The sequence below is a fragment of the Mustelus asterias genome, chromosome 2, assembly GCF_964213995.1.
Source record: "Mustelus asterias chromosome 2, sMusAst1.hap1.1, whole genome shotgun sequence".
Lineage (NCBI taxonomy): Eukaryota > Metazoa > Chordata > Chondrichthyes > Carcharhiniformes > Triakidae > Mustelus > Mustelus asterias.
In genome coordinates, this window is record NC_135802.1 from 65,453,205 (window position 1) to 65,518,841 (window position 65,637).

The 65,637-nt window shown below is 43.2% G+C and overlaps 1 protein-coding gene across 3 annotated transcripts; it reads left to right on the forward strand.

Moving 5' to 3' along the window:
* The first annotated feature begins 26,131 nt into the window (after positions 1–26,131).
* On the forward strand, positions 26,132–52,101 carry LOC144508507 (uncharacterized). Of its 3 annotated transcripts, none has more exons than XM_078236497.1 (5): positions 26,132–26,253; positions 43,206–43,285; positions 44,713–45,031; positions 45,065–45,270; positions 50,213–52,095. In XM_078236497.1, exons 1-5 carry the CDS (start codon positions 26,229–26,231, stop codon positions 50,264–50,266), a joined length of 684 nt encoding a protein of 227 aa, XP_078092623.1. In that variant the 5' UTR covers positions 26,132–26,228; the 3' UTR covers positions 50,267–52,095. The 3 variants fall into 3 exon arrangements, with proteins under 3 accessions (XP_078092623.1, XP_078092632.1, XP_078092615.1); XM_078236506.1 differs by having other exon boundaries at positions 44,713–44,998; XM_078236489.1 differs by having other exon boundaries at positions 44,713–45,270; positions 50,213–52,101.
* Positions 52,102–65,637: the final 13,536 nt, after the last annotated feature.

A 65,637-nucleotide genomic window follows, 5' to 3' on the forward strand; every position in this document is an offset into this window, starting at 1 on the left:
GATCATCGACACAGATGCCATCATCTCACGTGAGAACACCATCCACCAGGTACACGGTACATACTCTTGCAACTCGGCCAACGTTGTCTACCTGATACGCTGCAAGAAAGGATGTCCCGAGGCATGGTACATTGGGGAAACTATGCAGACGCTGCGACAACGGATGAATGAACACCGCTCGACAATCACCAGGCAAGACTGTTCTCTTCCTGTTGGGGAGCACTTCAGCGGTCACGGGCATTCGGCCTCTGATATTCGGGTAAGCGTTCTCCAAGGCGGCCTTCGCGACACACGACAGCGCAGAGTCGCGGAGCAGAAACTGATAGCCAGGTTCCGCACACACAAGGACGGCCTCAACCGGGATATTGGGTTTATGTCACACTATTTCACATAAATATTTCTGCTTTTTTCCTCCCGAGTCTTTATCATGCGATCCTAGAATCAGAATTTATGTCACACTATTTGTAACTCCCACAGTTGCGTGGACCTGCAGAGTTTCACTGGCTGTCTTGTCTGGAGACAATACACATCTTTTTAGCCTGTCTTGATGCTCTCTCCACTCCCATTGTTTTGTTTCTTAAAGACTGGATTAGTTGTAAGTATTCGCATTCCAACCATTATTCATGTAAATTGAGTCTGTGTCTTATAAGTTCTGTTTGTGAACAGAATTCCCACTCACCTGAAGAAGGGGCTCAGAGCCTCGAAAGCTTGTGTGGCTTTTGCTACCAAATAAACCTGTTGGACTTTAACCTGGTGTTGTTAAACTTCTTACTGTGTTTACCCCAGTCCAACGCCGGCATCTCCACATCATCTCCCCCATGACCAGAGAGGCATTGAAAATTTGGGTCAGAGCCTCTGCAATCTCCTCACTTGCCTCCCACAGCAGCCTAGGGCACAATTCATCTGGACCTGGAGATTTATCCACTTTTAAGGCTGCCAACTCCTTCACTACCTTATCCTTCCCGATGTCAATTTGCTCAAGAACCTCAGCTTCCCTGAATTCCATACCATCATCATTCTCTTGGGTGTCGATGGATGTGAAATATTCGTTCAACACTCTAACATGTCCCCTGGCTCCACCCGTAAATTGCCCCCTTGATCTCTAATGGGTCTACTCTTTCCCTGCTATCCTCTTCCTATTAATAGATTTGTAGAATATCTTGCGATTTTCCCTACTTTTCCCAGCCAAAGCATTCTCATATCTCCTCTCTGCCTCCCGAACTGTTTTCTTAAGCTCTACTTTGCACTTTCTATATCACACTAGTGCCTCTGCTGATTTGCTCCCCTTGTACTTTTTAAAAGCTTTTCTTTTCTTTCTCATTGTATCCTGAATATCTCTGGTCATCCATGGTTCTCTGGACTTGTTACTCCACCCTATCACTCCAGAGGGAACATGCTGGGCTTGCACCCTCCCCATTTCTTTTTTGAATGGCCCCTAACTGCTCTTCTGTAGATTTCCCATTAGTAGCTGTTCCAAGTCTACCTTGGCCAGATCCTGTCTTATTTCACAAAAATCCGCTCTACCCCAATCCAAAATTTGCATTTTTTGCAAATTGTCTATTTCCTTTTCCATAGCAAGCTTAAATTGTCCCATGTTGTGATCACTATCACTAAAATGCTCCCCCACCACCACCACCTCAACCATCTAGCTTCATTCCCCAGAATTAAGGCCAGCACAGCTCCTTGCCAGTTGTGACCTCATTCTTTACAAAAGCTCATGCAATTGAAATGACAACCTGGCACCCCCACTCCTATAGCAGTTTGCTGCTGGAACGGAGTAGATCATGGTTGCATCTCTGGAGCCAGTTACAGAAATGCATCGCTTTTAAGGTGATGCTCTGAGGGTGAAAAACAGATATCTGGACCAAAAAATGAATCTGTCATACGGCAAGAAATCTGTCCAGCGTGAACCAGACCACAATCATCCCACACTTAGTTATTTTTTGGGAGGATGATGAATTGCATGCCAGTTTTGAGAGGGGTGGGGCCTAAACACTCCAGTGAGCCCAACTGCAAAGCAATCGGGTGTTGTTTTGAAGGGGCCCCTTCAATTTCACAGTGTACTGGGAGACCCCCTTCCCCTACAGACATAGGGACCTCCCTCACCTCATTAGCATCATGTTTCCCCACCCCCTTCCCCAACACGGATCACTGGCAATGGAGCCCTGCACATGAATCCCCCTTCATGCTCCACCCCTTTCACAACCCAACCTTCATGCTCCATCCCTGCACGAACCCCCCTCCCCCCCAGTCATAGCCCCCACTCAGGCCCCAGCCCCCACTTAGGCCCTCCTGCTTTGCACTGCCCGAACATGCTAAGCCCACACATTATTTTCCAGGATCCACGTGTGACGAGGCCGGAAAACCACCCCTTTGGTGTGCCCACCCTCCAGGTGGTGGTGTTCCCAGGTATCTGCTGCTCTTGTCCTTTTAGATGGTAGTGGTCGTGGGAATTGAAGTTGCTGCCTAAGGAACCTCGGTGATTCCTGCAATGCATCTTGTTGATGGTACACACAGTTGCCAATGTCGGAGGGAAGAATGTTTGTGGAAGGGGTAGCAATCAAGTGGACTGCTTTATCCTGGATGGTGTTGTGCTTCTTGAGTGTTGTTGGAGCTGCACACATCCAGGCAATTGGGGAGTATTCCATCACAGTTCTGACTTGTGCCTTGTAGATGGTGGACAGGCTTTGGGGAGTCAGGAGGTAATCACTGCAGGATTCCTAGCCTTTGACCTTGGATAAGCATAAGCAACAAATAGGAATGGACAAATGTTAGCCCAGCCAGTGATGCCCACAGCCTGTAAATTAATTTTTATTTAAATTTCACCAGTATCTGCACCCAGTGGGGAGAATCAGCTTTTTTGCTGTCAGCGCATCAGGGTAAATGGGGTTGAAGTTGCCGGGCCAGTGGGCAATCGTGAAGATGAGGGGGTGGGATGTTGCCATGATTAGGAGGCCACCCAAAGACCTCTATTAGCATATCCTCTAGTCTGCTCTTTTCTAGAGAAAAGAGCTCATCCTATTTAATCTTTCCAGATAGATTTAACCTCTCAGTTCATTCAAATAAATCCTTTAATGAAATTTTTGAGATTTTCCTGGATTCTTGAACTATTGTCATGATGTGTCTACACTGAAAAAACAGATTAGCAGCAAAAATTACAGGAAATTATTGTGTAAGTAGGTGGCTTGCACCATTGCTCATGCCATGCTAAATCACACCAGATTTTCCTTGGTGCCCTATGTTATAAAGCAGAGGTTGATCACCGCACCCCCCACCCCAAGAACTAACATCGAAACACCCAAAGAGGAGTACCTTGCCTTATAATCTGTAAAAAGTGTGCGTGAAGTAGTGTGACCTGTGCTTCAGCAACTTCTCATGGTTAAATACAAAATAAATCCCTGACACTCACTCTAAAATCAGCACGTAACAATTTATTTATCTAACTAACGGTGAACAATTTAACTAAACTATTAACAAACCGAATAAATCCCTTCTAACTATTAATTATTCCTGAATAAAACCAGATTCTAATGGTATGCTGTTCCAATAAATACAATTCCCACTCATTAACAAAATTAGAATTTAGTCACTCTCTAAATTACAACCAGGTTTTGTGTCTTCCGGAATATTCTGGGCCTTCTCTGTTGATGCTTCTGTCTGGAACTTCTTTCTTCTTTGGTACCTTTGCTGTCTAGATGGTGCTTGCTCTAAGACATAGATGAAGTTATGAGAGCCAGCGATTCTCTCTCGCGAGCTGTGAGCTGTTATCTGTAGCAGGTGGCAGTTGCTCTCTCTTTTTGTCCCCCTTTTATGCCTGTGATGACATATCAATTTTTCCCACAAGAGGATTGGTCCTAGGTTGTCCTAACCATCAGATTTAAATTTAATAGGTTCTTGGTATCTAAGTGCCTGATTCAAATTGATTGGCTAAATTCAAAAAAATCAAAAGCCTGTGCTGCCTTGGTAAAACTGCTGCTTGGCCTTTCAATACAAATGTTTCCATTTGGGGCTCTCTGTGTACTTGCATTTTTTAACTCTCTAAGCACCACTCTGTAAGCACCACCTTTTAAAAAGACCGTGCACTGCTTTCTCCCTAGCATTTTACAATTTTACAAGCACCAATCTACAATTATTCTACCCAACTTCGCAACACCTATTTGCACTTCTCTAGAATCAACAAGTAGCAAATTAATTTGGCCTCTCCTCCATTAAAATCAATATCCATCTAATTATGTCTTATCAGAAAAACAGCAAGTTGATTAGCATTCATCTATAGCATCAATGAGGAAGTCTTATGACTCAGAGGATAGTGTCCCTGCCTCTGGGCCAGGAGATCTAGATTCAAGGTCCCACTCCAGGTCTTGATGGTCATGGAAGTGTGTTCACAACACTGCCAAATAAGTTGATTTCCATTCTGTGAATTATTTTAACATGTGGTAAGACTGGGAGAAATTCCAGGTCAATGTGCAGGAAAGAACATTGGAGCCTCCACCATCACAATCCATAGTTCCAAACTGCATGTAAAAGTGCATGCTACAGCTACTCAGACTCTCTGAGTGAACACCATCACCATAGCATCGATGATGACTTTTTACTGAACCTTGTCGATTTATTTAGCTAATGCAAAAGTAATTAGCTTTTGAATGCTGGCAGGAATGCTTCCTGTTAAATGGAGTTTAATTTTCAAAAGTAATTTAATGTTTGTATCGATTCACTGAACTCTGGTCCCTTAACAATGTCGATCGTTAATTTTAACAGAATATATTGATTCAAGTATGTGTTTCTTTTTGAATTCATTTTGATAAATAGATTTGATTCCAAACCAATGGGATACTTACATTTACTGCATTAGTAAATATTTTGTCGTGGGAATAACTGTGAAATTGGTCTATTTAAAGAATTAGGAAACCTCTGAAAGACAGAGAAATTGCTGATGCTTTGAATTTAAAGACAGCAGTTTGTTTGATGGACATAAAATCCTGTTGGAGCTTCCAGAAACAGATAACATGGAGTTGGTCCTGACTTTCCAGACTATGGGTAGGCCCACATAATCCCCACCCTGTAAAATCGCAGCAAGTGCCTCTGTGACAGGATGGTGAGTTGGAAGGAGTGCAATGAACTGAGTTCCGAGAAGCTGGGCAGGGTCAGATGCTGAGTGATAACACAAGTAGTATTTTTTAGAGAACTGATACTCCATATGCTCTAAATATTTATTTCTCAGAATCACATTTTGTGATGTATAGTATTAGTAGCCAATTACTAATCCAATGCTTCAAATCAGTGATACCACAAGAAACTTGTCAAGTAACGGTAAGTGGGATTTTTCTCACCGTCTGCAGTGTGTTTGGCGGCGGTGGGAGTAGCATGCCGCTTGCTGGCGGCAGGATTTTATAGTCCCACTGTGGTCAGTGGGGTTTCCCATTGAACGCACCTCTTGCCGCTGGGAAACCCGTGGCAGAGTGCACAATTGGCAGGACAGTAAGATCCCGCTGGCGTGAACGGGGGCAAAATTTCGGCACTTGTGTGAGGTAACTTTCTGAAAGTCCCGGCAATCAATATCCAACACATTTCCATTATCCTGCACCTTCTCAACTTCCTCAAAAAGCTCGATCAAATTTGTTAGGCACAACTTCTTTCTTCTAAGGCCATGTTGTGGATTTCTAATGGCTCCCTCACTTTCTCATATGAACATACAAACATGGAGCAGGAGTCGGCGACTCAGCCTCTTGAGCCTGCTCCACCATTTAATAAGATCATTATTGATCTGATAGTAACCTCAAATCTGTATTCAGCCTAGCCACCCCTCTCCATATTACCCCCTTGCTTACCAAGAATCCATCCACCTCTGCCTTAAAAATATTCAAAGACTCTGCTTCCACCACCTTTTCAGAAAGAGAGTTCCAAAGACTCACGACCGTCTGATAAAACTTCTCATCTCTGTTGACACATTGTTAAACAGTGATTCTCCCACAAGATTCTCCCACAAGAGGAAACATCCTCTCTACATCCATCCTGTTAAGACGCCTCAGGATCTTATACATTTCAATCAATTTGCCTGTTACTCTACTAACCTCCACCAGATACAAGTCTAGCCTGTCTAACATTTCCTTATAGGACAACCCACCCACTCCAGGTATTAGTCTATAGACCATCTCTGAACTGTTTCCAATACATTTATATCCTTCCTTAAATAAGGATGACCAATATTGTACATAGTACTCCAAATGTGGTCTCACTTGTGCCCCATACAACTGCAATTTATCAACATTTAGATAATATGCTTTTTTACTCTTCCAGCCAAAATGGACAATTTCACATTTTCCTACATTATACACCATTTACCAAATCTTTGCCCACTCACTTAATCCATCTACATCTTTTTGTAACCCCCTTATGTCCTCTTCATATCTTACTTTCCTATCTATCTTCGTGTCATCAGCAAATTTTGTGACCATTCCTCCAATCCCTTCGTCCAAGACATTTATATAAATTGTATACAATTGAAGTCCCATCACTGATTTCTGTGGCACGCCACTTGTTACATAAGGAAGGTTAAACAGATTGGGACTCTACTCATTGGAATTTAGAAGAATGAGAGGTGATCTCATTGAAACATACAGGACAGGATTTTATGGCCTTGCTCGTCCCGAGAACGTAAAATCCCGCCTGAGGTCAACAGACCTTTCCATGTTCCGCCCCTTGCCCGATCCCATTCCTGTGGGGGGTGGGGGTGGTAAAATTCCAGCCATAGGATTAAGGGGCTTGACAGGGTAAATGCTGAGAAGATGTTTCCTCTCATGGAAGAGTCTAGGACCAGCGGGCATAAAGGAGCGCCAATTTAAAACTGAGATGAGGAGAAATTTCTTCTCTCAGAGGGTTGTGAGTCTTTGGAATGCCGTGTCACAGAGAGCTGTGGGGGTAGACTCATTGGACGAAATTCTCCAGCCTCCTAGCCACGTGTTTCCCGCTGGCAGGAGGTGGCGTGTTATTTGCTAGTGGCGGGATTCTCTGGTCTCGCCGCTGTCAATGGGAATTCCCAATGACGTCACCTCATGCGGCGGAAAACCCATGGGTGGGAGTGCACAGCCAGCGGGACCGGAAAATCCCGCCGGCATGAACAACCAGAGAATTCTGGCCATTGTGTATATTTAAGACTGAGATAGATAAGGGAAGCAAAGGTTATGGGGAAAGAGCAGGAAAGTGAATGGGAGGAATGTTGGTTCAGCCATGATCCCATTGAATGGAAGAGTAGGTACAAGAGGCCGAACAGCCTACTCCTGTTCCTATTTCTTATGGTCCAATGATTACATCTTGTCAAACTGAAAAAGACCCAGTTAAGCCCACTCTCTGCTTCCTGTTATTTTTAATTCATTCACGGGATGTGGGCTTCAGTGGCTAGGCCAGCATTTATTGCCCATCCCTAATTGCATTTGAGAAGGTGGTGGTGAGTTGACTTCTCAAACCGCTGCAGTTCATGTGGTGCAGATATACCCACAGCTGTTAGAGAGGGAGTTCCAGGATTTTGACCTAGCAACAGTGAAGAAACGGCGATATATTTCCAAGTCAGGATAGTGACTGGCTTGGAGGGGAACTTGCAGGTGGCAGTATTCCCATGCAACCCATGTCATGGGTTTAGATGGTGCTATCTAAGAAGCCTTGGTGAGTTCCTGCAATGCATCTTTTAGATGGTACACACTGGTGCTATGTGCATCAGTGGTGGAGGAAGTGAATATTTGTGAAAGGGGCACCGATCAAGTGGGTTGCTTGATCTTGGATGGTGTTATGCTTCTTGACTGTTGTTAGAGCTGAACTCACCTAGGAAAGCGGAGAGAATTTCATCACATTCCTGACTTGAGCCTTGTAGATGATGGACAGGCTTTGGGAAATCAGGAGATGAGTTACTTGCCTCAGGAGTCATAGCCTCTAACCTGTTGTTGGAGCCACAATATTTATATGGATAGTCCAGTTCTGTTTCTGGTCAACCCCTAATGATGATAATGCCATTGAATGTCAAGGGGCGATGGTTAGATTCTGTCTTGTGGAGATGATCATTACCTGGTACTACCTGGTACAAGTTTGATTTGATTTATTATTGTCACATATATTAGTAAACAGTGAAAAGGATTGTTTCTTGCACGCTATACAGACAAAATGTACCATTCATAGGGAAGGAAAGAAGAAGATGCAGAATTTAGTGTTACAATCATAGCTAGGATGTAGAGGAAGATCAACTTAATACAAGGTAGGTCCATTCAAAAGTCTGACAGCAGCAGGGAAGGAGCTGTTCTTGAGTCAGTTGGTACTTGACCTCAGACTTTAGTATCTTTTTCCTAATGAAAGAAGGTGGAAGAGAGAATGTCCGGGGTGCATGGAGTCCTTAATTATGCTGGCTGCTTTTCCGAGTCAGCGGGAAGTGTAGACAGAGTCAATGGATGGGAGGCTGGTTTGCGTGATGGGTTGGACTTCGTTCACGACCCTTTGTATTTTATTGCAGTCTTGGACAGAGCAGGAGCCATACCAAGCTGTGATACATTCAGAAAGAATGCTTTATATGGTGCATCTGTAAAAGTTGGTGAGAGTCGTAGATTTCTGGACTCTAAAGGTGTCAAGGAGTATGGTTTTGTGATAAAGGATTAGCCATGATCATTCAGGCTTGGGCTGACAAGTGGCAAGTTACTTTCATACCACACAAGCTGAACGCATTCTAAGCCTGTTTTGAGCAAGAGGTCAGCGAGACCATGCCTTCCACCTGGAAGCCTTGACCGAACCCCTGTCTGTGGCCCCCATCGCAGATGTCAGAGCAGCTTTCTCGAAAGTCAACCTACGGGAGCAACTGGCCCAGATGGGGTACCTGGACGAGCATTCAGACCCTGCGCAGAGGCATTGGTGGGTTTTCTTAACTATAGTGTCGGCATGGAGGAACCAGGACAAGTTGTTGACGATCTGGATACCTAGAAACTTGAAGCTCTCGACTATTGCAACTTCGTCCCCATTGATGTAGACAGGAGCATGTCCTCCACTTTGCTTCCTGAAGTTGTTGATTATCCCCTTCGTTTGTTGAGGGAGAGATTGAGGGAGAGATTATTATCATCGCACCAGTTCACCAGATTTTCTATCTCTTTCCTGTACTCTGTTTCATCATTGTTTGAGATCTGACCCACTACAGTGGTGTCATCAGCAAACTTGAAAATCAAATTGGAGGGGAATTTGGCCACACAGTCATGGGTGTATAAGGAGTATAGTAGGGGACTGAGGACACAGCCTTGTGGGGCACCAGTGTTGAGGATGATCATGGAGGAGGTGTTGTTGCCTATCCTTACTGATTGTGGTCTGTGGGTTAGGAAGTCTAGGATCCATTCACAGAGGGAGGAGCCGAGCCCCAGGCCACGAAGTTTGGAGATGCGTTTTGTAGGAATATTGGTGTCGAAGGCTGAGCTGTAGTCAATAAATGGGAGTTTGCCATAGGTCTTTGTTATCCAGGTGTTCCAGCATTGAGTTTAGGGTCAGGGAGATGGCCTCTGCTGTGGACCTGTTGCGGCAATAGGTGAATGTAATGGATCCAGGCAACCTGTGAATTGATTCGTGCCATGACTAACCTTTTGAAGCACTTCATAATGATGGATGTCAGAGCCATCAGACGAAAGTCATTAAGGCACGCTGTCTGGCTTTTCTTTGATACAAGGATGATGGTTGTCCTCTTGAAACAGATAGGGGCCTTAGATTTGTGTAAAGAGAGGTTAAAGATGTCTGCAAATACCCCTGCCAGCTGGTTTGCGCAGGATCAGAGTGCGCATCCAGGTACCCCATCCGGGATACCTATCTGTGAAGCAGCAGTGCTAACCACTGTGCTACACAAATGTTTCTTGGCTATTCTTGTAGCTGGTTTTGTTTCCCTCAGTTGAATGCAATAATTTTCCCTGTTCACTATAAGTTAAATGCCATAAGTGTGTCAAATGCCTTTTGTCTCAATTTGCCTCGGTAGATTCCTTCTCAACATAATAGCTTTGTTTCACCATGGCTTAAGAATGCATTTATGTTTTTCTCCCCCATTCAATTCAAGGGAAGGAAACTTGTGTGAATGTGCAGCCTGAATTGGAAGGCTTGTATAATCTCTTCTTGTCATATGCCAGGGACTTATACTCGGAGTAGTTCTTCGGCTTTGTGGGCTGTTCAGTTTTTACTGAACTTCTACATTGGCAAGTCTGACTCTTACCACTTGATGGTGCTGTAGGATCAGAAAAAAACAAAATTCTGTTTAGCTGCAGAAAGCAATATAAAAATATTTTAAACAGTTGGAATGAAGAAAAATATATCTGCCAGGAAATGGAACTGAATTATAACATAACCATGGATAAATATCAACAATGGCTGTAAGTACAGGTAGTCATGATGTGGAGATGCCGGCGTTGGACTGGGGTAAACACAGTAAGAAGTTTAACAACACCAGGTTAAAGTCCAACAGGTTTATTTGGTAGCAAAAGCCACACAAGCTTTCGGAGCTGCAAGCCCCTTCTTCAGGTGAGTGGGAATTCTGTTCACAAACAGAGCATATAAAGACACAGACTCAATTTACATGAATAATGGTTGGAATGCGAATACTTACAACTAATCAAGTCTTTAGGAAACAAAACAATGTGAGTGGAGAGAGCATCAAGACAGGCTAAAAAGATGTGTATTGTCTCCAGACAAGACAGCCAGTGAAACTCTGTGGGGGTTACAAATAGTACAAATACTATTGGACTTTAACCTGGTGTTGTTAAACTTCTTACTGTAAGTACAGGCACAGCACCAGGGACCCAGGTTCGATTCCCGGCTTGGATCACTGTGCGGAGTCTGCATGTTCTCCCTCTGTGTGGATTTCCTCTGGGTGCTCTGGTTTCCTCCCACAGTCCAAAGATGTGCTGGTTAGGTGCATTGGCCATGCTAAATTTTCCCTCAGTGTACCCGAACAGGCGCCAGAGTGTGGTAACTAGGGGATTTTCCCAGTAGCTTCATTTCAGTGTGAACGTAAACCTACTTGTGACGAATAAATAAACTTTAAACTTTACTTTTAAGTAACTAAAGAGGTTGGGCTGCATTTTGCACAAAGTCAGGCAAGAGAAAAAAATTGGATCCTGAAAGCCCACTTCCTTTTCCAGCTCTGGCAATTTTCAGCAATGCAGGAAAGGGGATAGGTTGGAAAACCCATGTGCTGCTGTTTTGAAGTTGCCAGCACCATTCTGGAAATGGGCAGTTTAGAGCTTCTGCTATTTTCAATGAAGTGATAGCCTTGGCAGCCTCGCTAAAACACACCCTCCCTTTTCTCAAAGCCCACCCGCTTCCCGCCACCTCAACAGCGCCTGTCATGATATTAGGGAAATCAGCTAACTAAAACAAAGGTAAAACTGTTTACTAACACGGGTGAATAAATTGCTGTAGAAGGCCAGTGAACACTTAAAATGACTTACAAAAAACAGTCTCAAGCACTTCCATTTATATTGGTAAAAAATGATGCCCATTCAAATCTGAAGTTAATCAAGAGATTAATGATTGTAACCTTTGACGACATCCGGAGTGAATACAAAGATGTGTTCAAGGGGAGTGGTTGCCTAAAGAGAAAATACGCCATCAAGATTGACAAAACTGGGACACCCAAAATACATGTGCCCAGGTAAGTACCAGTAATGCTGAGAGACTGGCTGAAAGCAGAGCTGGACAGAGTGGAGAAACTTCACATCATTATGAAAATCGAAGAACCAACAAAGTGGATAATCCTTGTTGAATAATTGTAGAAAAATCAGGTGGGAAATGCGGGTTCACATGCTGACAAAGAACTTACCTGTAAATGTAACCAAACTGGCTGAGATCAGGGAAGCGATGAAACTGAAGTGAATGGTGCAAAATGGCTGGTCCACTTGTCAGAGTGGATCCCCTCCTGCTGAACCAGAGTACTGGAACTTTCATGAGGAACTTCATGTAGCAGAGCAAATACTTTTCAAGGGAGAAAAAAATTAAGTATTCCTGCAATACCGAGGAAAGAAGTGCTGCAATGCATTAATGAAAATCACCTTGGCATAGAAACATGCAGGAGAAGAGCTTGAGATGTAATGTAATGGCCTGGGATAGGAGCACAAATTGAGGAAACGATGAATGTGGGTACAAAGTGCCAAAAGCATCTTAAATTACAACAAAAAAAACCACTTCAACCACACAATATTCTAGAGAGGCTCTGGCAGAAAACTGGAGTGGATTTGTTCAAATCTGATGGGAGAGACAGTGAGGATTCTGCAGGATGGGATCTGGAATCCTGCTGTTGTCACAGGAGAAACAAAGTCTTACATAGTGCAGACTCCAAACAGGCAACAGTACAGGAGAAACCAGAAATTCCTATGGAAAACAAATGAAACACAACTCTTCTCTGAACTAAAAGGTGTAGCTGAAGATCACGCACCTGAATCCACCGATGAAGCAACAGATAACCATACAAAGCCTGGGAGTCCTGCAAACTATCTAAGTAGTGAAAATGACACAAGGCTGGAGGAGGCCCTTTGTCCTTTCAAATCTTCTCTGTTACCATTCAAAACATTTAGTGGAAGAATTGTGAAAAAATCAGAGTTACAGGGGTGAGTAAAAGACAAAACAGACTGATCAAAATAGAGTGCAAAGGAGACTTTGTGTGCCTGAGTAGGTATACTCACAACCTATTTTGTTCTAATGGAAACTAATCTGAAGTGTGTTTTTTTGAGAAAGGAAAAAGTCATGATATTAGGGTGATAGTGAGAGTGGATCCCAGTTTTAGATACAGTGTGGTGCACTCTGTACTTCATAGGGTCATGATGTGGAGATGCCAGCGTTGGACACAGTAAGAAGCTCACAACAGCAGGTTAAAGTCCAACAGGTTTATTTGGCAGCACAAGCTTTCGGAGTCTCAGGCTCCTTCTTCAGGTGAGTGAGGAGTAGTGTTCACAAACAGGGCATATACAGACACAAACTCAATTTACAAGATAATGGTTGGAATGCGAGTCTTTACAGGTAATCAAGTCTTAAAGATACAGACAATGTGAGTGAAGAGAGGGTGAAGCACAGGTTAAAGAGGTGTGTATTGTCTCCAGCCAGGACAGTGAGTGAGATTTTGCAAGCCCAGGCAAGTCGTGGGGGTTACAGATAGTGTGACATGAACTCAAGATCGCGGTTGAGGCCGTCCTCATGTGTGCGGAACGTGGCTATCAGTTTCTGCTCAGCGATTCTGCGTTGTCGTGTGTCGTGAAGGCTGCCTTGGAGAAAGCTTATCCAAAGATCGGGGGCTGAATGCCCGTGACTGCTGAAGTGTTGTCCGACTGGAAGGGAACACTCCTGCCTGGTGATTGTCGAGCGGTGTTCATTCATCCGTTGTCGTCGCGTCTGCATGGTCTCCCCAATGTGCCATGCCTCGGGACATCCTTTCCTGCAGCATATCAGGTAGACAACGTTGGCCGAGTTGCAAGAGTATGTACCGTGTATCTGGTGGATGTTGTTCTCACGTGAGATGATGGCATTTGTGTCGATGATCCAGCACGTCTTGCAGAGGTTGCTGTGGCAGGGTTGTGTGGTGTCGTGGTCACTGTTCTCCTGAAGGTTGGGTAGTTTGCTGCAGACAATGGTCTGTTTGAGGTTGTGCGGTTATTTGAAGGCAAGAAGTGGGGGTGTGGGGATGGCCTTGACGAGATGTTCGTCTTCATCGATGACATGTTGAAGGCTCCAGAGAACCGGACAACCGCAAATACACACCTGTTTAACCTGTGCTTGGCCCTCTCTCCACTCACATTGTCTGTACCTTTTAGACTTGATTACCTGTAAACACTCGCATTCCAACCATATCTTGTAAATTGAGTTTATGTCTGTATATGCCCTGTATGTGAACACAACTCCTCACTCATCTGAAGAAGGAGCGTGGTGGGGAAGTTGTTGGAGAAGGTTCTTAGAGATAGGATGTATGCGCATTTAGAAAGGAATAAACTCATTAACGATAGTCAGCATGGTTTTGTGAGAGGGAGGTCATGCCTCACTAACCTGGTGGTGTTTTTTGAAGAAGTGACCAAAATGGTTGACAAAGGAAGGGCCGTGGATGTTGTCTATATGGACTTTAGTAAAGCGTTTGACAAAGTCCCTCATGGTAGGCTAGTGAAAAAGGTTGGATCCCATGGGATAAAGGGGGAGGTGGCTAGATGGGTGGAGAACTGGCTTGGTCATAGAAGACAGAGGGTGGTAGTGGAAGGGTCTTTTTCCGGCTGGAGGCCTGTGACTAGTGGTGTACATGATGTGGAGATGCCGGCGTTGGACTGGGGTAAACACAGTAAGAAGTTTAACAACACCAGGTTAAAGTCCAACAGGTATCTTGTCTGCTTTCTTGCATCTTTGTAGAAACTTGATGTCTGTGTCGATATGCGCGATCTTCTTGGCGATCCTCTCCACTTGGAGCCGGCAGTTTGCGGTGTCGATGGTAGTCATGATGTGGAGATGCCGGCGTTGGACTGGGGTAAACACAGTAAGAAGTTTAACAACACCAGGTTAAAGTCCAACAGCTGTTGGACTTTAACCTGGTGTTGTTAAACTTCTTACTAGTGGTGTACCGCAGGGCTCTGTATTGGGACCTCTGCTGTTTGTGATTTATATAAATGATCTGGAAGAAGGAGTAACTGGGGTGATCAGTAAGTTTGCGGACGACACAAAACTGGCAGGACTTGCAGATAGTGAGGAACATTGTCAGAGGCTACAGAAGGATATAGATAGGCTGGAAATTTGGGCAAGGAAATGGCAGATGGAGTTCAATCCTGATAAATGCGAAGTGATGCATTTTGGTGGGAATAATGTAGGGAGGAGCTACACGATAAATGGAAGAACCATAAAGGATGTAGAGACGCAGAGGGACCTGGGTGTGCAAGTCCACAGATCTTTGAAGGTGACGTCACAGGTGGAGAAGGTGGTGAAGAAGGCATATGGCATGCTTGCCTTTATAGGACGGGGCATAGAGTATAAGAGTTGGGGTCTGATGTTGCAGATGTATAGAACGTTGGTTCGGCCGCATTTGGAATACTGCGTCCAGTTCTGGTCGCCACACTACCAGAAGGACGTGGAGGCTTTGGAGAGAGTACAGAGGATGTTGCCTGGTATGGAGGGGCTTGGTTATGAGGAGAGATTGGGGAAACTGGGGTTGTTCTCCTTGGAAAGACGGAGGATGAGGGGAGACTTAATAGAGGTGTATAAAATTATGAAAGGCATAGATAGGGTGAACGGTGGGAAGCTTTTCCCCGGGGCGGTGGTGACGTTCACGAGGGGTCATAGGTTCAAGGTGAAGGGGGGGAGGTTTAACACAGATATCAGAAGGACATATTTCACACAGAGGGTCGTGGGGGCCTGGAATGTGTTGCCGGGCAAGGTGGTGGAGGCGGACACACTGGGAACGTTTAAGACTTATCTAGACAGCTATATGAACGGAGTGGGAATGGAGGGATACAAAAGAGTGGTCTAGTCTGGACCAGGGAGTGGCGCGGGCTAATTGTTCCTTGTTTCTCGTTTCAAGGCTTCATTCTATGATCATCTTGCTGGTGCCAGTACAGAGCGAGACTGCGGATAGTTGGGAACCTGTCTCGGGGGCAGGGAATTCATATGGTGTTCGTGGAAGTGGAAATGACTAGGGTTGGGAAGCATTTCCCAATCAGGGCCATTGTGATCTCCTGGACTCGTTTCGATCGCCTCAGGGGGTCGGAGAGGAATTTCCCAGATTTTTTTCCCCATATTGGCCCTGGGGTTTTTCACTCTGGGTTTTCGCCTCTCCCTGGAGATCACATGGTCTGGAATGGGGGGGTGGGGGTGAGTTAATAGGTTGTAATGAACAAAGCATCGTAGCTGTGAGGGACAGCTCGGTGGGTAGGATATTAGGATGTAGATAGGCTGGAAAATTGGGCGGGGATCCTGGATTCAGGATTCAATCCTGGACCGGGGAGCGGCGCGGGCTTGGAGGGCCGAAGGGCCTGTTCCTGTGCTGTATTGTTCTTTGTTCTTTGAGCCTGAGACTCCGAAAGCTTGTGCTGCCAAATAAACCTGTTGGACTTTAACCTGGTGTTATGAGACTTCATAGGGTCACCTGACCTAGAAGTTGAAGCATGTGTAAATAGAAGTTGAAACCAGGCTGCACAGGCCTTGCAATGTGTGCATATGTTCTGTTATTAATAAGGTTAGTTTACAATAACGCTATTGGTTATCCTGCAACATAAAAACAAGACAGCATTCAGCCTTTCACACAACGTGTTTCATGCTGGATGGCCATGTAAGTTCCATATTCTGAAACCATTTTGTTGGTCTGCTGTTAATGGAGCTAGATGATGACAAATCATCACCAACTTCCAAACTTCCTTACCCCCACACCCCCAACCCCGGCCTTCGATTCCTGCCTCCCTCCTCTCCACTCCCTGTTGGCCTAGTGCCAAAGACCTACCACCCCAACAAATAGCTGGCCTCTCTGTTTGGCTTCTTGTGTTCAGAAAACAGAGACAGAAAATGTTGCAAAACCTGTTAGCCCATGTTTCCCCCGCCCAACCCTCTTCCGGCTTCTGAGTTAACAAAGGACAATAATTCTGTTTCTTTCTCTGCAGCTTTTACCTAATGTGTTGAGTGCTTGCAACAATTTTCTGTGTTTATTTATTCTGAGTCCACCAAGGCTTATCAGGAAATGTCAATGTTGATATTGATGAAGCTTAGAAGTTGCTAAATTTAATCATTTATGAAAGAGTAGCAGTAATACTTGATAATAGCAAAACCCGCAAACAAGACTGGTTTGAAACCTCAGTGGAGATGATATCCGACATTGAAACAAAAAGCAAAGCTGATCAATTCACAACATAAATCCAATAGTTAGAACATTGCATGACATTGCAAGGGTGGCAAGGTGGCACAGTGGTTAGCACTGCTGCCTGACAGCGCCAAGGACCTAGGTTCGATTCTGACTGTGTGGAGTTTGCCCATTCTCCCGTGTCTGTGTGGGTTTCCTCCAGGTGCTCCGGTTTCCTCCCACAGTTCAAAAATGTACAGGTTAGGTGGATTGATCATACTAAATTGCCCCTTAGTGTCCCAAGATGTATAGGTTAAGGGGATTAGTGGGGTAAATACGTAGGGTTATAGTGATAGTGCCTGCTTAAGATGCTCTGTAAGAGAGTCAGTGCAGACTTGATGGAACGAAGGGTCTCTTTCTACGCTGTAGGTATTCTATGATTCTACTGGAAAGTAGCCAAGACAACCATGCAAAGGAGAGATGCTTAAACACTCGATCAACCTACATCAAGAAATCCACGTTGTATATGACAATGAAAATCTATGACATATGAACATGAGGATCAAGAAGGCACTTGGTACCATCACTAATGTTGCCCTCCTGAAATCATCAACAGAAGCAGATAAATTGAATGGATTGAACTGTAAGCTGCACTCCTGTGAGACAAGCATTTTTCCTGTAGCTTCCTATCATTCCTAAATTCGAATAAGAACTTTTATCACTTGAATTTGAGTCTGCTCAGCAAGCAGAAAGGCATTTGGCCTGGATGGAATTGTAGTCAAACTACTTAAGCATCGAACGTCTCATCTACTGCCACACTTTCATGATCTTTCCCTTCTCTGTTGACAGGTTAGATCTGATCCACATGATGCAAAAAATCATCACATTATACAAAAACAAAGACAAAAAAGGAGATTGCAACATGAAAGTATTCCATTGTTTAGCAACATGACCTTTACTGGGGTCATGATTAAAAGACTCCATCTACTTGCAGACCAAGACCAAGTATCCAGAAGTGCTTTTCATGCTGACAGACCTACAGTGGACATGATCTTCCCCATGCAGCAGCAACAATAGAAGTATAGGGGACAGGATATACTTTATTTTACTTTCATAGGTCTTACTAAAGCATTTGACACTATCAGCAGGGCAGGACCGTACAAAATTTAGGGGGAAATTGGAATTCCAGCAAAGCTCCTCAGTCTCATCCAATCTTCCCTGGCAACATGCACTGAAATGAACAGTTTGATGGCCCCACTTTGGAGTGAAGATTGGAGTGGAACAGGGCTATGTCCCAGACCCCACTCTGTTTTATATCTCCTTTTCCATACTCCCAATCTTTGCTTTCCCTGCAGATATGGAAAGAGTTTACCTGCACACTAGGTCAGAGGTAAGTTCTACAGCTATCCAGACTGAAAGCAAAGACAAAAGTATGGCACATCTTCATCCGGGAGCTCCTCTATGCTGATGATGATGCACTAGTCACTCTGTTGTGATCCCAGCTGATGTTAATACTAGACAAGTCAGGTCCCAGAATGAAACCTGGTTAGATAGATCCTAACATTATTTTATTTTCCAAACCATGTTGGTCAGTTACTGAACATATTCACAAGAGTCTGCCAGTATACTTTAACACAGAGAATAAAATGTTTACTAAACAAAAAAGAAATGAACTATATTGCACTAGACAAAAAGATTGCAAAGATTTCAATACAGATGCCGGAAAGAAATTCAAACTCACATTATTTATTTTATCCCAGCAATCCTTACAGACACAAAACCCAGTGAAGATTTACCAATGTCTCAACACAAAGGTTTCTTTCTTGGGTTAGCTCAATTTTAAACAGTTTTCTTCCAGTGACCATCTGAGCATTCACTAGATGCTCAGGTTGGTTTCCTTGGAGTAGAAAAGGTTGAGAGGGGACCTGAGTAAGAAGTACCAAATTATGAGGGATATAGATAGGGTCGATAGGAAGAAAATTTTCCCCTTAGTAGAGGGGTCAATAGCCAGGGGCATTGATTTAAGGTAAGGGTTTGGAGACTTAGAGGGAATTTGAGGAAAATCTTTTTCACCCAAAGGGTGCCTGAAAGCATGGTAGAGACGGGAACCCTCACAACATTGAAGAAGCATTTAGATGAACACTTGAAACACCATAACCTGTGTTTCAAGTACAGACCAAGTGCTGAAAAATGAGATTAGAATAGATCGGTGCTTGATGGCTGGCTCAGACATGATTGGCCAGAGGGCCTCTTTCTGCGCTGTAAAACTCTATGACCTTTCATCTGGTATCGCTTCCAAAAACCATAATCTAAACTCACTGTTACTTCAACTTCAGAGCAAACATGAGTTCTCTAACTGTATTTCTTCAGCAGGCTTACAGAATTTCTTATTAGTGAGACTAGACCTTCTATTTGCACTCTCTGGTATACATACATTAAATGGCCAGCTTTCTGTGGCTCTCTGGATCTCTGTCTCTCTGGATCTCTGTCACTAAACAACAGCACAAATGTTAGTACTAAGTGTTTTTTTAACCTTTATTAAACTACTAACCCCTTGGTGACCTATCTCTTCACTTGTAAAACCTCAGTACAAATACATGCATAAAAACATTCAAGTGGGGCAAGCAAAGAGGAATGTGGTAGTGACAGGGGACAGTAACGTCATGTGGATAGTTACTGTTCTCTGCAGTTGAGGGCGTGAGTCCAAGTGGCTATATTGTCTGCCCGGTGCCAGGGTTCAGGAAGTCTGCTCTGAGCTGGAGAGGAGCTTGTAGTGGGAGAGGATGAATCCAGCAACTGTGGTCCATGTACCAACTACATAGATCGGTCTAGGAAAATGTTCTATATAGGGAATATGAATAGCTAGGTGCTAAAGTAAAAGCAGACTCTCTAAGTTATAACGTGACCCACGAGCAAATTGGAATAGGGTAAATAAACTGAGAGAAATGAATGTGTGACTCAATGTTTGGACTGTGAGAAATGGGTTTTGATTCTTGGGCAGTAGCACCAGTACTGGGGCAAGATGCACCTGTACCGTTGGGACAGTCTATGTCTGAAATGTGCTGGGCCCAGAGTTCTGGGCAGTAAAGAGAGATTTAAACTAAATAGTGGGGGAGAAGTGATCATGTGAGAGAAGATGTAGTAAAGTCAAGGGAAACAACAAAGTAATGGAGCAGGACAGCATTTTGGATAATGAGCTCCAGAGTGCGACAGGAAGGGACACAACATACTTTCATAAGAGTACATCAGCAGATGAAGCTGAAAGTGATTTAAAAATGAGTTTAAGGCCCTATATCTGAATGCATGTAGCAAAAGGGATGAATTGTTACCACATAGAGTGATAAATATGTATGACCTGATAGAATCCTACAAAACCCTATAGTGCAGAAGAAGGCCATTTGGCCCATCGAGTCTGCATTGACCACAATTTCACCCAGGCCCCATCCCCATAACCCCATGCATTTACACTAAGGGGAAATTTAGCATGGCCAATCCTCCTAACCCGCACATCTTTGGACTGCAGGAAGAAACCGGAGCAACAGGAGGAAACCCACGCAGACACAGGGAGAATGTGCAAACTCCACACAGACAGTCACCCAAGCCAGGAATCGAAGCAGGGTCCCTGGCACTGTGAGGCAGCAGCGCTAACCACTGTGTCACCGTGCCGCCCCTAAGGTATTACAGAGACTTAGTTGAAAGGTGACCAAGGCTGGGACCTGAATGGTGAAGAATATTTGACGTATTGTAACAGCAGGAAGCCAGGAAAAGGATATGCGGTAGCTCTGCTAATTAAGGCTGCCATTAGTCCAGTACTGAAAGAAGAGCTTAGCTTGAAAGAAAAAGATGCAGAATTAGTTTGGGCAGAGGTGAGAAATAGGAAAGAGATCATTTGTGGGACTAGTTTATATGTCCCTACAGGGATTACACTGGAACAGAACATATAGAAAGAAATAAATGGGGTGTGTAAGAAAGGTATGCAATAATAATGGGTGACTTTAATCTACGTGTAGATTGAGAGAATCAGATTGGTAAAGGTTGCCTGGAAAATGAGTTCATGGAGTGTTTATGGGACAATTTCTTAGTGCAGTATGTTCTAGGGCCAACCAAGGAGCAGGCTATCCTAGACCTGATAATGTGCAATGAGACAGGAATGATCAATAACTTCATGGTAAAAGAGCTTCCAGGTGTCAGCAATCATAACATGGTAGAATTTCATGTTCAGATTGAAAAGGAGTGTTGTGGATCCATGACTACCGATTTAAACATAAATAAAGGTAACTATGAGTACATGAAGGCAGATTTGGTAAAGGTGAACTGGGAAATTAAATTAAAAGGTAGCACAGTATTGTTGCCGCGGCAAACTTTTGAGGAGATATTTAATAACTCTCAGCAAAGATTTATCCCAGTAAGAAAAAAAAGCTCTTTCAGAAGGATGCATCATGTGGCTAAATAAGGAAGGTAAGGATAGCATTAAATTGAAAGAAATGGGGGTTCATGTGGTGCGAGCACTGGAATAGTCATGTTTCCGTGAGCTCTGGGGTTGCTTATTTTTAATTTTTTTTATCCTGATGCACACAGTCGCTTTATTCTGGAGTGTATAAACCATGCTATATCCTTGGAACATTTTTGGGAAAGTATTGATGACAAAATGCCGAGGAGTGTCAGGAAAATCTTTGATAAAAAAGGAGCAGTTGGAGGTACCCGGGGCAGAGCTGAGCCCTCACCCTGGCTTCATGGCTCTGGGCCTTGTGCTCTTGAAGGCATTGCAGTCGGTGACTGCAAAATTATCAAAGTTAGAGATGATAAACTCAGTGTTCTGACACAAAACATTAATCTCACTTGGATGAACAGCAGAATATCGGCAAGAGGCTCAGTGAGGCGAAAGATAAAATTCTTAATGTCGAAAGTCACATACTGCCAGCAGAAAAAGATCCATTTATGCCAACTCTCTGTTTCCTGTTAGCTAGCCAATCTTCAATTCATGCCAATATGCCACCCCCTGAACAATGAGCTTTTATTTTCTATAATAACCTTTGATCTGGCACCTTATCAAATACATTCTGGAAATCTAAGTGCAGCACATCCTTCAGTTCCCCTTTATCCACTGCACATCTGACTTCTTCAAAGAACTCCAATAAACTGGTTAAACAAGATTTCCCTTTCAAAAGCCATGGAGACTCTGTCTCCTTGAATTTTTCCAAGTGCCCTGCTATACATTCTTTAATAATGGCTTCTAACAATTTCCCTATGGCAGATGTTAGACTAACTGATCTGCAGTTTCTGCTTTCTGTCTCCTCCATTTTTCTGGTAAGGTTTTTACAAGTATTTGAAAAGGAAAAGAGTAACTTAAGCTAGTGTTGGTCCTCTGGAGAGTGAGTCTGGGAAATTAATAATGGAAACAAAGAAATAGTGAATATGTTGAAGAGGAATTTTCTGTCTGCCTTCACGGTAGAAGACTTAGAAAACTTCCCAAAGATTTATGAAAATCAAGAGATGATAGGGAGTGAGGAACTTAAAACAACAACTATCAGCCAGGGAAAGGGTACTAGGAAAACTATTAAACCTAAAGGCTCACAAGTCCCCAGAACCAGAAGACCTCCACCTATTGTCTAAAAAAAAGTGATGGCACAGATAGCACATTGGTTGTAATCTTTCAAATTCTTTAGACTCAAGAAAGGTTCCAGCAGATTGGAAAATAGCTAATGTAACACCTTTATTCAAGAAAGGAGGTAGGCAGCAAGCAGGAAACTGTGGGCCAGTTGGCCTAACATATTTCATAGGGAAAGTGCTAGAATCCATTATTAAGGAGGTCATAGCAGGATCCTAAGATAATCACAATTCAATCAGGCAAAGCGTTGTGAAAGGGAAATCATGTTTACAATTAGAGTTTCTTGACAAAGTAACATTCAAAGTGGATAAAGGGGAATTGGTAGATGTGGTGTACTTGGATTTCCAAAAGACAGTTGGTAAGATACCTCATTGAAGTTTACTATACAAGACAAGAACACATGGTGTAGGGGGTAACACATAGCATGGATAAAGGATTGGTTGGCTAACAGAAAGCAGAGAGCAGGGGGTCTTTTTCAGATTGGCAAGCTGTAACTCGTGGAGTGCCACAGGGATCAGTGCTGAGTCCTCAACTATTTAAAATCTATATCAATGACTTGGATGATGGGATGTATGGTAGCTAAGTTTGCCAATGACACCAAGAAGGTAAGTTGTCAAGAGGAGGTAAATTCTGCAAACAGATATAAACAGATTAAGTACGAAGGCAAACATTTGGCAAATGGAGGATAATGTGGGTAACTGAACTTTTTCACTTTGACAAGAACAGAAAAGTGTTATACTATTTCAATGGAGAGAGATTGCAGAACTTGATGGTACAGGGGGATCTGGGTGTCCTAGTACACAAATCTTAAAATTGGCTATGCTAAATTCTCTTCCTCAGTGTACCCAAACAGGCGCCCAAGTGTGGCGACGAGGGGATTTTCACAGTAACTTCATTGCAGTGTTAATGTAAGCCTACTTGTGACTAATAAATAAACTTTACTTTAAGTGTTGGTATGCAGTTATAACAAGTGATTATAGAATAGAATCACAGAATCCCTACAGTGCAAAAGAAGGCTATTTGGCCCATCAGGTCTGCACCAACTGTCCAACAGAGCATCCCAAATGGAATGTTGACATTTATTGTAAGAGGAATAGAGTATAAATGTGGGGAAGGTGTACAGGGCCTTGGGGAGACCACATCTAGAGTAACGTATGCAGTTTTGTGAGTGTGTAAAGAAGTCAACTCGAAACTGCCAACTTCTGCATTTTACATGAGCATGTTGGGCTGCTCATGCAGAATCATTTTGGGAGAAGCAGTTTGCCTGTTAACATAAGCTAACCTCTCAATTGGAACAACATTTCAACTCACTTTTAATTTTAGGACAACATCGCTTCCTAAAAAATTAAGGTGAGAGCACAACAATTGAGAGGATTGAATATAACAAGGGTAATACTGCAGGGAATACGCAGCACTCACATTGTTTTCTTACCTATTAAATGGGAAAGGATTTGCTCAGAGTTTTTTAAAAATATTTTTTAAAAGATACAATTGCTTTAGAAGCAGTTCAGATAAGGTTCAGGGGCAACATGATGGCACAGTGGTCAACGCTGCTGCCTCATGACGCCAGGGACCTGGGTTCAATTCTGGCCTCGAGTCACTGTCTGTGTGGTGTTTGCACATTCTCCTCGTGTCTGTGTGGGTTTCCTCTGGGTGCTCCGGTTTCCTCCCACACTCCAAAGATGTGCGTTAGGTTGATTGGCTATGCTAAATTGCCCCTAGTGTCAGGGGATTAGCAGAGTAAATATGTGGGGTTATGGGAATAGCCCAGGGTAGGCTTGTGGTCAGTGCAGACTCGATGAGTCAAATGGTCTTCTGTACTGTAGAGATTCTATGAGTTCACTGAACTCATTCCTAGGATGAAGGGGTTGTTTTATGAAGAATGCTTGAACAGATTAGACCTATACCCATTGGAGTTTGGCAGAATGAAAGGAATCTTATTGACACATAAAAGATGGTGAGGGGTCTTGGTAAGGTGGAAAACCAAAGGATGTTTCCTCTTGTGGGGGAGATTAAAACTAGGGGGATACAGATTAAAAACAATATGTCTCCTGTTTAAGACAGAAACGAGGAGAAACTTACTGGTGTGTGGAATTGTCTGCCCCAGAAAGTAGTGGAGGCTGGGTCTTTGAATTTATTCAAGGCAGAGCTAGGTAGATTTTAGTTAGACAAGGGAGTCAAGAGTTAAGGAAGGCAGACAGGAAATTGGAGCTGGGACCACAACCGGATTAGCCACGATTTTACTATGGGGTCTACTCCTGTTCCTATGTTGCTCCTCCTCCCATCCAAGGCAAACAAAAGAACACTCCCACATTGTGACTCAGCAAACCTCCCAAGTGTGGAAAGTAGTCTCTCAGCAAATTCTTTCCCACTTAATAGGTAAGAAAACAACGCGAGTGCTGAGTATTCCCGGCAGTATTACCCTAGTTATATTCAATCCTCTCAATCGCCGTTGTGCTCTCATCATTTCACTGGCGAAGCACAGGAAACCTGTGGATGTGGTGTTAAATTTTAAAAAGTAATGTTCCAGTTGAGAATTTAGCTTATGTTAACAGGAAGACTGCTTCTCCCGAGGGGATTGTGTGCGAGCAACTCAACACGTTCACGTAAAACGCAGAAGTTGCCAGTTTCGAGCCGACTTCCTCCCATTAAACATTCACATTTCGGCAGTTTAAACCACCGCAAAGTGGCAGCTGGTTGCACACCCCACCCTCAACTTAAAACAAATTGCTGTTCTCTATTTTCCTTTACCGTTCAATGTGAAGTTATCCACTTATGTCTTTTCCCACCCTAAACTGAGTGACATTTAGGGATGAGGATACCTCCATGTTTCCCCCGGCAAATGCAGGCAGTCTGAGCTGCTGCAAGACAAATTGACACAGGATTCAGTATTGCTGCTCAGAAATTCCAGCTCGGCACCGGCGGACTGGAAAAAAAGTAAAAGTCCCTGAGATTTAACAGATAGTGCTCATGAGGCCAGTAGTCCATCCAGTTATGTTAAATCAATCGCCCCTTCGTGTTGCTGGGCAGCAGACATGGCAATGGTGAAGTCGGGTAGCTAGGATCGAGCAGATGCAGGAACAGACAACTGTCTAAATAATATTGCGTTTAACAGCCTGGAAGAAGCCAGCAGACCCAAGCATGTACCGTGTTTGTATTTGCAGACACGATCTAGAAGCACAGGGAGGTTTAGTTGCTGAAACTCAGCCTGTTGGGGAGCTAATCCTCCTTGTGAGTTCTCGGACCTGGACATTCACATAGCGATGGGAGGAGGATCGCGACCCCCTGCCATACTGAAGACAAGCGATTTGTCCACTCCAAATAGCAGGTAAACACAGGGCTGCCGCACGGGGAAGCGGCTGCTGGGGAGGTTGAGATTTAGAGGACCCAGCCTTTCTGGTACATTTATTCATCTCGGGGTTAGCGTATTTCACAAATCAGCTTGTTTTCGGTCCTGACATCCGCGCACTTTTGCAGGCCAAAGAATTCATAACCCGCGACCCCTAACCACAAAGAAATGGAACACGTTTACTCTCAATGGAATAAGTGATTTCACAACCTTGTGGTAACAAAGCGAAACAGCTGACCCAACATGTTATTTTTCGAAGTTATATTTCAACAGGTCATTTTTTTTTCTAAGTTATAACAATATTTTAACATAACTAGTGGTGGAGTGATTTTTAATTGGGTGTTTTAGAATTTTTTTATCCTCTATCCCTCCCACTTTGACATGACGAAGTGTTGATTCCTCTTTGGTATCTCTGGAATTTGAAGGCAGTCCATGGTGAACTGCTTTGTCCAGTTTGGCTGCAACTTGAACTCCGCTCACCCGCAATGGCAGAATTTGGGAAAGGATCAGGTATGGGAGTCTTTGTGCCACAATTCCCTGTGAATATTAATTTGTTTCGAACAAGACTTGTTGTTCAGAAAATCTGTACGCTTAAATGTTTGTTTTTTTATGCGTTATCTGTTCTTAGACGCTCCAATTTAGGACCAAACTCGAGGTTTTCCAAATCTCTCTACTGTCAGTGTCCCAACTCGCTAAACCCCCTCTCGCCCACACCCCGTCTCATCCACCTACACCAGATAAACAGGCCTCCATTTTAAAACTTATTATTTCCAATTTCCTCCATGACCCTGCCCCTCCCTACCTCTACTTCTCTAATCTCCGTCAAACCTACAAGCCTCAGTTATCTGTGCACCTGTAATTCTGGCCTCTGAACAATAGCTCCACCAATGGTGATTTACCTACAATTGCCAAAATCCTATGGTATAGGATCCCCTCCCCCCCCCCCCCCCCCGAAGTCCTTCTGCCTCTACCAACCCTCGTTCCTCCTTTAAGACACTCCTTAAAGCTGATCTCTGACCATATCATCACAAGAAATAGGAACAGGAGTAGGCCATTCGGCCCCTCGAGCTGACTCCACCATTCAATAGGATCATGGCTGATCCAACATTCCTGCCCTTTCACTGTAACCCTTGATTCCCTTACTGATCAAAAATGTATCTATTTCAACTTTAAATATACATGGGCTCTTATCTTATGATTTAAGCTTTTGTGGGATACCTTGTCGAACGCCTTCTGGAAGTCCAAATATAACACATCTACTGGCTCTCCTCTCGATCCACTCTGGTTGAGACTTCTTTGAAAAACTCTAATAAATTGATCAGACACAATTTCCTTTTCATGAAGCCATGCTGACTCTGCTTGATTAGATTATGATTTTCCAAATGTGTTATTACTTCCTTAATAATTGATTCCAACATTTTTCCAACAATAGATGTTAGGCTAATCAGCCTATAGTTAACTGCTTTTTACCTCCCTCCCTTTTTGAACAGGGGTGCCATATTGGAAGTTTTCCAATTTTCTGATACTCCAGAATCCAAGGATTTTTGGAAAATTACAACAAGTGAATCCACTATCTCTCTAGCTGCTTTTTTTAGGATCTTGGAATGCATGCCATCAAGCCCAAGGGACGTACCTGCCTTTTGCTCCATTAGTATTGTCTAATACTACTTCTCTAGTGATGATGATGGTACTTAATTCTTCCCTTGTATTCTTTAGCATTATGGGATCTTCAAAGTATCTTCCACCATAAAGACTGATGCAAAAACGCTTCCGCCATTTCCTTGTTCCCCATAACTATCTCCCCAGATTCATTTGACCTCTCATCCTTTTCATATATTTAAAGAAGCTCTTTTGTCAGTTCTTATATTCCTTACTAGTTCACCCTCATAGTTTATTTTCTCTATTAACTTTTTAGTCATTTTGAATTTATCTCAGTCTTCAGGGCTATCATTGACTTTGGCCTCCTTACATGCTTTTTCTTTCAACTTAATACTCTCAACTTTCTTGGTTAGCCATGGTTGGTTAATCCGTCTCTTGGAATCTTTTCTCCATACTGGGGTATATTTTTACTGAGAGTCATGAATTATCTCCTTAATTGCCACCGCTTGCTTACTTTTCTTTCCTGTGAATCTATCTGCCTAGTCCACTTTAGTTAACTCTATCCTCACTTCATTGCAATTCCCCCTATTTAAGTTAAAGACAGTTGTTTCTGACCCACATTTCTCACTCTCATGGTGGCACAATGGTTAGCACTGCTGCCTCACAGTGCCGAGATCCCAAACTCAATTCCCGGCTTGGGTCATTGTCTGTGTGGAGTTTGCACGTTCTCCCCGTGTCTGCATGGGTTTCCTCCGGGTGTTCCGGTTTCCTCCCACAGTCTGAAAGACATGCTGGTTAGGTGCATTGACCCAAACAAATGCCGGAGTGTGGCGATAGGGGAATTTCACAGTAACTTCATTGCACTGTTAATGTAAGCCTTATTTGTGACTAATAAATAAACTTTACTCTCAAACTGAATATTAGGATCACTACTTCCTAAGAGATCTTTTATCCTGAGGTCATTTATTAAACCTGACTCATTACCAGCTCCAAGATGGCCAGTTCCCTGGTTGGATCCATGACACATTGTTCTAGGAAACTATCCCAAATGTGCTCTATGAACTCGTAGTCATAACTACCCATTCCAGCTTGATTAGCCCAGTCAACATGAAGATTAAAGACACCCATAATGATTGCTCTATTCTTTTCACATGCTTCTATTTTTTGCTGATTTCTATCCTTTCTACTGTTTAAGGGCCGATACACTGCTACCAATGTCTTCTTTCACTTGCTGTTTTTAACCTCCAACTAAATATACTCTTCATCATCCGAATCTGGATCATCTCTCACAACTGACCTCATTTCACGCTACCTCGCCATCTTTTCCTTCCTTCCTGACTTTCTGTCCCTTGATAGTAGTTTCCCAGTTTTGATCTTTTAACCATGTGTCTGCAATGGCTATGAAATCATATCCATTTACCTCAATTTGCACCATCAATTTGTCTACCTTATTCTGAATGTTTTGTGCATTAACATACAAAGCCTTTTTGCCATTTTTAATCATCCTAACTTTTCTTTGGGCCCTATTTGTCTCTTGTCCTTGATTACCCTGTCTACCATTTTTGCATTTCACTGTTCTTACTTTTATTATTGTCCTTGTTTTTCTTCCCTTGTCATCCTGCTTAGGTTCCCATCCCCATGCCAATCTAATTTAAACCCTCCCCAACCACACGAGCAAATACTCACTCTCGGACATCAGTCCCTGCCCAGGTGTAACTCGTCTCGTTTGTACTGGTCCCATCTTTCCCAGAACCGGTCCCAATGTCTCAAGAATCTGAAACTCCCACTTGCACCATTTTTCCAGCCATGTATTCATCTGCTATATCCTGGTATTTCTACCCTGGCATGTGGCATTGAGGTCCTACTTCTCAACTCCCTATATTCAGCTTTTAGGACTTCACCCCCTTTTTGTACCGATTTCATTGGTACCCATGTGTACCAGAACCACTGGCTGTTCACCCTCCCCTTCCAGAATGTCCTGTAGCTGCTCTGAGAAATGTTGACCCCAACACCAGGGAAGCAACATACTATCTTGTTGTGGACACACAAATGCTCAATTGAATTCCCTATAACTATTGCATTCCCACACTTCTGTTCAGCAGAGTCAACCTTGGTGCAAGTAATTAAGCTGTTACTGCTTTCCCCTGAGAGGTCATTTCCCCTCAACTGTATCCAGAGGGGTGTATCTGTTCTCCAGGGGAATGGCCACAGGGGGCTCCTGCACTGTCTGCCAACTTCTCTTACTCTGCTTGCCTAGTCCTCTTACCCTGCCTGATGGTCACCCATTCCCTTTCTGCCTGTGGAGTCTTAGCTTGTGAAGAGTCTTGGGACATTTTATTACGTTAAATGCACCAAATATATATGATATTGTTGTTGACATTGTAGAAAGAGTAGTATAGTATGCTTTAGTGCCCCTAAGTAGAGAGGGAGAATCAAAAGGGATCCTAAATCTGCTCTAGTGAATTCCAGCTGGAGTGTTGATTCTAGAAGATGATGATTGTGGCACAGTAGGATTGCCATCATATGTTACAGCCTCTGGTGGGAGAGGTTGGGGGGGGGGGGGGGTGATTGGGTCATTTGAATTCCTTCCTGTAAAGTAAATTAATGAAAATATATATTGTGGAAGAATAAATGAATTATGCTTCCAAACTGTTTAAAATCTAACCATTTTGTCACGTTCTAGGCCATGGGTGGAAAATGTGCAAGGTTCTATCATCAGTTTAGTGACATTGGCTTGTTTGGTCTGATTGTCACTTTGAACATCAGAAGAGAATGCAGTCTCTGCAAATATTTGTATGACAAACCTGAGCCAAAGGAAACTTTCTCTGGGCTAACTAAAAAAAACAAAACGCCTGTGAATTCTGCGTGAATGAGTTACCTTATGATAACTCTTTAATACTGAGATTCCTAATTCTTCTGAAGCTTTCAAAGAACAAAGAACAGTACAGCACAGGAACAGGCCCTTCGGTCCTCCAAGCCTGCGCCGATCATGTTGTCCTATCTAGACCAACCGCTTGTATCCCTCTATTCTCCATCTGTTCATATGTCTATCCAGATAAGTCTTAAATATCGCTAATATATCTGCCTCAACCACCTCACTTGGTAGTGCCCTGGGAAAAAGCTTCCAACTGTTCACCCTATCTCATAATTTTATAAACTTCTATCAGGTCACCTCCTCAGCCTCCATCTTTCCAGGGAGAATAATCTCAGTTTATTCAATCACTCCTCATAGCAAATACTAGGCAACATCCTGGTAAACCTTTTCTGTACTCTCTCCAAAGCCTCCACGTCCTTCAAGGAGAGTGGTGACCAGAATTGGACACAGTATTCCAAATGTAACATATGATGGCAACCCTACTGTCTCAATCATCTTCATTTATTTTCTTAATCATGCCAAGTAGCTACATGCTTTGGGCTCACATCCCTCATTTGAGCAACCGTACCCATGCACCCGGACCCAGATGTCACCCTGATTAGACAAATTGTTCTTTTTTTTAAATAAGCTGATGGTATATTCTAAGCTTTCCTCACAAATTGCATGGACTCGGAAAAACTTACCCCATGTGTGACCTTATCAACCATTTGGGAGAGTTCACTAGCCAAAGAATAGCAGGTGGGGGAATATGATGCAACGGCGAGAGATCCCTGAGGTAATAGAGTAAGCAAGAAATATTGTTGAAGGAAAACAACAAGAATCAAGGAACATAAACACAGAAACCAAGAAACACAAAATGTAGGAAAGTAACAGAGACAACGGCAGAGAGTAAGAGGAAAAGTAAACAATCGGAAGACAGTAACTGAGAAAGGGAGGGACACACGAGGGTGTCTGAAATTTTGTGTATTAATCGGAGTGTAATGTCATTTTCTTTTTGTTGAAATCAGAACTTCAGCAACAACGTGAGAGTAACAGCTGTAAGGAAAGTGTAGTTTTCATAAGCCTCATTAAAGCCAGATCTGGGGAGCCCCTGCCTTGTATATTATATTTTAGCTTTGAGAAAGAAAAATGATTAAATATACTAATACCAGCTGTCCTCTTGCTTCTTGAAGGGAGGACCTTCGTCTTGTAGGATAAGACAGATACTCTGAAATTTGTACCTGAATTAAAAACCTTCAAACCACAAACACTTGATTTCTAACCATACTGATATTTTATTCTGTGCACTAGGTTTAATTCATTGTTTTTCACCCTGTTTCAATTGACCAAATTTAACTGAGGAAAATATTGGCAGAAACACATGATTTGTGGGTGTTGAATTGTTCAGTAAAAGATTGAAATGAAAAGTTGAATTGTTGGCATCTCGATCGCTGGTTTTATCCTAGCACCTGCTTAATCCTGTTCATAATCATAGAATCCCTACAGTATAGAAGGGGGCCATTCGGCCCATTGAGTCTGTACAGAACACATCCCACCCAGGCCCTATTATCCTAACCCCACCCATCTCCGCTAATCAACCTAACCCGCACATCTTTAAAATCCTCTTGATTTTATTTTAAAAATCACGGTCGCTGTTGATTCTCTGAGTGTGAAACAGTTTCGGATTCCTTACGTATTGCAGCAATTTGTAATGCTATTGTAGTTAAATGACTCATTCCATAAGTACTCTGCCTGAAGGTAGGTCCTTGGCTCATTGTCTGCTGGTATTTCATCCTGAGCAGTTTCTCTTGACAGTTGTCAGTGGTGGTTTGCCATTATCTTCCATTCTGGCAGGGTGAGGAGGTCCCATGTCTATCTCAGCTGGAGTGCAAATTTAACCTGTGCTGCTGACGTTCTTCAGTTTGCTGTGCAGTTCTGAAGGAGGTTCACAAATGGGATTGAAGCTAAGATCAAAAATTGTTTGGAGGGATGTGTCAACATCCAGATTCGGTCAACTTGGCCCCAAAAGGCAAAAATGTGGGCAACTTCCTGGGGGTTGTTAGAATAAGCTTCTCTCTCTCTTCCTCTCTTCTCCCCACCCATCCCCACTCCTGAACTGCAGTACAGCTCCTGTTTGATGTCTGCAGCCCATTCTTTTTAATAGTTTGAGAATGGAAACTGAAAGTGGCTCAGATCTTTAAACTGCTGCATTGATCAGGTACCACATAAAAATTCTCAATACTGCACGCGGAAATTCCCGATACTGCGCTCAATCAGTGCACAACCTCAAAGTCTTCCATATACAAAATGAATCCCCTAACCCAATACCCAACCGTTGGACACAAACAGCACTCCAGATCATCAGATTTCTTGGGTCTCATACTATCTGCCTGTTAACACAGAAAGCAGAGTGTTTGTGTAGTGAGGACTGGACAAAAAAGTCAATAATATGGCACCAGTACTGCAACATCAGTATTGGTATTCTTCAGACAATAAATATGCCTGTACAGGGTGGAACTTATTAAGCATGATAACACAGGATTAGCTTATTTGATTGGTTTCATGCACCCTGGGCATGTTAACCATGATGTACCATGAGCACCAGGTGTGAAATTGCAGAGCATCCCCCAAATGGGTCAAAAGGGGCACATGCACAAGAAGAAATTGGACAGAGGGGGTCAGGATTTTAGTCTAATATAGGTTTAAATTTCGGCATGTTACAAATATTCAAATGTGCCTTAAAAGCCTTTTTCATAGATTCCCAGCACCCCCCCCCCCCTCGCCCCCTTTCTGGCCACAGACATTGGGAGTGCTGTATTATTGCAGATGCTGTCTTACGGATGAGACATTAAACCAATGTCTTGTATGCTATCTTGAGGTGGATGTCGAAGATCCCCTGGTACTGTTCAAAGAAGAGAAGATAAGTTTTTGGTAGTGTCCGGTCCAAAAGAGTGCCAGTTCCATTGATAGTGGTTCTGTGTTATGTAAGCGATTAAAAAATGCTGTTTCCAGGTCTGGTACCCAGTTTTACTCTCGACACCCATACAAGTAGCAATTGATAATGACGTGTGGTTGTTTTACATTAAAGTTAAACAATTGGTGTTGTAGAGCAAGAAAATAACAGTCAGGGGATGATTTTAGTCTTTTTCCTTTCCTTTTGAAGATTGCTTCTGGTTTGCAGCTGCCAGCAGTGCCTGATATTGCTTTTTTCCCCCCTTGCATATCAAATATAAAAATGCCTGAATTGAAGCAGGGACAAATTGAAAATACATTAGGATCAGAAAATGATCAGTTCATCTGAGGGGGAAGCTCTCGTGCAAGTTCACCCATACACCTGCAATTCAAATTCATTAAAATTGCCTTGTCCAAATCTAGTTAGTTTGCTGTTACATGCCTTGATACAATCAGTGAATGTTGCTACGATTCTGCACCATCAGCTGCATATGTTCGGCTAAATTTCAAGAATTTGAAAAGTTGTGTTGCAATAGGTGGAGCATCTGCTGAACTTGAACAGCAGTGACTGATATGGAACAGATTGTGGTTCAGCCTGTTCCAGGAAATGACTCTATCTGATAAATTCCCCAACCAGTGATGCCTCATTAAAGCGTTTGTTATTTTAAATTAGCTTGAATATAAAGCAGTTTTGGTATGCTAGACTGGAGAAGGGATAAACAAATGTTTTATGTGGTAGTTTTTTTCAAATTTCTTCCTTCTTTTAGCCCTCCACCATCCTTAAGGTCTTGCATATTGCTGTGATTGGTTGTTTGTTGCTTTACTGAAGTGACTGTACTTCCTATGTCAAATAGAGAATACTGGGAGTCTAATCAACCTTGGAGGCCATTAATAGGCAGAGAAATCAAAGGCCAGAGTCAAACAGGACCACAGTGAAAAATAGTGGGAATTGGAACAAGTAATGTTAAAAAGACAAGCCTTTAGGCTTTGTGCTTTAACGCGTAGAGCATTCTCAATAAAGTGGATGAATTGATTGTGCAAATAAATGTTAATGGGTTGATATTGTTGGGATTGCAGAGACATGATGGCAGGGTGACCTGGGATGGGAATTGAACATCTAGGGGTATTTAGAAAGGACAGACTAAAAGAAAAAGGTGGTGGAATTGCATTGCTGGTTAAAAAGGAAATGAACACAATAGCGAGGAAAGATATTAGCTCCAATGATGTGCAATCTGTATGGGTAGAGTGAGAAACACCTAAGGGGCACAAAACATTAGTGGGGATTATATATAGACCCCCTAACAGTAGTGGTGATGTTGGAAATAGCAATAAACAGGAAACTAGAGACACATGTGATAAAGGAACATCTGTAATCATGGGTGATTTTAATCTGCATATAGACAGGGCAAATCAAATTGGTCACAATACTGTAGAGGAGGAATTCCTGTAGTGTATACAGGATGATTTTCTGTACCAATATGTTGAGGAACCAACTAGAGAACAGGCCATCCTATACTGGCATTGTCTAATGAGAAATAAATAATTACTAATCGAGTTGTGCAAGACCACTTGGGAATGAGTGACCATAATTTGATAGAATTTTTCATCAACTTGGAGAGTGACGTAGTTGATTCTGCGATGTGTGTCCTGAATCTTAATAAAGGAGACTGCAATGGTATGAGGCGTGAGTTGGTAATGGTGGATTGGGAAATGTTACTTAAAGGGATGACAGTGGATAGGCAAACAATCAAAGAATGCATGGATGGACGAGATCCACAGAAGAGGCATACAAATTGGCCAGAAAAAAATAATAGACCTGAGGACTGAAAGCAGTTTAGAATTTGGCAAAGGAGGACCAAGGAATTGATTAAGAAGGGGAAGATAGTGTACTAGAGTAAGCTTGCGAGGAACTTAAAACTGACCACTAAAGATTTATAGGTACGTGAAGAGAAGAATATTGAAGACAAATGTAGGTCTCTTGCAGTTAGAAACAAGGGAATTTATAATAGAGAACAAAGAAATGGCTGACCAACTGAATACGTTAGTTCTATCTTCACAAAGGAGGGCACAAATAATGTATCGGAAATGTTGGGGAACACAAGGTTTAATGAGAGGGAAGAACTGAAGGAAATCAATATTAGTAGAGAAGTAGTGTTGGGGAAATTGATGGGATTGAAGGCCGATAAGTCCCTAGAGTCTGATCATCTACAACCCAGAGTACTTAAGGATGTGGCCCTAGAAATAATGGATGCATTGGTGGTCATCATCCATGACTCTATAGACCCTGGAACAGTTCGTACAGATCGGAGGGTAGCTAATGTAAACCCACTATTTAAAAATGGAGGTAGAGAGAAAACAGGGAGTTCTAGACCAGTCAGCCTGACGTCGGTCGTGAGGAAAATTCTAGAGTCTATTATCAAAGGTTTGATATCTGAATACTTTGTAAACAGCCATAGATCAGATAGCACAACATGGATTTACGAAAGGGAAATCATGCTTGACAAACCTACTGGAATTCTTCAAAGATGTAACTAGTAGACTTGATGAAGGGGAGCCAGTGGATGGAAAGACCCACATAAGAGATTAGTGTGTAAAATGAAAGTGCATGGGATTGTGGGTAGTTGAGATGGATCGAAAACTGGTTGGCAGACAAGAAACAAAGAGTAGGAATAAACGGGTTATTTTCCAATGGCAGGCAGTAACTAGTGGGGTACTGCAGGGATTGGTGCTAGGAGCCCAGCTATTCACAATATATATTAATGATTTAGATGAGGGGACTAAATGTAATATCTCCAAATTTGCAGATGATACAAAGCTGGGTGAACTATGAGGAGGATGCAGAGATGTGGAGGCCAGTTGTACAGTTGTGTTCCTTCCCAGAGTGATGCTTAAACTTATGATTTTTTTGTCAGTGTTGCATAGTACTGTAGCAGACATTGCATCTCCCTAGATAGCCTTTTGGGAAATGTGCAATTTTCTTTCAGAAATGTCTTCCAAAACATTTATGTGCAGGCTATCTTCTTATTTGGATTAAACTGATGACTACAGACTCTCAGGGCAGTGATTTATCTTTAAAAGTTGGAATTTAATCAATAAGCTTTCGTCATCTTGCAAGGAGCATGAGAAACTATACAAGTATGATCTCAGGCTAATCCAGACTCTGTTTTCTGCTGTACCCTCATGATACATTGTTCCTGTAACAGGAACTGATTTCAAATATGTGTAGATTCATGAGAATGGTCTCTGGAATGAGGGACTTTAGAATGAAGAAATTGCACTGTTTTCCTTGGTGAAGAGAAGATTGAAAGGAGATTTGATAACGGTATTCAAAATCACAAGGGGCTTGAACAGACTAGGTAGGGAATGGAAGGATCACAAACGAGAGAATCACAGATTTAAGGTAATTGGCTAAAAGAACAATGGTGATAAAAGGAAAAGTGTTTTCTTGCAGCTAATGGTTAGAATCTTGAATACACTGCCTGAGAGTGGAGTGAACACTGGTTCAATGGAGACATTCAAGAAGGAATTGGATTATTATCTGAAAATAAAATTTAGGGGAGAAAGCAGAGAATGACACTGTGTGAATTGCTCCTTCATAGAACTGGCACAGACATGATGGGCTGCGTAATGACCTAACAATGTCAGGGGTTATGGGATTTAAAAATAAAAGATGTGGTTTGCACACACCGATTGTAACACAACAAGTTTATGGAAAGAGATCTCTGCATTGAGCAGAATATGAAACTAAACAGCAGACTGTAAAACACCCTAATGACATCGCCATCAAATCATGTGACTGGCTCTTGAAACAATCATGCACCCAGTTAAGTAAATAACAGGATGAATGGCTTCCTTTTTTGCTGTAACAATTCAGTGATGCTGTGATGCATAATAGTCAATTTCTACTTTGTTGGGGCAGTCAAGATGGTGAAAATTCAAGGAGAGTCACGTGGGGTGAAATTGCACACTATCCTGGTACAAAATGCTCTACCTGTCACATGGATCTGATTTATGTCTGTCAGTTTTACCTGATTCTCATGCAAAACTGAATCAGAATAACCGATTGGGTTTATTACAAACTGTTAAAACTGTACTTGATCTCTAAATTACCCAGTGGTGGTATATGTGGCAGCAAGTTTCTCAATAGTGTGCCAAAACAGCCCACATGACTTCCCTTGAATTTTACCTGTGAAGATTTGTCTAACTTTCCACAACATCTTCCCAAATGGTACAACCGAGATGAACTGCTTGGAGAGTCATAAGTGTCAGCCCTTCTTCTGAATGTCATTCAAGGATACATATTCTTACCTACAACAGCAATATTGTGCTAAAGCTATTTAATATCTAATTTGGATATCAGCATTACATAGCAAGGTGCAATTGCCATGAAAATAACCTTTCATATCTGTCATGTGTCCCATTTTATCTGATTGCATGCAACTCAAAACATTTATGAAACTTATGAAATATTAATCTATCATCTTGGGTGGAATTAAAAGATCCCTCGACAGTATTTGACGTTCTCCCAGTGCCCCAAGCAATTTTCCCTCAACTAACTTCACTCGAGAGAAAAGGCTGATCTAGTCATTATCTCATTGCCATTTGTAGGACCTTGTTATGTATAGATTGGCTGCATGTTTCCCTTCAATACAAAAGTGACTGCATTTTTAGTACTTTGTTGGCTGTAAATGATTAGGGTCATCCTGATGTTGTGAAAAGCACTATACAAATAAACATTACCAATGCACCAGTAAAAATCGGAGGATTTTATTTATTCAGTTACGCTGTGCTGTGATAAAATATACATTGCTGAATGTGTAACTTGTATCACTTTACTAGGACAAAAAGTCCACAGGGTGTTATTGTGGCTTTCTGTGAGCTGTGGTGTGCAAAGCGAGGAAAATGCACTGTACTATAGCAGATGGAAGTCAGTTAATATGCATGGGGATGGTGGTCTCTCAAACAGCAGCTCCTCTTATGTTGAGGCAGTCTGAATGCAGAGACTGCATTTTGTCTGCTATGTCACCTCAAATCAGGCAGTAAATAAAGGAATATAGAGCTGATCACATCCTCCATCACCACCTTGGATTTCCCTCCCTGCTTTGCCTGAGACCAGATCACCTTGCTGCATGAGAGTGGAGAGGAGTGCATGAGAGGACCCAGTTACCCATCGATTTTCCCTGTCTACCTCTGCAGCTACCAGTGACATCAAAGTGCAGATAAACTTTTAAGCAACACTGGAGGGAGGGAGTCTAGCCTTCTCTCCCCTTACCACTATTTAGAAATCTTGCAGCTCATATCAATATTTTTTAAACCTCTTTCCAACTTTTTTTAAGATCCATCCTCCTTATTTTGCTCTTAGTGGGTGACTGCAATTGCTCATTCCCATTTGGTGGAAGAGATCACACAGCCGTGCCATTGTCAAAGGTTGATGGTCCGCATAATCTGATGATAAAGAGAAACGTCACTTCCAAAACAACCTCAAAGGGGCTGTCATTGCTCCCCCCCCCCCCCCCCCCCACCCCACCCCCCCCACCGGCACAGGATATTGATCCTTTCTTATCCATGTTCCACAGACCGGTCTCAGGGATTATAGCTGCCATTCTGACCTGGCTGAGTTTAGAAAGCACCATTGAAGTTGAAAACTACTCATGTTTACAAAAATGAATTCAAGCCACCTTGCAGCAGATCAAAGAATCAGACCTAGCCTCAGGCATTGCCATTCAATTGACAGCTGTGTCGTAAGATCTTTGCAAAACTATTATTGATTTTGCTGCAGTTGGTGTTTGATGAACAAGAATCTCCAATTACAGGATTATAATAGGCTTCAGATGCTTTTACTTTTGCAGCCAGAGAGCTCTTGTGTTTATGCTTTGTGTCAACCAGTAGAAAAAGTGGATAAATGCTATGGCTGTGACATGTTACAAGAGGTGATGAGGGAGGTTAGGACCGATTTTCAGCGCAGTGGGCAGAGCTCTGGCACTTGTCAGATTCACTCAACCAATTTCCCAAGTCAGAATTTGGAGCTCAAATCGAGGGGTGGAGAGGGAATGAGGTAGAAATGTGGAGCAGAAAAAAAATGACATTTTTCACAAAATACTTCGATTCAATTCTCTTGATATTTTTAAAGCTGCCATTCATGATTGGTCATTTTCATAAATCCTTAAAGGATGAATTTCTGTAAGATTTCTTCCTGGTGCGAGTAACTTGAGTGGAAAAGCAGCAGAAACCTGGCAGAGTGGAGTGGGGGGGGGAAACTTTGGCATAATTTACACAATAACTGCAGAGTTTCTGTAGCTCTTCAGCCAAATTTGCAGTGGACCCATGGGAGACCCCTGGGGCAATTCAACTTCCTTCTTACCTTTAATTTGTATGTATCCTGTTGCTTTATTTTGAGCCCAACAACAAAGTGTACAGATGAACTTAATATACACCACCTGGTAGTTCACGCAATATGCTGTGTCATCAGGTCAAAAGTGTCATATGATGTAAGGCACGGCATATTTAATTGCCATGGTAGACTATTTCTTTAAATCCTGTCTCAATAGAGCTTCGGGTGGTTGCGTTTAATGATTGTTTGTCAGCTTCAGGTTCCAGCTGAAAAGCATTCATATTCTCAATGTTTTATTATCTGTAACCAAGTGTGATATCTGCAATGTGACATTTTTTCCTATTTTTTTACACTTGTCAGTGTTACTTGTTTTATTTTTGTTAACAACTTGTGCAAGCAGTTCGTATGATCTTCTGACAACTCTTCGCTGATCCCAACTCTGAATTCCTTTCCAGTTTGCGACTGATTGCAGCCCATTCTTTGTAGCTTGACCATGCACCCACTGAATTCCTCACTGGCCTTACTCTACTTTTTGTTACTTTCTGTCAAGGCCAATCAATGTACATCAAAGACAGACAGCAAATGCTCAGTGCGGTCAGCAGAGAGAAAATGCTGTTTGGCTTTGCGAGCTACCACAACTGGGTGAGGGAGGGGGACCGTCTCCACACAAAGAAATGCATCTTGCAGCCTTTTACAGATTCCAGGAGATTTGTTCTGGCACGGCTACTGGGAAGAAGAACCATCGGAATGAGCTTTACTGCTGGTGGTGGCTTTAAGCAATTCTACAAAAACCGAGGAAAGCATCTAGGGATAATCGCCACTCAAAGGTGGAATCCCGGGAACCCACTGGAAGATGGGAGTAACTATGTTCTGTTTTCTGTAAGGACCCTAATTCTGTAGAAAATGTGATGTGTAATACGTGGTCAAGAATTAATCTAATAAACAGTGAGAAGTCCAGTTACACTCTGTAGAGAAGTACCAAATTTTGTTTAATGAGCCATGCATTTTACACAGTATGGGTTCGTTCTTAGTTAACTTGGAGAAAGGAAAACAAAGTGCCTGTTAATATGTCTCCTCTAACTCTACGATTCTCCTGTTGCACAGACTCTACTTTGGATTAGGATGATTTCTAAACCCTTAAAGGTATTTGATGCAGGCCAGGAGCAGCTCAGGCCTTAAAAAATAAAAGTACTTGAATTATTCATCAGGTATGGCAGCAGCTATGGAGAGAAAATCAAGTAAACGTTTTTGAGTCAGATACGACTCCTCTTCCATCCTGATCTTGTACCCAAGGTTTTTAGCTTTTATCTAGATCAGTTTTAATCTCTTTCCAATTTTCTGCTGTTGATAGATCAATTGGTGGGGATTTCAGAACAGTAAGGAAAATCCCAGTTTTAATGTAAGGAACACACTGTTGCTTAGAGAGGGACCCATGGTGTTTTCCATTGACTCAATTATCCCAGATCTTATTTCACTCGAGCAAAGCCTTCACCTAAAGACAACTATCACCTTCACCTGCAGCTTTATTTAAAATGCAAACTCTAACCTGATAGCACTTCGAATTAGTTAAAAAGTCTTAAATGTGCAAAAGGTAAAAGAACATTCATGAAGCGATATGTTTCTTCTTATATTCAGTGCTCCTTAAGAAGTCAATCACAGCTGCTTCAGCCTGCAGTAAACTAAGCACTTACGGTGCTGTAGCCAAAAGCTTGACAATGCAAATAGATAATAGTTGTGACTAATATGACTGCTTGATTATGAATATTTTTAATGCCAGACTATAGGTCCAGTGCAGATGGGCATTGGGATGTGAGTAAACATTAAACCCAGATCAAAGTTTGCTTTGCCATTTGCTTGTAAGCATCTTTTGTAAAATGTATTTTTGAGTTACGATCTATAGTTCCAAAATAATTGCACCATTGGCACTGAATTAGGAATCTGATTGGCACTGAATTAGGAATCTCACTCTGGTACAGGAAGTATAACAAATTATGCTGGTGGAATTGCTTCTTACTTGAGAGCATTAATCTGCATTTAACCATGCTATCTTTGATTCAAGAGTGCTCCTTTCTGGCACAAACAAAGCACAAAATGCACATTTTTTAAAAAATTGTTCACATTTGAAATACAGTACAAGATTATGAGTTACAAGGTTTCTGGGCTAATGCAATCACAACAGATGTTCCTACAGGTGCTCTTAACATCACTCTATCAGTTGCATTTTAAAGAACATGAGCAAAGAACTAATTGTGCACAATCCATCAGGTATTGTCCATTGCATCTCATTTTGAAGGATTATTTTTTCTGCATATTTGTTCAGAACATAATGGGGCAATGCTCAAATTGAGCTGACTATTTGGAAGGCACAGGCTGGGATTTTACTGGCACGCCTGTCCCGGAATCGGGGCGGTCGAGGCTCGCAGAGCGAAATTCTCCGTTGGCCTCGGGCGGGATTTTACAAGCCTCGCCCGAGCGAGGTTATAAAATCCCGGCCATATTGGCAGATGGAGTTTAATTTAGATAAATGTGAGGTGATGCATTTTGGTAGATTGAACCCAGGGCAGGACTTACTCAGTTAATGGTAGGGCATTGGGGAGAGTTACAGAACAAAGAGATCGAGGGGTACATGTTCATAGCTCCTTGAAAGTGGAGTCACAGGTGGACAGAGTGGTGAAGAAGGGATTCAGCATGCTTGGTTTCATCAGTCAGAACATTGAATACAGGAGTGGGGACGTCTTGTTGAAGATGTACAAGACATTGGTAAGGCCACACTTGGAATATACAGTTCTGGCCACCCTATTATAGAAAGGATATTATTAAATCAGAAAGAGTGCAGAAAAGATTTACTAGGATGCTACCGGGACTTGATGGTTTGAGTTATAAGGAGAGGCTGGATAGACTGGGACTTTTTTCTCTGGAGCGTAGGATGCTTCGGGGTAATCTTATCGAAATCTGTAAATAATGAGGGGCATAGATAAGGTAGACAGTCAGCATCTTTTCTCAAAGGTAGGAGAATCTAAAACTAGAGGGCGTACGTTTAAGGTGAAAGGGTCCAGAGGGACAATTTTTTCACACACAGGGTGGTGAGTGTCTGGAACAAGCTGCCGGGGTAGTAGTAGAGGCAGATACAATTTTGTCTTTTAAAAAGCATTTAGACAGTTACATGGGTAAGATGGGTATAGAGGGATATGGGCCAAATGCGGGCAATTGGGATTCGTTTAGGGGTTTAAAAAAAAAGGGCAGCATGGACAAGTTGGGCTGAAGGGCCTGTTTCCATGCTGTAAATTTCTATGACTCTATAATCTCTGTACTGGGATGCAGCATATTATTTTCCACCCTGCTACTCCTACTGTGTGCAGTGACAAGGGAAGTCAACCATTACCTTCTCTGGAATCAGTCAATTTTAGAAATATAAAATTACACCGGTAAACTTGGAGCTCTGATTATTTCATACAGGCACACACAACCAATGAATGATTTTCTTCTAATTGTCACTTCTGACAGTGGCAATACCCTTTACTGGAAATGTGAGTGAATCCTTAATCTATTGTCCATGGTTTTAAATGTGTTACATTGCTTGCTCCTGCCATTCCCATGCACCCTCTTTTTTTCTATTCAGTTGGACACAATAACCATATACTGTTTGGAGCAATAGCTCATGTATTTTTAACTCTAATATTACGCATTTATATTTACATCATGTTTTTAATTTATCTTGTTACTTAGGTGTTGGAAATGCTGCTGGACTTAATGGAAACGCTCCTCAGCCATCCCCATATGATTTTAACCCACCAGCATACTCTGAGGTACTGCTGTTTTCTCCTGTTTCAATTGTAATGTAATACAGTAAACCAGCAAAACCATTGGTATCCTGAATCTCCTCAACATTTCTGGATAGCAACCAAAATATAGTAAAAGTTCCATAAAATCAAAGATTGGTATTTTCAGAACTTAATCCTGCTAATTAACACAGGAAGCAGCTCCCAACTCATTTCCACCTAATCTTTAAAATGAGTTGGTGTGGGGTGAATTTATTGTATTCTCTGTCTTCCTTGTATGTAAGTATCTAGAATTGGTTTTTAAGGGAGGGAAAGTTGTGTAAGGACAGCAGAATGAGATCCAACTTGACCCAGACTTTCTTCTAAACCTAGTTACACATGTAGAGTAAAAAGTAGCTAACTTTAACATAGCTGCAACCATTCTATCAGTATTGATGACTGATTTAACAAAGTAGAGACTCACCTATCAACACAGGTCACTGATAAATAGGCCAGGGCCTTCCTTATTGAGCATGGGCCTCATTTTTACCATTTCAGAACCAGATTGGTAAATTGGTTTTGTGATGCAGAATTTCCATCAGGCATTTCTGGGTCTTTAGTAGCCGAACTTGTCATTCATTAATACTACTGGATGCCACTCAAAAAGAAGGCAAAGAACTTTGAACTTTTTTGTATTTTGTGGAGTTGGGAGAAGAATCAGCGCTCCACTTGAGTTCACCAGATCATTATAATCCACTACTGAATTGATCACATTTCCTCTCCCCTTCAATGCCTGTTGCCAAGGAACCTGCCTCTTGGCCTTGGCACAAGTGAATTAGTGAATCCCTGATGTAGTTTGCCTGATTATATTCTGTCCTTGGGGCCCTTTTGTTCACGTAGCCCTGGAATCGCACCCAGTTTGGGACAATGATCTAAGTCAACAGTAACTACAAAGCTTTACCTTCTTCCTCTTTGGGCTGGATTTGCATGTCAGAGGCAGGAATCAGAAAATGGGACTAACCCTGCTATTGCAACCCCATCTCCATCTCAGGATTGCCCTCAGAAGACCTGAAGTCACCTGGAGACAGGTTACCAGATGACCATAGGCTGTTCTCCCCTTTTGAGAGGGAGAGCCAATAGGTGGCGATTTAACTTGAGGATCACCACACCTCAGGTGAGGGGCAAGGTTGAGAAGGCGGGCCTTCATGAATAACCTCAGCAGGGATGGGAATTGAACCCTCACTGTTGACATCATGCTGCATCGTTAACCAGGTGTTCTGCCAACTGAGCCAACCCACTCCCTGATACAGAAATATTTGTTAATCTTGATGCACCATTCACTTTATTTTGGTAGTGAAGTTAACAATATGAATTATTTTCATGCATGGCCAGCACCAAACTAATTTAATGTGATAAAGGAATTAGTTTCCTATTAAAGAAGATTGTTCATTTTGTTTTGCGATTTAATTTTGTAGATTTGCCCCCCTTACCCCGCTGTACATCAGAAAACTTTAACACCTGCTTCTACCGGATATCAAACCAACTACCGAGCGGCTGCACCCTATCCACTGTATCCAACGTACCCAGCAGCACCACCTCCTCAATATGCTGGCTACCAGAAGTCACCAGTGGTTTATGTTCCCCAGAGTACAGCTCCTCCTCCAGCTTTGCCTTACTTTGTCAACCAGCAGCATCCCAGTTCAATTTGTGTTGTCAATCCACAAAATCATGCAACAACCTATGTTGTGAACCAACAGCGACCTGGATCAACCTATATTGTGAACCAACAACGACCTGGATCAACCTATGTTGTGAACCAACAACGACCTGGATCAACCTATGTTGTGAACCAGCAACATCCTGCAGCACCGGTGGTAATGATCCAGCCTGGCAATGCTGCAAGAGGAAATCATATAATCTATGGTTGTCCAACAGTGATCAGTCAACAATCTACAACAGGTCTCATCAATGGGTTAGCAACTTCTGTCTTGTCAGGTGTAGAACACGCAATTAACCCCAAAACAGGAAATAAGGTATAAAAAAAGTTGCATTGTATTTCAATATTTACTTGTCAAACACTTCCTGATTTAGAACCATAGAAAGGTTATGGCGCAGAGAGACCATTCAGCCCATCATGTCTGTACCCCCTGAAAAAACTAGCTGCTCATCCTAAACCCACCTTCCAGCACTCTGTCTATAGCCTTGCAGGTTACGGCATTTCAGGTGCAGATCTCGGTACCTTTTTAAATGAGTCGAGGGTTTCTGCCTCAACCACGAATCTGGGCAGAGAATTTCAGACAGCTGGGTCAAAAAGCTTTTTCTAATATCCCTTCTAATCTGACCAATTACCGTAAATCTGTGCTCCCTGGTAATCAGCCTCTCTATTAGAAGAAATAGGTCTTCCCTGTCTACTCTATCAAGGCCCCTCACAATCTTGAACACCTCGATCAAGTCACCCCTCAGCCTCCACTGTTCTTGGGAAAACAACCCCAGCCTATCTAATCTTTCCTCATTGTTGCAATTTTCAAGCCCTGGCAACATTCTTGTAAATCTCTTCCATATTCTTTCCAGAGCAATTATGTCCTTCCTGTCATGTGGTGGCCAGAACTATTCACAAAATTCCAACTGTCACCTCACCAACTTTTTATACAAATCCAGAATTCCACCCCTGTTTTTGTACTGTCTCCCTTGTCCAATGAAGGAAAGCATTCCATATGCCTTCTTCACATGTCCTGTCACCTTCAGGGACCTGTGGAAATGCACTCCAAGGTTTAATTTAAATTTATTCATTCGTGGGACACAGGCATCGCTGGCTGGCCACATTTATTACCCATCCCTAGTTGCCCAAGGACAGTTGAGAATCAACCACATTGCTGATGTCTCACTTCTTATGCCTTCTCAATATCCCTTCCCCCACGTAACCCCCCCCCTCCCCGCCCCGCACCCCTCCACTACCTTTATTGAGTGTTCACTTGCCTTGTTTTCCCTCCCAAAATGCATCACCTCACACTTCTCTGGATTGAATTCCATTTGCCACTTCTCCATACATCCAACCAAAGCATTGATAGCTGTAGAAGATCAACTTCATGGCCAAATTCTGTGTCATCTGCAAATTTCCGAATCATGCCTCCCACATTTAAGTCCAAATTACTTATGTATACAACAAACAAGGCCCTCTTTAAGCTAGGTTTCCATTGTAGCGGTGATATCATGCTAACATGCTATGCCCTCAGCTCATTGGCTTTCTATGCTGAACTCCTTGTATTTAAATATATGTCTTTTCACCCTGCCAAATCCTAATGCTGTACTTTTTTTAGTGTTTGGTTCTTCTGCCTTTCAAAGTCACTTTCTAATTTTCAGTCTCCTGCTCCCCGCTCTGAATTTGTCCTTTCTGAATCTGCCCTCAGGTTCTCATTCCCCTGCCAATCTTGTTTAAACCCTTCCCAACAACACAGGCAAATCTTTCTATAAGGACATTCATTCTGGTCCTGATCAGATGTAGACTATGTGGCTTGTACAAACCCCACCTTCCCCAGAACTGGTCCTACTGTTCAGAGATCCAAAGCCCTCCCTCCTGAACCATCATTCCAGCCATCTTGTGTGCTCTTCTATTCTATTACTTTATTTGCTAGCATGTGGCTTTAGGAGTAATCTGGAGATGACTGCCTTTGAGGTCCTGCTATCTTTGAAGTTCTGCTCCATTTCCCAATTCCCTAAACAGCCTGGAGGACCTCATCCCCTTTTCTACCTATATTGTTGGCACCAATGTGGATCAATACTTCTGGCTGTGCACCCTCACCCTCCAGAGTCTGTGATATCCATGACCCTTGCATGAGGGAGGCAACATACCATCCTGCAATCACATCTCTGACCACAGACTACAAAGGGTTGCGAACATAGCCAGTCCATCACGCAAACCAGTCTCCCATCCATTGACTCTGTCTACACTTCCCGCTACCTCAGAAAAGCAGCCAGCATAATCAAGGACCCCACACACCCTGGACATACTCCCTTCCACCTTCTTCCATCGGGTAAAAAGGTACAAAAATCTGAGATCACGTACCAACCGACTCATGAACAGCTTCTTCCCTGCTGCCATCAGACTTTTGAATGGACCGACCATATATTATGCTGATCTTTCTCTACACTCTAGCTATGACTGTAACACTATATTCTGTACCATCTCTTTCCCTTCTCCCCAATGTACTCTATGATTAGTATGTTTTGTTGTATAGCACGCAAGAAACAATACTTTTCACTGTATCCCAATACATGTGACAATACATCAAACCAAAATCAAAGCAGCACCTGTCTGTTCTCCTAACTCTGAAATTCCCTAACTCTATTTCCCTCCAGTCTTTTCTCCTCCCTCCTGCACATTTGCGCCATCTATGGTGCTCTGGTCATGATTCTCGCTGCTCTCTCTCCAGAGGTGCCCTATTCTATTGCATGTGCCAGCACATGATCCCTGAGGTAGGTCCAAGGCAGATACTGGGTGAGTGATTATGGAGGTGGCATGGAGGATATAAGGGACAAAGGCTACAGAGCCTAAAACCTCAAAAACTGGGGCATATCACCAGAGAACCAAGGTGGGACCATGTCCTGAAATGTGTTCTCCTCATAGCTCTCAACCTCATGAATACACCTCAGTGACATTAGCTCACGTCGTGTTCCAAGGTATGGTGCTTGATTATATGCATTTGGTGACACTTTCTGAACGTGTAGTTGTTCAGTACATGGGGAGTACCCTGGAATCCCCACATGGTAAAAGTTGTGCACTCGCCAGGTGTGAGCAGCCCTGCAATGTTTTGAATTATTTATATGTTGCAGCACGGTGCCACAGTGGTTAGCACTGCTGCCTCAGAGCGCCAGGGACTCGGGTTCAATTCCGGCCTCAGGTGACTGTGCAAATTCTCCCCGTGTTTGCGTGGGTTTTCTCTGGTGCTCCGGTTTCCTCCCACGGTCCAAAGATGTGCGGGCTAGGTTGATTAGCCATGCTAAATTGCCCCTTAGTGTTAGGGGGACGAGCAAGTTAAATATGTGGGGATAGGGCCTGGGTGGGATTGTTGTCAGTGCAGGCTGGATGGGCCAAATGGCCTCGTTCTGCACTATAGGGATTCTATTATTCTAAATTGGTAGTTAAATAACAAAAAATTAAGTCTCTCTGTCTCATGCAGGTAACTGAAAATATTTCAATCTTGTTTTTCAAACCATTGACAATTTAAAAAGGCAAAGCTGACACCCTCCTTCAGACTGTAAAATAGTGGTTTTGCCATAGAATCATCATAGAATCCTACAGTGCAGAAAGAGGCCATTCGGTCCATCGAGTCTGCACCAACCACAATCCCACCCAGCCCCTATCCACATATCCCACCCAGCCCCTATCCACATATCCCACCCAGCCCCTATCCACATATCCCAATATCCCAATATATTTACCCACTAACCCCTCTAACCTATGCATCCCAGGACACTAAGGGGCAATTTAGAATGGCCAATCAACCTAGCCAGCACATCTTTGGACTGTGGGAGGAAACCCACGCAGACACAGGAAGAATGTGCAAACACCACACAGACAGTGACCCGAGCCGGGATTCGAACCCAGGTCCCTGGAGCTGTGAAGCAGCAGTGCTGACCACTGTGCTACCGTGCCGCCCTTTGGTGCGTTGTGACTTGAACCCCAATTACATTTGTGTAGCGCCATCAAAATAAAAAGGTGTTGCAAGCTGCTAACAGGGATAGGAATGCAAACTGAGCCAACAAAGCAGATATTAAGAGAGATATACAAATGTTTGGTCAAAGGGAAGGGTCTAGATGGAAGAGATGATGAGACTTAAGGTGAGGTTTAAGAAGGAAATTTTAGGCCCTGTAGCCTTTGTCCCTTAAATCCTCCATGCCACCTCCATAATCACTCACCTCAGGAACCATGTGCTGGCACATGCAATAGAATAGTGAACTCTGAAGGTGACAAAGGCAGATGGAATAGGGACAAAGATGGGTAATGTTACAAAGTTAGAATTAAGGAACATTTGTAGAGAATAGAAAATTGAGTCAGAAACACAGAAGCAGTTAAATAGGATGTAGGTTTCGGAGAGCCTGATTTGCCTGAGTCAGTGGCTTGGGGAGGGAGAGTGTAGTCAATAGCATAGCTTCAGAGTTTATCAGTGTACATGGGAAAGCTGATCTCTCATTTGCAGAGGGGGCAGCAAATTGTTGGGAAGGGGCTAAGAAAAAATTCCTTGGAGGATTCCAGAAGTCTCTGAGCCGAGGCAAGAAAATAAGCCACTGCTGTTAATGATTTGGCTATGATTGAATAGCTAAGAGTGAAACCAAGGCAATGCAGGTCTATGTTCCCAGAGAGCTTCACAGGATCCCATTGGTTCCAGAATGTGATATGATTTTCAAAGGGGGGGGGCGGAAACAGAGAACCCTCTTGCCTCACATTAAGCTCATTGAGGAGCTTATTAATGGCTTGAGGAGGACAGGAAAGTAATTTCAATTAGTAAATCGCCAAACTTGAACAGTCTAGCGCACCCTGGAGAATAGTTGTCAGGTGCAATGCAAGGAACTTGTACAGAAAAATATTTGAAGTCAGAGATTTCACTGAGAGCTTGGCCAATTCTCTGAGCACTGAACAAAAAATAAATGGAAAACTCAGCAGATCAGGCAGCATTTGTAGAGAGAAACAGTTAATGTTTCAGGTCACTGACTCTTCATCAGAACAGAAGTTTGATGAAAGTGGAGCTGATTCTAAATTAGCATATAACCAGGGAAAATAAATTGGCCATCTTGGGCTGTCCTCATTTACCAGTTGATGACTAGTTGAGAACAGGAAGATTAATTAATTAACACCTCATTATTTTGGTTAGGAAAAGATTGATGACGCAGGAAATGGTTAATATTGCCTTCTGATTTCTTGGTTGCATAACTTTGGCACAGTGCATGGTATTAATGTGTATCTCTGTCCTATTTCAGGGAAAGCAAGTAACAATTCAAACTGGAGGAAGTAGTGTGATCATATACAAGTAGATGAAAATGGAATTAAGAGCAGCGTGTGGCTACAGCTCCACAAAGAATGTTGCGTGTTTCTATAATGTATACCTCAAACCTCATTGTAAACTCCTGTACTTATACCAGCCAATGAATTAATAGCTTAAAATGTAAGACTCACTTCAATTATATCTAAAGCATTTAATATGAATATTTTTTGATATTGAACCTGTGACCTTATTAAGATACATAGAAAATATTAGAAAATTTATAATTTGTTATAGAATATCTGAGGAAGTACTAAGCCTAGAACAATCTAGAATATTCTAATGATGCTTCCTAAGTTTGTAAACAATGACATGTACATCAATATCACAAAACAGGTTGTAACACAAAATCTTCAATAAAAAAAAATATTTTTGCTTTTTTATTAAGAAATAATAAAAATCTCTGACTTGTCTTTAAACTATTCATAATAGCTAAAGATGACTTGGAGTGTAACTTAGTAAAAATGTCAAGATAAAGCAGGTTAAAATAGAAAATAATACAAATGCATGACATGAAAATTCTTCAGCACTACATGTTGTAAGTATCCAGTATCTTCCCAGCATTGCTGTCTTTAATAGAGCAATGAAACTGATATTGTTATTTGCTAGAACTAGTGCCACCTAAATTTAGCAGTTAATGCACCATTTGTGTCTGTCCAAAGATTTGAAAAATCTACTGTATTTAACTTCTGTCCAAAGATTATTGACCCCACTTGTTTCAAATCTAAAAACAGAAGGCACTACTGATGCTCTCCCAGGGCGGCATGGTGACACAGTGGCTAGCACTGCTGCCTCATAGCACCAGGGACCTGGGATCTATTCTGGTCTCTGGTCAGTGTCTGTGTGGAGTTTTTACACATTCTCCCCATGTCTGTGTGGGTTTCCTCCGGGTGCTCCGTTTTCTTCCCACAGTCGAAACGTGTGGGTTAGGATGATTGCCCATGCTCAATTGACCCTAGTGTCAGGGGATTAGCAGGGTAAATATGTGGGGTTGCAGGAGTGGGGTCTGGGTGGATTCTGGTCAGTGCAGACTCGATTGGCTGAATGGCCTCCTTCTGCACTGTAGGGATTCTATGATTCAATTGTTACAGAAATTTTCAAATAATATAGCAATTTATTAACATAACATCAGCATATTGCCCCTCTGCTCTCAGTTAGGATATTAAGGTAGCTTGGACCATAAATGGGAATTCAATAGAAGAATTACAATAATAGGGACTCAAAGGGAAAATTATAATTAAAAAGAAGTTTTGGCACAATAATTAACAATCATAACGTTTATACTCATATTAATTCCATCAGGAAAGATCGAATCATTGATTTATCAACTAGCTTCAGGCAGAGGTTGGGAAAATAAAATTGAAAGATCAAAGTTGACATATCAGTGTGGTCAGTTCATAATCTAATTTTGCTTTGTAATTGAGAGATGTGCACAACATTGTGCTTATCATAGGATGCCCATTTATTAACATCTGACTACAGTGCCACTGAGACTTGGAGAAAGTGTGTTGTTACTGCAATGTGTTTGCAACTTTCATTTAACTAAACTTTTGCAAGGTGATAAATGAATTGAATTATACTGAGTGTATTTACATCTAGCTATATAATGATTTAGTTTCAGAATGTTATAAGTGGTTGATAAAAGATTTTGGGGGTTCATTGTTGTAAGAGCCCATCTGGTTTATTAATATTCTTCAGGGAAGGAAATCTGCTGTCCTTGCACAGTTTGGTTTATATGTGACACCAAATGCACAGTGATGTGATTGACCCGACTGTCTTCAGAACCCTACAAAAAAAAGTTGAATACAATAAAGGTAAAACCAGTATATGCAAAGCCTCTTTCGTAACATTTGGGGCTAGTGTCAAAATTGGGAGGATGTCTCACAGACTAATTGAGCTTGACCTAGTCATACTTTCAGAATCATACTTTTCAGCTTATATCCTATATTTCTCCATCAGTAGTCCTGGCTTTTTTCTGTTCCACCAAAGGTAACAGAACAGGTATTATAGTTGGGAGGGAGTATGACCTCGACATTAACTCTGAAGTCTCAAAGCCTCAAATCAAACATACCCAAGGAAATTCTTACTGCTTATCATCTATTGCCTTCACTCAGCTGATGAATTGGTACTCCTTCATTTCGAACACCATTTGGAAAAAGTACCGAACATGTCAAGCACACAGAATGTTCTCTCGGTGGGTGCTTCAGTTGTCATCTCAAAGTGGCTTGGTTAGTACCACTACTGAAATAGCTATCCAAGTTCTGAAGGACATCTGCCAGACAGGCCCTAGCTGATGGTGAGAGAATCAATGCAAAGGAAAAACCTATCAGACCTTGTCCTCACTAGTCTACCTATTGCAAATGCATCTGTCAATGACAGTATTGGCAGGAATGACCACCTTATGGACACTGAATCCCATCATTGTAGTGAGAATACATCCATCATGTTATCTGGCACTGCCACTGCTAAATGGAATAGGTTCAGAACAGATCTTGCAGCTCAATAACAAGTGTAGTAGAGCAAGCCAGGAAAAGCACCAGCCACCTATAAGTAAGGTGCCAACTTGGTGAAGCTAAGCAGCACCCTATAGATGGAGCTAAGCAGTCGCACAACCATTGAACCTTGCTGAGATTTTTCAGTATTTTCTGTTTTTGCCACAACCATTGGAGTTTAGAAGAATTAGGGGTGATTTTATTGAAACATATAGGATCCTGAGGGGACTTGATGAGTCGATACCAGGAGGATATTTTCACTTGTGGGATAGACTCGAACTAGGAGGCAAGTTTAAAGGTAATAAAAGTTTAAGATGGAGATGAGAAGATTTTTCTCTCAGAGGATTGTTAGAATGTGGAAACTTCTTCCCTAGAAAGAAGTGTAGTCTGGGTCATTGAATTATTCAAGGCAGATTTTGGATAGACAACTCGCCACTGGGTGGTGTCATACCTAAACAAAGCAAGATGGTTGTGGTTGTTGGTAACCAAATATTTCAGAAACTCTCAGTGATGTCCTAGTTCGAAGGACTGTGCCTATGGTTGTTGGATTCTCCATCAATGACCTTCCCTCCAGTGTAGGGTCAGAAATGGGATGTTTGCTGATGATTGCACAGTGTTAGATGCATTCACAGATACTGATTCTCAGACAGTGATGCAGGCCTGGACAAAATTCAGATTTGGACTGATAAGTGGCAAGTAACATTCGCTCCATACATGTGTCAGGTAATCACCAGCTCCCAACAAGGGAGAATGTAACCATTTCCTGTTGACGTTCAACCACATTAGCATTGCTGAATCCCTACCATTAACATCGCTGGGGAGGTGACCATAAACCAGAAACTAATCTCAACCAGCCATATAAATACTGTGGCTACAAGAGCAGATCAGATGCTGGGAATTTTATGGCAGGTAATTCACCTTCTGTTTCCCTCCTCCCTCCCCCAGCAATTTCACCCCTCCTTTATTGCAGAGCCCTATCATTGAAAAGGATAAAAAATAATGTTCCTCCTACAACAGTTGGCAGAATGAAAGTATCCAATACAATAATAAAAATTGTCCCATTCTATATTTTTCTTTTAATTACAACAAAACTTGATTCCAGTGGGATGTCTATTAAGGTGTTTTACAGTGAAGGGGAGGATATGCACTCTTACAAAACTTTATCAAAAATATCAAAGCATATTTCCTGGAGACATTCTGTTCAGATGGTCAGTGCTTAGCACTTTTTAATTTCTTTTAGCCTGGTTTCTGCCTTGGTCCAGATCAAAACAATGGACCCCATTCAGGTGTGATGTCTCTGGCTCCCAAGTTGATGTGTATTTGATAAATTCCCATTCTCCTTACCTGTTGTTGGTGTTTGGTGCCATCAGCTCTGATAGTCTCCCTGTTACTTTAATTGGATTGTCTGATGGCCATTGTTTTGTACCTTTGAAATGATAATGTCTCAGTGCCTTTCCATAGCATTGACTTGGTTTCTCTATCAACATGTTTTGAAGATTAACCTGTTACAGTAGAGCTTGCCTCTGTGGGTTGAGGTTTGTTTGTAGTGTTTATGTCCATGAAGCCTTTGGGATTTTATATTTAATAAAAGTGTAGTTGAAGGGGATCCCGATCCTACAACCCTCTGCATTTGCAGAGGGGGCAGGGAAGCCATGAAAAATGGAGGATGCTGAAAGCTGCTATGGACCTTTATCCTCTTCTTTGACCTCCTCAGCCCTGCATTGTCTTTTAGATGGCCTGGAAGGAGTCAGTTGATGGGAAGTAGCTGCCAACCCTTCCAGCCACCATTGTGCTACCAGAGCAAGTGTCCTGTTTTGGGTATGCAGCTCCTCGTATACTCCATGGAGATCAGTGCTCATGTTATGAACAAACTCGCCCAGGTTACTGAGTGTGCCTTGTACTCCGTGCAGAATCTCACATTGCTCATGCATGCATCCCAGGTGCTGCTACATGTGGCTCTCCATGATATTAGCCATTCTCTCCTGGAAGAACTCATGCACTTGAGCCCCCATGACATGAATGAACTCATCTGTGCCATGTACTTTGCCAGTGCTTTTGTTGCCTCCAGAAACTCTGCTGGGTGTCATTACTTCTACTATAAGCTGTTCCAGGTACTAAGCCCCAAATAGTGACTCCTCAGGCCCTTTCTCAGTGCATACCAGAGCATCATCGTGACTGGCCTCCTTCCTCCAAGGGAAGCTCTCCATGAATGACTCCAACTCTAATACCTCCTCCTGAACTATTCTGATATGATGCTTCACCCTTGTACATCTCTTCCTTCTCCTGATGCTCAAGGCATGGCCTGGCTTGTGAAGGTGGCTTCTTGCTGCTTGGATCTGTGTGAGACACAAGAGGTGATAATGAGAGTTAACCTTTGATATCCTAATGTCTATTACAAACATATCGCCACCTATACCACCCAGTGCTCAGCATTCAGTGATGCAATGCTCGCCTGAAGGCTTTTACCTGTAGCCATGCTCATATATCCTTCAGCTGGCCCCTAGTCCACTTTCTCCTCCTGTCACATACCATCATCCTCAGAATTTCCCTCCCCATCCCCGGCACTTAACGCCATCACGTCCACCAATGAAACATGCTGTTGTTTGAATTGTCCCAGTCAAATGCACCTGAAATGGGAGCCTCTCCATTGCCGATGCTATAGTGACAAGGAGCACATGTTATCCCCATGGCCCACTCCTCCATGGTCAGAATTGGCCTCAGCCATGGTATCCCACCACCAGTCCAGATGATTTCTCTGGCATTATACACTCGCTTTTCCTGCGAGTATAAGAGGATGAGCTATGAAACACATTGTACTTCTTTATGGACATATGCTGCTCATTAACATGGTTTGACTTGACAATGGTCATATACTTTTTACAACATGAATGATGTCCCTTCCGAATTGACTTGTCCACATAATCAGCCTGGCTACAGGACATGCATGTATTAGCCCACCTGCACTAACTAGCATGCTGCTTAGAGACCGCTCATGGCCATCTCTGCTTGATGGCATGACCCACTTAATTTGTTGGATCGCAGAAGGTCGTGGAAGCACTTGTTGCACTGAATCCAGGTATACATCTGTTCACCTATGATGCTCACAATTGATGCAATCTCCAGTCAGGTTTGTTTAGTGATGGTTGGGGAGAGTTTTCTGCCCAATGGGTCCAGGATGTCCCTCTTGCTGCTCAGGTCCTGGTCACTGAATTGAGATGCTACGATGTCAGGTTCCCCATGGTAGTCTACCCTGGGACAGTCTGGCATGGCAACAAACAAAACACATGGGTCATTATAGGCGTTCACCTCATGTGAAAAGTCACAATCCATGGGTTCTCTTAGATAATGGGGCAACACTAGTGAATGGGATGCTGGCAGCTGGTGCTGGGCTATCTGTGTAATTGGGTAGATATCATTGCCTTGGCTGTTTGTATGCTTGCATGCAAGAGTGATTAGTGAGTGGCCATGACCCAGGGGTCCATTGGACCATGAGGTGCATGGGTGCGTGAAAACAATGTGAGATGCCAGGTGGCTCGATGTGCCAGGACTTGACACATTCTACGTCTTCAGCGACTTGCGACTAAAGGCTGTGTGCAGAGAGCAGAGGTTAAACTGTACTTCTGATCACAATTGCTGTAGAGTGCAGACACTTCATAGGACAGCAGGTACAATTAGTGCCAGGAGTGGACCAACCCTGTGAGCAGTAGTCACATGAGAAATGGAGGCAGCCAGCAAGGGTAGGTTCATGCTGGACCAATGTTACCATATTTAAAAACCTGTTGGCCATCACGTACAGTTAGAGAAAATTTCACTACTTGCATGACCAGGATAGGGGATGACCTCATGGTACTGGGTCAGCTGACTTCTCTCAGTCTCACCTCCCAGCAATGGCGTCAGAGGTGGACCTTTCTTTCTGAGCTGCAAAGCGATTTGCCTGCCTCTGCATCTGGCCCTGCTTCTGATTCCATGGATCCTTCATAGTGGTGGGATCCATCATGAACCCACCTCCCCAGCACGAAAATAGGATGAGTGGGCAATCGCACAATTGAGATGGAATTGGGAAAATTCCAACCCCCAATACCCATCTCGAAGATGAAAAATCTGGGCTGAGGAGTCCGCATAGGAATCTCAGAGGCTCATCAAGCTTATGATATTATTATATTTCTCCATATTTTGTGAGTTTATAGCATGTAATTATGGTTGCTCTACACTGCAAGTGAAATATTTGCAGCAATGTTAACATTGGTACTCTTTGGGTTGTTGGCAGCATCTTTTGAAAGTTAGCAAGAAAACCTTGTGAATGTGTCAGTATTTACAGAGCATCCCTGGGAATATGTTTATATTCCAGGAATGTATCAATATTCACAGTAGTTCATAACAGAATAATATGACAAACTCTATGATTACTGCTCTAGGCAGAATCCAAAGGTAAAATATGAAAATTAACTATACAGAAGAAATCACATAACTAAGTGTTTATAACGGAAACCCTCTATGGAGAATTTATTGCCATTTACAATGCATTTTCTTAACATTTTATGAAGAGAAAAGCAATCAAGGTAAAAATTGCCTACTAAAATCTAAGTGATCTTGCCCAAAGGTACTTTTAAACCCCATATAAAAAATTGGGCTGCTCTCAGATGCTTAGAGACACTGTGACTGTACATTTATGGTGAGATTAATGTCCTAGTAGTTGCAGTTCTTGTTTAAATATACATCAGTGATATTCACTTCCCTCACTCCTAGGGTAGTAGGTGGTATGTGTTAAACTGCTAACAGCCACAGGAGGAGAACAGAAGTCAACCTTCATTCACTTTAGATCCGTTCACAAAATGAAAAATTGTGAGTGTAAAGCTCCTATCCCAAGTCATCACCCCTGGTGTCAATACATGTCTCATTTAATGTGCTCAAGTAATGAATGCCCTCCGCCTGTTGTTTTATGTAATTAACAACTTCCTTTCTTTAAATAAAACTTAACAATTAATGCTGACAACAGAATGTAAGGGAGTTTTCAGCTGGCAGAGCAGCTGGTGCTAAAACAGGCTGATATTCAGCTGATCTACAGCACAAGACTCCCTCATGCACTTGTGCATTTCTTCAGCTGCCAGGCCCACCACGGCCAGGCAGCCAAAAATGTTCCTCCATGGCTTCCAGCTACAGACGTGGGCTGGTATGCAATGTTCTCCATTGATTATTTTGGCAACCTTCATTGCACTGATTTCTGTGTCAATACAGAGCTTGCCTATTGAAAAATCCTCTTTGTCAGTGAAGAGTGTGTTAAAACAGGTTGGTTCTGTCTTGATCTTAAAGTTGGTAATTCTGCTGAGATAAGTACTTTCAAATTTGGATGATTTGATTTGATTTGATTTGATTTATTGTTGTCACCTGTATTAGCATACAGTGAAAGTATTGTTTCTTGTGCACTATACACACAAGGCATACTGTTCATAGAGAAGAAAACGAGAGAGTGCAGAATGTAGTGTTACAGTCACTCCTAGGGTGTAGAGAAAGATCAACTTAACGCAAGGTAGGTCCATTCAAAAGTCGGATGGCAGCAGGGAAGAGGCTGTTCTTGAGTCGGTTAGTATGTGACCTCAGACTTCTGTATCTCTTTCCCGACGGAAGAAGGTGGAAGAGAGAATGTCCGGAGTGCGGGGGGTCCTTAATTATGCTGGCTGCTTTTCCGGGGCAGCGGGAAATGTAGACAGAGTCAATGATGATGAGAATGCTGGAAGTGACAAGGGAGCTGGTTGGCATCTTAACAAGATGTTGGCTGGCTGAGTTGGCTCAGTGATAGGTTTGGGAGCTGAGGCCACTGTCAGGTACATGAAAAAACTCTGAATCAGCAGCCAACACTGATTGATCCCCCATTACCCATAAAACTTTTACGGATAATTGAGAAAGTAGATCATGCAGCACAAACAATTGTAGTTCCCCAATATTGTATTTGAATATTCTTTGGCTCAGGAGTATGAAATAATTAATTTCCTGACCTTTATCTTTGCTGGAAGTCACCTGAAACTGGACACTCCTAAGGTATGGATTTTAACACTCAGGCCCTGATTTGGTGTCCTGAGCCATGTCAAGGGGCAGATCGCATACCCGACTACCTTGCAGCAGTTCGCTGGCTCCAGATCAACAAACTATTGGGCAATTCGGAGACCAGGCCTGTCAGCAGGCAAGTAAGGAGGTTGGCAGGAATCCAATAGCAGAGGTGACAGGGAGGGCAAACCCAGAGTGACAGCGACTCATGGTATTTTTGTGGAGATCTGAGCAACACTCCCGTTCCTCCTAGTCCCACAAAAATAGTCTGTGCTTACCTTTCTGCTTTATCATCTGCTACAACTGAGTGCGTAATTATTCCTTTGTTTATCATAGGATTCCATCTTACATGCCACCATAAGGTTCCTACCTGATTCTGGCAAGTGTCTGAGGCTGCTCTTACAAAGGCTTTGAAATAATTGACCGCAGTGGGATTATCCAGGAACAGGGCAGTTTGGTACAATTTTAGATGCATCACTACCTGCCTGTGGGCCAAGGTAAAATCATCCTTCATACTTCTATTTAATTTAACACTGCTTTGAATATTGCTAAAACAAATGACATACTGATTGGTTGGCAAGTTGACCCTGCTTAGCTGAGGAGTTGCTGTGGAGAAAGCAAAAGGGAATGCAAAGTTCTGTACCCTCACTGTCTAGATTTCTGTACTTTCTTCAAATTCCATTTTTTCAGTGGAGGCCATGATGTGGCGATGCTGATGTTGGACTGGGGTGGACAAGATGAGAGGTCACACGACACCAGGTTATGTCCAACAGGTTTATTTGAAATCACAAGCTTTCGGCGCACTGCTCCTTTATCAGGTTAGATTTTAGACTTCACCTGACGAAGGAGCAATGCTCCGAAAGTTTGTGATTTCAAATAAACCTGTTGGACTATAACCTGGTGTCGTGTGACCTCTCATTTTTTTCAGTGATCTTGATCTATATCTGAATTCCCTATATTGATTTCACTGCCTTCTTGTCCTCCTTTAACAACAAGTGATTAAAAATTATTGATGATAAAAAAGTCCACAGGCATTTCATGAAACAATTATGAAATATTCATTGTGTGTTTTCTCACTAAGACTGAGAGCATTTATCGATCTTGCCGAAGTTTGGGCCGACCTAATATTGGTAGACTCAATGCAACGAAGTGTGTTGGAACATTCATTTTGCACCTTGCAGCTCCGTAAACAGATGTCAATGAGAACAATACATCAAAATTGCAGCCACCTTCTCATTGCGAGCATGAGTTATCTGTTAAATATATTTCCCTGGTCAACTGTCCAAAATTCAACCAACCCATATAGGAAGAGACCAATGTGTTTAATTGATGGCAGTCTTTAAAAATACTTGGTCTTTAATCCTTTTGTATGACGATGGACAAGAGGAGTTCAATCCTGATAAATCCTGATAAAGCCTGATAAATGCGAAGTGATGCATTTTGGTAGAAATAATGTAGGGAGGAGCTATACGATAAATGGCAGAACCATAAAGGGTGTAGAGACGCAGAGGGACCTGGGTGTGCAAGTCCACAGATCCTTGAAAGTGACATCACAGGTGGAGAAGGTGGTGAAGAAGGCATATGGCATGCTTGCCTTTATAGGACGGGGCATAGAGTATAAAAGTTGGGGTCTGATGTTGCAGATATATAGAACGTTGGTTCGGCCGCATTTGGAATACTGCGTCCAGTTCTGGTCGCCACACTACCAGAAGGACGTGGAGGCTTTGGAGAGAGTACAGAGGAGGTTTACCAGGATGTTGCCTGGTATGGAGGGGCTTAGTTATGAGGAGAGATTGGGTAAACTGGGGTTGTTCTCCCTGGAAAGACGGAGGATGAGGGGAGACTTAATAGAGGTGTATAAAATTATGAAAGGCATAGATAGGGTGAACGGTGGGAAGCTTTTCCCCAGGTCGGTGGTGACGTTCACGAGGGGTCATAGGTTCAAGGTGAAGGGGGGGAGGTTTAACACAGATATCAGAAGGACATATTTTACACAGAGGGTGGTGGGGGCCTGGAATGCACTGCCAGGCAAGGTGGTGGAGGCGGACACACTGGGAATGTTTAAGACTTATCTAGACAGCCATATGAACGGAGTGGGAATGGAGGGATACAAAAGAATGGTCTAGTTTGGACCAGGGAGCGGCGTGGGCTTGGAGGGCCGAAGGGCCTGTTCCTGTGCTGTATTGTTCTTTGTTGTTCTTTGTAATATTATGGTTCAGGATTAGGATATTCTAGCTAGGAGAGGGGAGCAGAAATTTTAGATAGGTAATTGAGAGTTTGGTAACAGAAGGTAAATCTTGGATGAACTAAGACTTTCATTATAGTGGTCTATTCATCAGTGTAAGTCTGCTAAGTGAGTCTTTTGTGTGCCTAGAAGTCATTGCCATTGCACCTGCTTCCTGTTCAATGTGTGTTGGTTTACAGCATCTACAGTATCATCAGGCTTTCTGGCTTCCTCTGAGACAAATGTTCCTTTCCTGATTTGCAAAGATGTAAAGCAGACAAAAAGCTACCACAGTCAGTGTGATTCCCCTGAACACATTCTGCAACGTACCCCAGGATTTATCCAGATATCTCAATGGTCTGCTCGATTCCTAACTGGTCTAATTGTTGCCTGGTTGTATGCATCATTGTGTACAGCATCGGTGGTTCTATGGAAGCATGAATCACAGGATGAGCAGGCATCTCCTCACAGCTACCCATCCAGTCCATTGTCTTTGCTGTTCAATTTGAGCAGAGATATTGGACTGACAATGTAAAAAAGCATCAAAACATCTCTCAGTATGTTGTGAAATTGCATGCAAATAGCTGTACCTATTGTGGTGAACCATCGTTGGTTCCCACTGGATAGTGCTGAGCCAGGGGATGGCCAGGAGTACAAGGATGTACATATGTTACTGTTGGATTGTGCTATTGTTGCTGTTGGGTTAGAGTGGGGTTGTTACACCTTTGTATGATAGTGTTGTGGCACATCCCAGTCGGGCTCTGCCTCCTGGGAGAGGTATAAGAGTCCCTGCTCTGGCCGGGACCCCTTCAGTCTGGGATAGTGTATATAAGTTCTGATAGCTTCATTAATAGTAAATAAAAGCCTTCATTTACTGAGCTTCGAGCCTCGTGTCTAAATTGATGTGCATCAATTTTATTTACTATTATTAAACTCTCGACGGAGAAAATAAAAGAAGAGAGAGTATGGAGCAAATTCTCAAGCCAGAACGTCTGACGCTAGATCCACATGTGGTGGGCGCTTCTAACACCTTCGACCACTGGCTGAAGTGTTTCGAAGATTACCTGGCAGCCTCCGCAGCGGTCACTACAGATGATGACAGACTCCGGGTCCTCCATGCGAGGGTAAGCGACACAGTCTACCTCGCGATCCGTGCGGCCACTAATTACCCTAAGGCCCTCGAGCTTCTAAAGAAGCGCTATACAAAACCACCTAACGAGATACACGCTCGTTACCTCCTAGCCACTCGACGACGGCAGTCGGGCGAAACGATGGAGGAATATGCCAATGAGCTCTTACAGCTAGCCAGGGGCTGTGACTGCAAAGCTGTGTCGGCTGAGCAGAGCATGTACGACCTCGCCCGAGATGTGTTTGTGGCCGGGGTCGGATCGTCGTACATCCGACTTAAACTGTTGGAAAAGGGTAACCTTAATCTTACCCAGGCCATCGAGTTAGCAGAGATGCTCGAGTCGGCTTCAAAGAGCTTAGTCTTATATCCAGAGGACCACGTGGAGACAACGTGGCAGGAGCAGTCGCAAATCCCTCCTCACCCCTCGGGTTCGAAATGCTGTGTAATGGCGTGCTCCCATTCGGGCCAGACGACGGCTGCAGCCCCGTGCGGCCCGCGGTGCTATTTCTGTGGAGGAGCAAAACATACCCGGCAAAAGTGTCCCGCTAAAGCGGTATTGTGCACCGCAAGCGGTAAAAAAGGGCATTATGCAAAAGTGTGCCGATCGAAACCCAGGAACGGCAATGCGGCCTGCGATTCTTCGGAGCTTGGATCATCATCATCGTCGAAGTCGTCGCGGGGTTCGTCCACGTGCGAGGCCAGGACGACGCCATTACGGTCAACGGAGTCGGAGGAGTATGACCACCAGGGGTCACGGAGTTTGGCGCCCTCACCCACGTGCGATTCATGGGGGCAGCCATGTTGGTCGACACTGACCACGAACGACCAGCAGGGGTCCTCCGCATCGATTTCAGCTGCCTGCAGTGGCGTTCATGAACCAATGGTGGCGTCGATCATCCTGGACCAGGCCAAGCCTCATAGACTCGATTGTTCAATGATGAATATCCAGGTAAACAATCATGTGCTTTATTGTCTGTTTGACAGCGGGAGCACTGAGAGCTTTATCCACCCAGACACTGTGAAGAGGTGTGGACTCCAGATTCAGCCTGCCAAACAGACAATCTCTATGGCATCAAGGTCCCGGTCTGTTGCCGTGCAAGGGAGTTGCGTGGTAACCTTGAAAGTACAAGGCACAGTTTACGAGCGCTTCAAGCTCCTTGTGTTGCCGTATCTTTGCGCGCCAATACTTCTCGGGCTAAACTTCATGGTCCACTTGAGGAGTGTAATCCTACATTACGGTGGGCCACTCCCTTCACTGGCAGTGGGAAAACAGCAGCAGCCTCCAAATTGCCCAACGCGCCCTGCCTGCAACCTCTCGATGCTAAAGATCACCACACCCTCCTTATTTCAGAATCTGGTACCAGGCTGCAAGCCCATCGCTACTAAAAGTAGGCTTTACAGCACTGAGGATCGGATCTTCATTAGATCTGAGGTTCAGCAGCTCCTCAAAGAAGGGATCATACAACCCAGTGTTAGTCCGTGGAGAGCACAGGTTGTGGTGGTCAAGAGCGGGAACAAACCCCGGATGGTCATTGACTACAGTCAGACCATTAACCGATATACGCAGCTGGATGCGTATCCTCTCCCGCGCATATCTGATATGGTCAATCGGATTGCGCAGTACCGGGTGTTCTCCACCATAGACCTCAAGTCCGTCTACCACCAACTCCCCATTCGCCCAGAGGACCGACGATACACGGCTTTTGAGGCGGATGGTCGCTTGTATCATTTTCTCAGGGTTCCCTTTGGTGTCACCAATGGGGTCTCGGTCTTCCAGCGTGCTATGGACCGAATGGTGGACCAGAACGGGCTGCGGGCTACCTTCCCGTACCTGGATAATGTCACCATCTGCAGCCATGACCAGCAGGACCACGACACAAACCTCCTGAACTTCTTACGCACTGCATCTCGCCTGAACTTGACCTACAACAGGGAGAAGTGTGTGTTTCGTACGCGCCGTTTAGCCATCCTAGGATACGTAGTGGAAAACGGGGTCATTGGCCCTGATCCAGACCGTATGCGCCCCCTTGCTGAACTTCCCTTGCCTGCTAGTGCAAAAGCACTGAGAAGATGCCTAGGCTTCTTCTCTTATTATGCGCTGTGGGTTCCCAACTACGCGGACAAAGCCCGTCCGCTTATTAAGTCCACGACTTTTCCCCTAATGCCAGAGGCCCAATTGGCCTTCAAGAAATTGAAAGACGACATCGCAAAAGCTACGATGCACGTAGTAGGCGAGTCCATCCCCTTTCAGGTGGAAAGCGATGCATCTGATTTCGCCCTGGCCGCCACACTTAACCAGGCGGGCAGGACCGTCGCATTTTTTTCCCGCACCCTCCAAGGCCCCGAAATTCGGCATTCAGCGGTGGAAAAGGAGGCCCAGGCCATTGTGGAGGCCGTCAGACACTGGCGCCATTACTTGGCGGGAAAACGGTTCACCCTGATCACGGACCAGCGGTCCGTGGCGTTCATGTTTAACAACACGCAGAGGGGCAAGATCAAGAATGACAAGATCTTGCGGTGGAGAATTGAACTCTCCACCTATAATTATGCCATCATGTATCGTCCAGGGAAACTCAATGAGCCCTCGGATGCCCTCTCGCGTGGAACATGCGCTAGTATTCAGGAGGATCATTTGAATGCCCTCCATAATGATCTGTGCCATCCTGGGGTCACTCGGCTCTACCACTTTGTAAAAGCCCGCAACCTGCCTTACTCGGTGGAGGACGTCAGGTCGGTAACAAGGAGCTGTCGGATTTGCGCGGAATGCAAACCGCACTTTTACCGACCTGACCGGGCACATTTGGTCAAGGCCACTCGTCCCTTCGAGAGACTGAGTGTTGATTTTAAGGGCCCCCTTCCCTCAACAGATCGGAACGTGTACTTTCTAAACATCATCGATGAGTACTCCCGGTTCCCTTTTGTTGTTCCCTGCTCGGATACATCCGCTGCCACGGTGATCAAGGCATTCCGTGATCTTTTTACCCTGTTCGGGTACCCCAGCTACATCCATAGCGACAGGGGCTCGTCGTTCATGAGCGATGACTTGAGGCAATTCCTGCTCTCATACGGGATTGCCTCTAGTAGGACCACGAGGTACAACCCTAGGGGTAATGGACAGGTGGAACGAGAGAATGCTACAGTCTGGAAGGCTGTCTTACTGGCGTTGAAATCCAAAGGTCTTCCAGTCTCCAGTTGGCAAGAGGTGCTCCCTGATGCGCTCCACTCTATTCGTTCCCTCCTGTGTACGGCAACCAATGCTACTCCCCACGAGAGGATGTTCTCATTCCCTCGGAAGTCTTCCTCGGGGATCTCTTTACCGTCTTGGTTGACGTACTCAGGACCCGTCCTCCTGCGGCGACATGTAAGGGCCCGCAAGTCCGACCCCTTGGTCGAACAGGTCCATCTGTAGTACACCCCCAACATAGTGACTGCGCCTTTCCTGTTTCTAAGCTCCACCCAGAGTGACTCGCTACACG

Coding starts and splice junctions, on each gene's coding strand:
- LOC144508507 (XM_078236489.1), top strand. CDS start 26,229: ATGGCAGAATTTGGGAAAGGATCAG. Junction 26,254..43,205: donor AGAATTTGGGAAAGGATCAG/GTATGGGAGTCT, acceptor CTTGTTACTTAG/GTGTTGGAAATGCTGCTGGA. Junction 45,271..50,212: donor ACCCCAAAACAGGAAATAAG/GTATAAAAAAAG, acceptor GTCCTATTTCAG/GGAAAGCAAGTAACAATTCA.